The following is a 72,089-nucleotide window of genomic DNA, read 5'->3' as shown; positions in this document are numbered from 1 at the left end:
TCACGGGAGGTGGGGGGGAATAATTCTTTCATGTGTGGCGGGGTGGCGACGAAAATGGATGAAGGCAGCAAGTATGAATATGTGCATGAGTATATATGTATATGTCTGTGTGTGTATATGTATGTATACGTTGATATGTATAGGTATGTATATGTGCGTGTGTGGGTGTTTATGTATATACATGTGTATGTGGGTGGGTTGGGCCATTCTTTCGTCTATTTCCTTGCGCTACCTCGCTAACGCGGGAGACGGCGATTAAGTATGATGTAAATAAGAGGTAAATGATATATATGCATATTCAACAATAAACACTGCATATCAAACAGTAAACACGCATATCAGATAGTAAACACTGCATATTTAGCTGTAAACACTGCATATTCAGTTGTAAACTGCATATCTAGTTGTAAACACTGCTTATCTAGTTGTAAACACTGCACATTCAGTTGTAAACACTGCATATTTAGTTGCAAACACTGCATATTCAGTTGCAAACACTGCATATTTAGTTGTGAACACTGCATATCTAGTTGTAAACACTGCATATTCAGTTATAAACACTGCATGTTTAGTTGTAAACGCTGCATATTTAGTTGTAAACACTGCATATTCAATTGTAAACACTGCATAATTAGTTGTAGACACTGCATATCTAGTTGTAAACATTGTATATTCAGTTGTAAATACTGCATATCCAGTTGTAAACACTGCATATTCAGTTATAAACACCGCATACTTAGTCATAAACACTGAAAATTTAGTTGTAAAAACTACATATTTAGTTGTAAACATTGCATATTTAGTTGTAAACACCATATTCATTTGTAAACACTGCATATTCAATAGTAAACACTTCGTAGTCAACAGTAATCACTTCCTCTTTAGCGGTAAACACTGCATATTCAACAGTAAACATTGCATATTCAACAGTAAACACTGTATATTCAACGGTAGACACTGCATACTCAACATTAAACATTGCATCTTCAACAGTAAACACTACATATTCAACACTAAACACTGCATATTCACCAGTGAAAACTGTATATTCATCAGTAAACACTGCATATTTAGTTGTAAACACTGCATATTTAGTTGTAAACATCATATCTAGCTGTAAACATTGCATATTTAGTTGTAAACACCATATTCAGTTGTAAACACTGCTTATCTAGTTGTAAATACTGCATATTCAATAGTAAACACTTCATAGTCAACAGTAAACACTGTCTCTTTAGCAGTAAACACTGTAAGATATAAACACTGCATATTAGGCAGGAAACACTGCAAATTATGGAGAAAATACTGCACATTAAACAGCAAACATTGCATATTCGACAGTAAACACTGCATATCGAAAAGTAAATATTGCATATCAAACAGTAAATACAACCTATTCAGCAGAAAACACGACATATTGAACTGTAAACCCTGCATAAATAATAGTAAACACTGCCTGTTCAGCAGTAACCACTGCATATTAAGCAGTAAATATTGCATGTTCAGCAGTAAACACTGTATATTCCACAGTAAACACTACATATTCAACAGTAAACACTGCATATTCAACAGCAGAAGCTGCATATTCATCAGTAAACACTGCATATTCAACAGTAAATACTGCATATTCAACAGTAAACACTGCATATTCAATAGTAAGCACAGCATATTCAACAGCAAACCTCATATTCATAAATAAACACTGCATATTCAACAGTAAAAACCACATATTCAACAGCAAACACCACATATTCAACAGTAAACACTGCATATTTAACAGTAAACACTGCATATTCAACAGTAACTGCTGCATATTTATCAGTAAACACCACATATTCAACAGTAAACACTGCATATTCAACAGTAAACACTGCATATTCATCAGTAAACACTGCATATTCAACAGTAAACACTGCATATTCAACAGCAAGCACCACATATTCAACAGTAAACACTGCATATCTAACAGTAAACACTGCATATTCAACAGTAATTGCTGCATATTTATCAGTAAACACTACATATTCAACAGTAAACACTGCACATTCAACAGTAAACACTACATATTCATCAGTAAACACTGCATATTCAACAGTAAACACTGCATATTCAACAGTAAACACTACATATTCAACAGTAAACACTGCATATTCAACAGTAAACACTGCATATTCAATAGGAAACACAGCATATTCAACAGTAAACATAGCATATTCAACAGTAAACATTGCATATTCATCAGTAAACACTGCATATTCAACAGTAAACACAGCATATTCAACAGTAAACACTATATATTCAACGGTAAACACTGCATATTCAACAGTAAACACTGCATATTCAATAGTAAATGCTGCATATTCAACAGTGAACACTGCATATTCAACAGTAAACACTGCATATTCAACAGTAAATGCTGCATATTCATCAGTAAACACTGCATATTCAACAGTAAACACTGCATATTCAACAGTAAATGCTGCATATTCAACAGCAAACACTGCATATTCAACCGTAAACACTGCATATTCAAAAGTAAATGCTGCATATTCAACAGTAAACACTGCATATTCAACAGTAAACACTGCATATTCAATAGTAAACACAGCATATTCAACAGTAAACACTGCATATTCATTAGTAAACACTGCATATTCAACAGTAAACACTGCATATTCAACAGTAAACACTGCATATTCTGTAGTAAACACAGCATATTCAACAGTAAACACTGCATATTCAACAGTAAACACTGCATATTCAACAGTAAACACTGCATATTCAACAGTAAACACTGCATATTCAATAGTAAACACAGTATATTCAACAGTAAACACTGCATATTCAACAATAAACACTGCATATTCAACAGTAAACACTGCATATTCAACAGTAAACACTGCATATTCAACAGTAAACACTGCATATTCAACAGTAAACACTGCATATTCAATAGTAAATGCTGCATATTCAACGGTAAGCACTGCATATTCAATAGTAAACACTGCATATTCAACAGTAAACACTGCATATTCATCAGTAAATACTGCATATTCAACAGTAAATGCTGCATATTCATCAGTAAACACTGCATATTCAACAGTAAACACTGCATATTCATCAGTAAATACTGCATATTCAACAGTAAATGCTGCATATTCATCAGTAAACACTGCATATTCAACAGTAAATGCTGCATATTCAACAGTAAACACTGCATATTCAACAGTAAACACTGCATATTCATCAGTAAACACTGCATATTCAACAGTAGATATACTCTACAATAAAAGCTTTTCATTTTCATATAAGGAATTTCTGGCCACAAGCAGAAAATGAAGTACTAGAGCAATTTAGAAAATAATTCTTACTAATAAACTGAAACAAATATCCCCAAACAGACTTGCTGCACAGTCAGCTCAATGTTCAACAGAGGAACTTATTACCATCATAATACCGTATCATCATATATTGAAACGTGAATGTCTACAATATTAGACACACACACTCCACGTGTTGACAAGTATAATTAAAAGTTTTGATAAGTATACTTTTGGATATTGCTAAAATACTGAAGTATACTTTAGGATATCACAGAAAGTCTTTAGAATATAGTAAAAATACTTTCAAATTGATACACGAGGCTCTTTTTTATTAATGATTCCGAAGTGCAATCTCTTCTTCCGTTATCTTTCGCTCAGCCACTGCTTGAGGAAAGTAATGAACGTATACAGAATACTTTTCAAAGTTTATTTGATATAATGGTAAATGTAGACTTGCCTAATTCAGTGCAAAAAACTAAAGGAAAATGTTTAGCGTTTAAGTAGTTTGTTTTGAAAGTTGACGAATCACAAGTTTTCGTTCATGTAACAGTTTTACCCTGGCCTGGCAGCGTTTCGGTGGGCGGGGGCCACAGGCTTCGCTATATAACCTGGTGGTGAGACTCGAGTACGCACAGTTCAGCCGAGTCGAGAGCTGAAGTTACACAACAAAAGCATGGCAATGAGATTTGTGGTAAGTTGCAAGTTTACTAAGGTTGCTTATGGACTTTGTAAAGATAACCATCATTCTCTCGGAAGTATATCTATTTATTCAATTTTGAATAAAAGAGTGCAAAGATACCTAGTTACTAAGTCTCACTGACTTGCCAATCTCTCTCTATATGTGGATAACAAAATCTATCGTGACAGGTGTCGCTGGCACTTGTGGCCGCTGCCCTGGCCGAGCAGAGGTCCCATGTAAGTATCAGCCATGGCTCCTCGTCTTATCATCCAAGACCTTCCTACCACCCACAACCATCCTACCATCCTCAACCTTCCTATCATCCACAGCCTTCCTACCACCCTCAGCCATCCTACAAGCACCACGAACCCGCCGTGCCTGCATGCGCCGCCAACACCACCAAGCCCTGGTGCCTTGAGGACGCCGAGTACCCCACCTACGAGATCAAGCACGCCGCTGAGTACCACTACGAGAAGGTCCTTTCCCTATACGCTGACGTGGCTGACCTCAACACTGAACTCTCCGTTGCACGTCCTAAGACCCTTGAGGAAGAGAATTACCTGTGCCCTTCAGAAACCGCTTACGTCAGGCCTCTGCGTGCCCAGAACACGGACGGCAAGTGGCGTATCATCGTCAACAACGTAGACGCTCACTACGAAACTCTCACTCAGACCACACGCATCGAGGAGTGCCTAACCTCTGGTGACGCCTGTCCCCTGGTGCCTGAGTGCTACGAGTCCAAGTGTTTGCAGAAGTCCATCTACCACCGCTTCCTCGTCTATGACCCCTATGATCAGTACTTCCCCTTCGCCATCGAGACCTTCAAGCTGCCTGCCAGCTGTGCCTGTCTGCTGGGTGCCTACACCATCGACCACTGAGGCTAACACACCACAAATCTCTTGCTATAGGCAATGAACGTTGAACAATACCCAAAAACGTTTGAGAATCTTAGTCTTTCAGCCTGTGTAGTCTAGTAGCACCAGCAAGTGGTTCCCTGTGGCAGCCACAATGCTGCTGCTGGACCCATGGTCCCTGGCATGACTCACTCAACAACGTTGTACGTGAAGAAAGCAGTTCTCTAGTCATCTCGCTGTGATCGGTGTCAGTTAACCTATAGTTATTCATAAGGTACATCATACGTGTAACTTCAGCTCCTGCACTTGCATGATACAAATAAATCATGTACATTCTATTTGCGTATCTTTTTAATATATGATCCCCTTTCAAAGGAGATCTGTAAAGAAATTCCTTTCTCCTCATTACTAGCGACTAAATGAAAAGAAATTCTTTGCAGGTAATTTCACACAGGGATATGCATGCGGTCTTACAATAATCTGCTATATTGGCAGTGTTCAAGATTTTACTGGTGATATCTATATCTTCACACTGGCGGCCGGCCCTAAGAATCCTGGCAATATATAACGAACCATCTAAATCACGGATCATATATATATATATATATATATATATATATGATCATATATATATATATATATATATATATATATATATATATATATATATATATATATATATATATATATATTGAGAATAAAATGATGTTTTGGAAGAAGGTAAATAGCGTGCGTAAGACAAGAGAACAGATGGGAACTTCGATAACAGGTAGCGATGAAGTGAGAAGGAGATGGAGTGAGTATTTTGAAGGTTTGTTGAATGTGTTAAATGACTGAATAGCAGACATAGGGTGTTTTTGTGCGAAGTGAAACGGTCAGGGAGAATGATTTGGTTAAGAGAGAAGAGGGAGTGAAAGCTTTGCTGAAGATGAAATCCAGCAAGGCGGCGGGTTTGGATGGTATTGCAGTAGAATTCATTAAGAAAGGGAATGACTGTGTTGTTGACTGGTTGGTAAGGTTATTTAATGTATGTATAGCTCATGGTGAAGTGCCTAAAGATTGGCGGATTGCGTGCATACATAGTGCCATTATACAAAGGCAAAGGGGATAAAGGTGAGTGTTCAAATTACAGAGGCAAAAGTTTATTGAGTATTCTTGGGAAATCATGTGGGAGGGTATTGAGTGAGAGGTTGAAGGCAGATATTGAGCATCAGATTGAGGAAGAGCAGTTTGGTTTCAGAAGTGGTAGAGGATGTGTAGATCAGATGTTTGCTTTGAAGAATGTATGTGATAGATACTTAGAGAAAGATGGATTTGTATGTAGCATTCATGGCTCTGGATAAGGCATATGATAAGGTTGATAGAGATGTTTTATGGAAGGTCTTAAGAGTATATGGTGTGGGAGGTAAGTTGCTAAAATCAGTGAAAAGTTTTTACCAAGGATGTAAGGCATGTGTATGAGTAGAAAGAGAGGAGATTGATTGGTTCACAGTGAATGTCGATATGTGGCAGGGGTGTGTGACGTCCCCATGGTTGTTTGATTTGTGTATGGATGGGGTGCTTAGGGAGGTAAATACAAGACTTTTGGAGAGAGGGGCGAGTATGCAGTCCACTGGGGATGAGAGGTCCAGGGAAGTGAGTCAGTTGTTGTTCGCCGATGATATAGCTCTAGTGGCTGATTCGAGTGAGAAACTGCAGAAGTTGGTGAGTGAGTTTGGAAAAGTTTGTGAAAGAAAGTTGAGAGTACATGTGAATAAGAGCAAGATTATTAGGTACAGTAGGGTTGAGGGACAAGTCAATTGGAGGTAAGTTTGAATGGAGAAATACTGGAGGAAGTTAAGTGTTTTAGATATCTGGGGGTGGACTTAGCAGCGGATAGAACCATGGAAGTGGAAGTGAGTCACAGGGTTGGGGAGGGGCGAAGGTTCCGGAAGTGATGATGAGTATGTGGAAGGAGAGAACGTTATCTCGGAGAGCAAAAATGTGTATATTTGAAGGAATAATAGTTCCAACAGTGTTATATGGTCGCGAGACATGGGTTGCAGATAAAGTTGTGTGTTGGAAATGAAATGTTTGAGGACAATATGTGGTGTGCGGTGGTTTGATCGAGTAAGTAATGAAAGAGTAAGAGGGATGTGTGGAAATAAAAGAGTGTGGTTGAGAGAGCAGAAGAGGGACCGTTGAAATGTCTGTGTGAGTATATATATGTATATGTTGAGATGTATAGGTATGTATATTTGTGTGTGTGGACGTGTATGTATATACATGTGTATGTGGGTGGGTTGAGCCGTGCTTTCGTCTGTTTCCTTGCGCTACCGTGCTGACGCGGGAGACAGCGACAAAGTAAAATAAAATAGAAAATAAATAAATGAATTATATATATATATATATATATATATATATATATATATATATATATATATATATATATATATATATATATTTTTTTTTTTTTTTTTTTTTTTTCCTACTATTCGCGATTTTTACCGCGATAGCGAGGTAGCGTTAAGAACAGAGGACTGGGCCTTTGAGGGAATATCCTCACCTGGACTTCTTCTCTGTTCCTTCTTTTGGAAAATTAAAAAAAAAAAAAAAAAAAAAAAAAACGAGAGGGGAGGATTTCCAGCCCCCCGCTCCCTTCCCTTTTAGTCGCCTTCTACGACACGCAGGGAATATATATATATATATATATATATATATATATATATATATATATATATATATATATATATATATATATATATATATGTATATATATATATATAATTGGCAATTTAGTGTAAGGTGGAGTGAGAGTAAACCACAACTAATCACGGGAAATCTGTGACGGAGACAATAGTTACGCAACCTTGACGTCACCTGCAATTATGGTACGTATATTATGGATTTGGGATGTGGACCATCACAGCATCTACCTGGGTGGTAGTGGTGGCTTGAGCCGTTTTGCTAACTGTTTCTTTCCCTACACCTCGAAGTTTTGGAACTTTCCTCTCATGTCTTTCCCGAAAACTACGACCTGGCACGTTCTAAAAGACAAGTTTTTCACTTCCTTCAAAATTCGTAAATACTTTCCTTCGTTTCTTGTTTTACCGTCTTATTATCGTTTCTATATTCCATGGAAGGCCCGGCCTTGATGTGGACTTATGTCCGTGATTGGAGCCTCCAACGTGAAAAATGAATACTCTGGCTGTTCAACATGATGGCAACTTTTAGCTAGTGTGGAGGCAATGTTTCACCAGCAATACATAATGGTAACCATTAGCTAGTAAGCATGATGGCAACCTATGTCTAACAAAGATGATGTCAACTCCTTTGACAATATATGATGTCATTTGAGTAGTTAGGAAGATGAACGTGTGTAGTCAGTAGTAAGGAACATGAGGATCTGTCCATCCGGACCATATATATAGTTGGAAATTTCCACCATGACCTTCAGTCAGGATCGGCGACCAGGACCTTCCACCAAGATTCTCCATCAGTATCATCCACCCGAACCATCGGCCCAGACCATTTACCCAGACCATCCAACTGGCCCTTCAACCCGAACCATTCACTCGGACATTTCACCAGGACCTTCCATCCTCCACTCAAACGAACCTGAACAAACAGTGGTTGCGGTGAGGGGGTGTGATGTGTGTGGAGGCGAGAGTCAGCAGCTGACGCCCTCCAACCGATCCTCCAGCCCTAGCTGACGGTGGAATTGAAATCCGCTCATGCAGATTGTGATGCTACAAAATAGATACTTCCTCGTAAGCTGCCTAATATGAAAAAGCGATGAGACACTTTGACATGTACCTGCTGAAGAACCAGGAGGGATCAGTGGAGCAGGTGACTGTCAGGAGGAATTAGTAGATGATGTTATGCAACGCTGTCTGTACATACATTACAGTAGCTGATGCATATGTTACAGTAGCTGGTGCTTATGTTGCAGAAGCTGGTGCATATATTGCAGAAGCCGGTGCATATGTTACAGAAGTTGGTGCATATATTGCAGTAGTTGACGTAAATTTTGCAGTAGTTAGCGCATGCTAATCTACTGTTAGTTTACTGGGCCAGTGATCTACCGCCAATCTACTTGTTATTTTCCAACCATTTCATTGTCTTACTTTCTGTTTCCGAGATGGTCGTGTTGACCACAGTAATACGTATCTGCCAAGGTCACTTCTCACGTTCTATCTGCTCATCGTTCCCACCAAATCACATTCTTGTGGCCACCTCAGCTCAGTACAACTCTCACTCACTCCCATATGACGCGCACCTCAGGCAGTACCCGCCACTCTCTTGTAATGCTTAAACTCACCTTCACTTCCTGTCCTTTTCGTTCGTTGAAAACTGAAGTATTTGAAGCTGTCTAACTTTAGCATCATTTTGAAGTTTTCTTTCCTCTCTTGATATTTCCATATAGTAACTATCAAATGAAGTGTGCAAATGCAGCTCTAATGTTTATGAATCTGTCCAGCACCTTTCTTGTTTCACCCAAGCCAAATATTTACTTATTCATCGCCCCTTTTCCTTCTTCCACCTCTACACAAAAGATAAACAAAATATGTATTCTTTTTCCTCGTCTTCCCTGGTCAGCCTTCTTGGCTCTTCATGTGCAACTTAGGGCGGGAGTTTTCGTCGAAACATATTACACTGAATTAAAGAATGTGATACTGACACTAAAAATGTTACGAAACTGTGGAGGTAATGATATATCTTCCGGTGAAAAAAGACTTGATTGTGATGCTTGAAGTGAGAGGGTGAATTTACACTTCAGCGGTGTTCAGTAAGGAGAGATAGCGGTAATCCTTCTAGCTCTATGTTTTCATCCATAGCCAGTTAACCCATATCTCTGGCTAGTAATAGTACAGTTCACCCATATCTCTAGCTAGTAATAGTACAGTTAAAAATCACTGAACATAATTTCAGTAAACCTTCTCCTGCAATCTTCTTTTTTAACTAAAAAAAATTGTACTAATAAACAAGGGCACTTTATGGGAGGTCCATCTACCTACTGCATAGCCTCATGTTGCCTCAGTGAGAATGGCTCAGTAAGAAAGTTCAGGTGGAAGTGTCTGGCAACTTGATTTCCTTACAATATAAGTTAAGGAGTGAGGTACTATGTTGTTATGTGACCTGTAGCATCTAGGGTCAGGAGAGGTATGTGCTATCACCACTAGTATGTGATGTTGGGTACGCAGGCATCAACACTGGTGTATAATGTGGGTGAAACCGGAATATGATATCACCACTGACATGCACACTGTGGTAGACTGGTGCACTTTGGTGCAGGGGCATACTATGGTACACGGGTATGTAAACTATGGTACACGGGTATTTATACTATGGCACACGGGTATGTATACTATGGTACACTGGTATGTGACGTGAAAGAGAGAATGACAATGATATTTGACCCAACGAGAGAGCTCTTAACAAGGTCATGACAGCGGGAGAGATGTTAGTGTGCAGGTGACCCATTAAAGCAAGTGAACCACAACTTGAGGCGAGGAATAGTGTCACTGGTGAACAGTGACTTGAAAAGTGAGCAGCAGCCTCAGAGGTGAGTAATCAGTGAGAGCCAGAGCTACGGGAGAGTGGCAGACACCAGAGCGGCAGGGAAAGTGATGGTGCTTAGTGGTCATATGGTGGTTAGTGTTGGCACAGTCTGGACATGAGTGACAACCATATTACCAATGATGATATAAGGTAGAAGCGCACACTGTGGCTTATGTTATCATTGTTATCTTGGGCCACAGAGGTAATCATATAATGCGTCACACACGGGGGATCTAACCTTGCTCTTCTTCAGTAATCATCAACCATGAGAATAGTCTTGCTAACGCTAAACAAAGTTATACATGTTACTCTGATATTCAGCCTTCAGATATGATACCGTTTTATCTTTGATAGTATTCTACTTCACAGACTATTATGTAAAGCTGGCTCAGTATCATGTGATGCTGGGTTCAGAATCATGTAAAGCTTGACTCAGCATTAGCTAAAGTTGGACTCAGTAGCAGATCCACTGTATAATTCATCATTGTTCCACTTGAAAAAGTGTTACTACGTCATTCACCGTTATCGGCACATGCTTTTGTTTGTCATTAGTGATATCTCTTATGTATATACACGAATTATATATATATATATATATATATATATATATATATATATATATATATATATATATATATATATATATATATATATATATATATATATAAGACAAATGCATATTTATCCATTCGCATTGCTTTATCGAATGAATAAAATTTCCTGTAATCATTTTCTCTTTACTACTGAAATACATGAGGTGTTTCGGGGAAAATAAAACACTGCCCATCTTTAGGCAAAATGATTGAAAATCATACATCACAATAAAAGGTATACAACGCAATGTGTAATGTACAAAATATACAACACAATATAGAAAACAGAAACTACACAACATGATATATAATGAACAAAAATATACAGCACAATAATGAAAGCAAAAACTATACAAAATATATATAATGAACAAAAACTATACAGCATAATATAAAGAACAAAATCTATGCAACATGTGAACAAAAACTATACAACACAATATAAAGAACAAAATCTATGCAACATGACGTATAAAGAACAAAAACTATGTAATATAATATGTATAGAACAAATGCTTTACAAAATATATAAAGAACAAAAACTTTAACATAATACATAAAGAACAAAAATTATACAACGCAATATGTAAAGAACAAAAACTATGCAACATAATGTATATTTAGAACAAAAACTATTCAACAATGTATAAAGAACAAAAACTATAAACCACATTATGTAAAGAACAAAAACTATGTAGCACAATATATAAAGAAAGAATTATACAACAATATAATACATAAAGAACAAAATCCATACAAAACAATATATAAAGAACAAAAACTATACAACATAATATATAGAGAACAAAACAGGAACGCATCATATCATGAAGTGTTGTAAATGAGATTGGTGACGTAAGTAATATCTTGAAGTGGTGGAGATTGGTGACGTAAGTAGTATTTTGATCTAGTGGAGATTGGTGACGTAGGTAATATCTTGATGTGGTGGAGATTGGTGACGTAGGTAATATCTTGATGTGGTGGAGATTGGTGACGTAAGTAGTATTTTGATCTAGTGGAGATTGGTGACGTAGGTAATATCTTGATGTGGTGGAGATTGGTGACGTAGGTAATATCTTGATGTGGTGGAGATTGGTGACGTAAGTAGTATCTTGATCTAGTGGAGATTGGTGACGTAGGTAATATCTTGATGTGGTGGAGATTGGTGACGTAAGTAGTATTTTGATCTAGTGGAGATTGGTGACGTAGGTAATATTTTGATGTGGTGGAGATTGGTGACGTAAGTAGTATCTTGATCTAGTGGAGATTGGTGACGTAGGTAATATCTTGATGTGGTGGAGATTGGTGACGTAGGTAATATCTTAATCTAGTGGAGATTGGTGACGTAAGTAGTATCTTGATCTAGTGGAGATTGGTGACGTAGGTAATATCTTGATCTAGTGGAGACTGGTGACGTAGGTAATATCTTAATCTAGTGGAGATTGGTGACGTAGGTAATATCTTAATCTAGTGGAGATTGGTGACGTAGGTAATATCTTGAAGTGGTGGAGATTGGTGACGTAGGTAATATCTTGATGTGGTGGAGATTGGTGACGTAGGTAATATCTTAATCTAGTGGAGATTGGTGACGTAGGTAATATTTTGATCTAATGGAGATCGATGACGTAGGTAATATCTTGAAGTGGTGGAGATTGGTGACGTAAGTAGTATTTTGATCTAGTGGAGATTGGTGACGTAGGTAATATCTTGATGTGGTGGAGATTGGTGACGTAGGTAATATCTTGATGTGGTGGAGATTGGTGACGTAGGTAATATCTTGATGTGGTGGAGATTGGTGACGTGGGTAATATCTTGATGTGGTGGAGATTGGTGACGTAGGTAATATCTTGATGTGGTGGAGATTGGTGACGTAGGTAATATCTTGATGTGGTGGAGATTGGTGACATAGGTAATATCTTGATGTGGTGGAGATTGGTGACGTAGGTAATATCTTGATGTGGTGGAGATTGGTGACGTAGGTAATATCTTGATGTGGTGGAGATTAGTGACGTAAGTAGTATCTTGATCTAGTGGAGATTGGTGACGTAGGTAATATCTTGATCTAGTGGAGATTGGTGACGTAGGTAATATCTTGATGTGGTGGAGATTGGTGACGTAGGTAATATCTTGATGTGGTGGAGATTGGTGACGTAGGTAATATCTTGATGTGGTGGAGATTGGTGACGTAGGTAATATCTTGATCTAGTGGAGATTGGTGACGTAGGTAATATCTTGATGTGGTGGAGATTGGTGACGTAGGTAATATCTTGATGTGGTGGAGATTGGTGACGTAGGTAATATCTTGATGTGGTGGAGATTGGTGACGTAGGTAATATCTTGATGTGGTGGAGATTGGTGACGTAGGTAATATCTTAATCTAGTGGAGATTGGTGACGTAGGTAATATCTTGATGTGGTGGAGATTGGTGACGTAAGTAGTATCTTGATCTAGTGGAGATTGGTGACGTAGGTAATATCTTGATGTGGTGGAGATTGGTGACGTAGGTAATATCTTGATGTGGTGGAGATTGGTGACGTAGGTAATATCTTGATGTGGTGGAGATTGGTGACGCAGGTAATATCTTAATCTAGTGGAGATTGGTGACGTAGGTAATATCTTGATGTGGTGGAGATTGGTGACGTAGGTAATATCTTGATGTGGTGGAGATTGGTGACGTAGGTAATATCTTGATGTGGTGGAGATTGGTGACGTAGGTAATATCTTGATGTGGTGGAGATTGGTGACGTAGGTAATATCTTAATCTAGTGGAGATTGGTGACGTAGGTAATATCTTGATGTGGTGGAGATTGGTGACGTAAGTAGTATCTTGATCTAGTGGAGATTGGTGACGTAGGTAATATCTTGATGTGGTGGAGATTGGTGACGTAGGTAATATCTTGATGTGGTGGAGATTGGTGACGTAGGTAATATCTTGATGTGGTGGAGATTGGTGACGTAGGTAATATCTTAATCTAGTGGAGATTGGTGACGTAGGTAATATCTTGATGTGGTGGAGATTGGTGACGTAAGTAGTATCTTGATCTAGTGGAGATTGGTGACGTAGGTAATATCTTGATCTAGTGGAGATTGGTGACGTAGGTAATATCTTGATGTGGTGGAGATTGGTGACGTAGGTAATATCTTGATGTGGTGGAGATTGGTGACGTAGGTAATATCTTGATGTGGTGGAGATTAGTGACGTAAGTAGTATCTTGATCTAGTGGAGATTGGTGACGTAGGTAATATCTTGATGTGGTGGAGATTGGTGACGTTGGTAATATCTTGATGTGGTGGAGATTAGTGACGTAAGTAGTATCTTGATCTAGTGGAGATTGGTGACGTAGGTAATATCTTGATCTAGTGGAGATTGGTGACGTAGGTAATATCTTGATGTGGTGGAGATTGGTGACGTAGGTAATATCTTGATGTGGTGGAGATTGGTGACGTGGGTAATATCTTGATGTGGTGGAGATTGGTGACGTAAGTAGTATCTTGAAGTGGTGGGGATTAAGTTCCCTTGAAGTTCGTGTGTGGCAGTGTGGTCGGTAGGGGTCAAAGTCGATGGATGAACAGATGAGGGTTTTCCTCTGGTCTGTGTTACTGGGAGAGTCGTGTGGAGGTAGAGAGTGAGCTCATCTGAGGTGTGGTTGAGAATAACTGTACGACCCTATCTAGTAGTATGCCTCCATGACTTATGAAGGGGTTGTATTCATCAATGTGCGTGACCTCTGTTACCCGTAGTCTTGTAGAGTCTGGAGATGTTTCAGTATTATCATATTTACAGCAGGATGCTGGAGAGAAAAAGCAAAACATCAAAACCCATTTTGAGCGCCATATTCCTGCTGCATCAACTCACCTGCTGCCTTTATCACTTGACGCAGGTGACTGTGTTAGTTTGCTGGCGACACCCAAGATGTACTTATTACCATCAATCCAGTTTCATGGCAAACTAAAGTGAGAGTGCTTAATATCAAGACTGCTTTGATTGCATCTCATAGCCAATAGATTATAACTTTGGAAAAAGTGTGATGTACTGTGAACGGTCAGGTTTGGATGACTGGCTGGCGCGAAATTGGTTGTGGCCTGAGGCAGGGCTGACTGGCCACGACCATCTCCTATATGTATTGCGTCAGGCGTTAGCGTAGACTGCTTAGATATTTTCCAGTGGCTATCGTCCCTTTCCAAGAGCCTTTTCACATACCCCCTTTACATAAATACCTTATATTTATGACTAGGGCGAAAGTGAGGTATTTGACAAATAAACGATTCCCCAAACATGAGTGAGCAATTAAAGTTTAACCACTAATGATGAACGAAATATAATTGTATGAAAAGGAGCCAGGTACAACTGAGGCTCATCCACACCTCGTAATACAGCCCTGCCGCAGCCACCACAAGATGGCGAGTACATATATAAAGTTCCAGCCAGTGCAGCCGCTCCCACAGTCACTCCTGAGAATTATTGGTCACAACATACCATGGCCACGGTGCTCCTGGTGAGTGATTGCTCGTCTCTCATGCTGGACAAACTCTACTATGAAATTCATGATAGCTGTAACTCCACTGTAAAGTACCAGAATTTACTTAAAAAAAAGAATATATATATATATATATATATATATATATATATATATATATATATATATATATATATATATATATATATATATATATATAAATACATGATATTTGTAATGCTAACTACTATTATGTCATCTGCGTTTAATACTGTTTAAAGTTTCTTTGTTTCACGAGTGTTCCTGCGAAGTGGAAAGACGGCCGCACCTGGCCTGGTTGAATATGGCTCTGTCATAATTCCTTTATTGGTGCCACACGACACTACTGTGGATTATTTATTTATTACAATATTACTTTATTTTGAAAATAGAACAGGTGTTGGACTGTTGATATCCAGAGTCATCGTCCATATCGTTGGCAATCTTGGACCTCGCAGCATTAATCGCATCATTTTCACTCTTATTGTGCTCTAATCACAGGGAAACTGGTAGCTATATATACGGTACAACTACTCGAACTTTCTCATTACCCTGCGCCACACGCCCCCACCACCCTCCCCTCTCAGGTCCTCCTGGCGGTGCCAGCTGTAACAGTCGCCGATCAGAGATCCCATGTCCTCATCAGTGTCGGTGCCGAAGGGTCCGTCCAGTACGCCGCCACCGCCCATCGTCAACCTCTTTACCAGGAGTCCCAGCTTGCATACGGTTACCACCCACAGCCTGCTTATGGACACCCACAACCCACTTACTACCCACAACCTGTGTACTACCAACAAGCTACCTACCATTCACAACCCACTTACCACCACCAGCCCGCCGTACCTGCCTGCGCTGCCAACACCACAGAGACCTGGTGTCTGGAAGACCCAGATTACCCAGAATACGAGATCAACCACGCTCTTCAGTACAACGTCCACCACGTCCTCGCCCTCTACGCTGACGTGGCCGGACTCAGCACTCCGCTATCTGTTGAACGTCCAAAGACTCTGAAGGAAGAGACTTACCTCTGCTCCTCAGAAACGTCTTATGTGAAGCCTCTGAGAGCTATCAACACTGACGGCAAGTGGCGCGTCATCGTCAATAACGTCAACGTTCACTACCAGACCCTCACTCAGACCACACGCATCGAGGAGTGCCTAACCTCTGGTGACGCCTGTCCCCTGGTGCCTGAGTGTTACGAGTCCAAGTGTTTGCAGAAGTCCATCTACCACCGCTTCCTCGTCTATGACCCCTATGATCAGTACTTCCCCTTCGCCATCGAGACCTTCAAGCTGCCTGCCAGCTGTGCCTGTCTGCTGGGTGCCTACACCATCGACCACTAAGAGAAGAGGTGATATGAAAAGAAAGATGGAAAAAGGACCTCCAGGGAATGCTAAAACTATGATTCTCGTAATTGTATTCTAAACTTATGAAGACCATATTATGGTTATTCCTCTTAACTTTCAATCTCCAATTTCAACCTGTCCATTTGAACTTTGCCTGGAATCAACAGCCTGAAAATACAGTACGTAAAGAAAGCAGTTTTCTGGTCAATCTTAGTTAAGACTAAAATTACCATGATACGTAGAAAACACGTCTCACATATCATATTATACCAAATACAGTATCAATAAACTAAGTTTTTATATCCCTCGATATTGCTGAAAAATATCACAGATCTCTAGAATGACTAGATATTGCTTACCGATATTGCTTACATATACTGTCTAAAGATATTACGTCTACGTGATGATATTATAACACACTCATACAATGTGTAGTCGTTGTCATTCTAGATCATCATGAACATTCTTCAGTAGAATTATTCTTCTATTGCTGGCGTTAATCAGATAACTCAGTACAATTGCAACACTCGGAATCAAGTACACCAAGACCACAGCTCCCAATCCACAAGCAGGTCCCACAGACTTTCCGTGATTTTCCTTGGCTGCTTCATAGGAAACTGGTTCAGTCCATTGACAGTACGTCTCCTCATGAATAACACATCACTCTAATTCACTCTATCTTGTGCATGCCTTACACCCTCCTGCCTGATTAAGCCCCAAAGCACATAATCTTTATCCCACGACTCAAACGCTTCCCTCCCGCCCTCCGCATACTACACACTTCATTCGTTCATGCCAGCACTGCTAACTCTAACTCCCATTCCTCACTTACTCCTTAACTTCATTTATCCTCACCTTTTGCCTTTCTACATTCAATATCTCATGGTATATCTTCCTACAAGCGTCTTAACCAGCCTCACTTACTTACTCTTCTCACTCTCATCATTTTGTCTTTTTCGAAACTCTTTGCCTTCACCTCCATTTGGTAACGATCAGACATCCCTTTTGCTGCCTCCATCATTACAGTCAATTCTAAGAATCTCTGTTATGTACGCCTATCAGTTAGTGCGTATTCCAGTACTGCATGTTTACCATCTTTCTTAGGTACCTTTTTTTTTATAAGCCAGGTATTCCCAATCACCAACACTTTTTCTGTACAGGGCTCCACAGCAGTTAACCATTTCCTTTCACGTTATCAAATATCCATTAACCCCCCCCCTCCAATAATATCTTTAACTGTCAGGTTATCCACTGTCTCATTCAAATCACTCATTACTGATACTCGATCCCTCATAACAAAACTGCTGACAAACTCACTCAGCTCCCCTCAAGACGCTTGCCTCTCTTCGTCAGTTCTTTAGTTGTCAGTTGTATAAGCAATTATAATCACCTAACGCCCGTAATCCACTTTCAGTTTCACCCAGATCAGTCTGGAGTTCACTTTCTTACACTCTTTCACACACTCCCACAACTCAATCCTCAGCAAAAGTGCTACTCCTTCCTTAGCTCTCGCCCTCAAATCAACCCTTAAATTTACCCCTACCTTCTCAAACCAATCTTCCTCTTTACCCTTTAGCCTTGTTTCACTCAAAGCTGGAACATCCTGGTATCTTTCCCCAAATACATTACCAATCTCTCCCTTTTTCTAATCTTGGTTGCATTCCTACACATTCCGACACCCCAGCCTGATCCTTCGAGGAGGATGAGCACTCGTTGCTCGATTCTTCCTTCTCTTCCAACGTTTAGGAAAAGAAATACGAGAAGAGGGTAGAAGGCTTCCAACCCCAACTACCTCCCTTTTCAGTCGCCTTCAACGACAAGATGGGAAGTTATGTATATATGGACTGAACCAAGGAACATGAAACGTCTGGGATAAACCATGAAAAGGTCTGTGGGGCCTGTATGTGGATAGGGGGCTGTGGTTTCGGTGCATTACACATGGCAGCTTGAGACTGGGTGTGAGCGAATGTGGCCATTTTTTTTTCACACATCACCATTTCCCACGTTGGCTAGGTAGTGTTAAGAACAGAGGACTGATCCTAAGAGGGAAAATCCTTATTTGGTTCCCTTCTCACTTCCTTCTTTTGCAAAAAGTAAAGACTGGATGGGAGGATTTCCAGCCCTCCGCTCCCTCCCGTTTTAGTCGCCCTTTACGACACGCAGGGAATATGTGGGAAGCAGGTGCTCAAACGGCAGTTTTCCAAAACTATCCATTTTATTGCAATGAAGCTGTCGCCTTCATGTAGGCATCATCAGGAATCTATAGAAATAAGAGAAAAACGGCGTCACAAAACGTGGATATAGAATGTAAACCACAAACAACACGTATATAAGGACCAAACCACAGTACATAGAACGTAAATAGTGAGGGATACAGATTAGAACTATCACGACGGGTAATATGAACTACAACATAAATGCAAAATATAGATAAAGAAATTCTATTTTGTACTTTGGTTGTAGTTTATATATATATCATACATGACAGCTAGAGACTGAGTGTGAATAAATGTGGCCTTTTTTGTCTGTTTTCCTGGCTCTACCTCACTGAAGCAGTTGGTAGCGATGCTGTTTCCTGTGGGGCAGGGAAGCGTCAGGAATGTATGAAGGCAAGCAAGTATGAATATGTACATGTGTATAAATGTATATGCCTGTGTATGTGTATGCATATGCATGTATATGTGTATATATTGATATGTATATGTGCGTATATGGGCGTCTATATATATATATGTATATATATATATATATATATATATATATATATATATATATATATATATATATATATATATATATATATATATATATATATATATATATATATATATATATATATATATATATATATATATATATATATTGTTGGTCACATGGAGAGAATGAGTGAGGAAAGATTGGCAAAGAGGATATAAGTGTCAGAGGTGGAGGGAACAATAAGTGGGAGACCAAACTGGAGGTGGAAGGATGGAGTGAAAAAGATTTTGAGCGATCGGGGCCTGAACATGCAGGAGGGTGAAAGGCGTGCAAGGAACAGAGTGCATTGGAACGATGTGGTATACCGGGGTCGACGTGCTGTCAGTGGAGTGAACCAGGGCATGTGAAGCGTCTGAGGTAAACCATGGAGAGTTCTGTGGGGCCTGGATGTGGAAAGGGAGCTGTGTTCTCGTGCATTATACATGACAGCGAGAGACCGAGTGTGACCGAATGTGGCCTTTGTTGTCTTTTCCTAGCGCTACCTCGCTCGCGTGCGGGGGGAGGGGGTTGTCATTTCATGTGTGGCGGGGTAGCGACAGGAATGAATAAAGGCAGCAAGTATGAATTATGTACATGTGTATATATGTATATGTCTGTGTATGTATACATATATATGTATACGTTGAAATGTATAGGTATGTATATGTGGGTGTGTGGACGTGTATGTACATACATGTGTATGCCGGTGGGTTGGGCCATTCTTTCGTCTATTTCCTAGCGCTACAACGCTAACGCGGGAGACAGCAACAAAATATAATAATAAAAAAAAGAAATATATATATATATATATATATATATATATATATATATATATATATATATATATATATATATATATATATATTGGTAAAGTCATGAAAGTAAGAAGGTTTGATGAAGTTAGCCGACAGGCAGACGTATCCTCCAGCAGTGCAGTGACAACAGTGTAATTCTTGTTTAGTTAAACATTTAAGATTGGAAGGGTCTAAGTAAAATGAGGCAGTACATTATACCATGTTGCTTGCGTTAGTGAGGGAGTACATTATACCATGATGCTTGTGTTAATAAGGGAGTACATCATACCATGATGCTTGTGTTAATGAGGGAGTACATCATACCATGATGCTTGTGTTAATGCCTCAGATCGATCATCTGTTTTGAAAAAAATTAAGTGCAGTCACAGAGTGATTGATGATACAGTGTAATATATATATATATATATATATATATATATATATATATATATATATATATATATATATATATATATATATATATATATATATATATATATATATATATATATATATATATATATATATATATATATATATATATATATATATATATATATATATATATAATTATTCAGCTGCAGAACATTGAAAGGCAGATCATGTATCAACAAATGGCACACTGATTGTCTCTCACCTCACGTTAAGGCTGCTAGCTATTACATTACGTTAAGGCAGCTAGCTATTACATTACGTTAAGGCAGCTAGCTATTACATTACGTTAAGGCAGCTAGCTATTACAGTACGTTAAGGCTGCTAGCTATTACATTACGTTAAGGCTGCTAGCTATTACATTACGTTAAGGCAGCTAGCTATTACATTACGTTAAGGCAGCTAGCTATTACATTACGTTAAGGCTGCTAGCTATTACATTACGTTAAGGCAGCTAGCTATTACATTACGTTAAGGCAGCTAGCTATTACATTACGTTAAGGCAGCTAGCTATTACAGTACGTTAAGGCTGCTAGCTATTACATTACGTTAAGGCAGCTAGCTATTACATTACGTTAAGGCAACTAGCTATTACATTACGTTAAGGCAGCTAGCTATTACATTACGTTAAGGCAGCTAGCTATTACATTACGTTAAGGCAGCTAGCTATTACATAACGTTAAGGCAGCTAGCTATTACATTACGTTAAGGCAGCTAGCTATTACATTACGTTAAGGCAGCTAGCTATTACATTACGTCAAAGGAACTAGCTATTACATTACGTTAAGGCTGCTAGCTATTACATTACGTTAAGGCAGCTAGCTATTACATTACGTTAAGGCAGCTAGCTATTACATTACGTTAAGGCAGCTAGCTATTACATAACGTTAAGGCAGCTAGCTATTACATTACGTTAAGGCAGCTAGCTATTACATTACGTTAAGGCAGCTAGCTATTACATTACGTTAAGGCAGCTATCTATTACATTACGTTAAGGTAGCTAGCTATTACATTACGTTAAGGCAGCTAGCTAGTACATTACGTTAAGGCAGCTAGCTATCACGTTACGTTAAGGCAGCTAGCTATTACATAACGTTAAGGCAGCTAGCTATTACATAACGTTAAGGCAGCTAGCTATTACATTACGTTAAGGCAGCTAGCTATTACATTACGTTAAGGCAGCTAGCTATTATATAACGTTAAGGCAGCTAGCTATTACATAACGTTAAAGCAGCTAGCTATTACATTACGTTAAGGCAGCTAGCTATTTCATTACGTTAAGGCAGATAGCAATTATATAACGTTAAGGCAGCTTGCTATTACATTGCGTTAAGGCAGCTAGCTATTACATTACGTTAAGGCAGCTAGCAATTATATAACGTTAAGGCAGCTTGCTAATACATTACGTTAAGGCAGCTAGCTATTACATTACGTTAAGGCAGCTAGCTATTACATAACGTTAAGGCAGCTAGCTATTACATAACGTTAAGGCAGCTAGCTATTACATTACGTTAAGGCAGCTAGCTGTTACATTACGTTAAGGCAGCTAGCTATTATATAACGTTAAGGCTGCTAGCTATTACATAACGTTAAGGCAGCTAGCTATTACATTACGTTAAGGCAGCTAGCTATTACATTACGTTAAGGCAGCTAGCTATTACATTACGTTAAGGCAGCTAGCTATTACATTACGTTAAGGCAGCTATCTATTACATTACGTTAAGGTAGCTAGCTATTACATTACGTTAAGGCAGCTAGCTATTACATTACGTTAAGGCAGCTAGCTATCACGTTACGTTAAGGCAGCTAGCTATTACATAACGTTAAGGCAGCTAGCTATTACATAACGTTAAGGCAGCTAGCTATTACATTACGTTAAGGCAGCTAGCCATTACATTACGTTAAGGCAGCTAGCTATTATATAACGTTAAGGCAGCTAGCTATTACATAACGTTAAAGCAGCTAGCTATTACATTACGTTAAGGCAGCTAGCTATTTCATTACGTTAAGGCAGATAGCAATTATATAACGTTAAGGCAGCTTGCTATTACATTACGTTAAGGCAGCTAGCTATTACATCACGTTAAGGCAGCTAGCAATTATATAACGTTAAGGCAGCTTGCTAATACATTACGTTAAGGCAGCTAGCTATTACATTACGTTAAGGCAGCTAGCTATTACATAACGTTAAGGCAGCTAGCTATTACATAACGTTAAGGCAGCTAGCTATTACATTACGTTAAGGCAGCTAGCTGTTACATTACGTTAAGGCAGCTAGCTATCACATAACGTTAAGGCTGCTAGCTATTACATAACGTTAAGGCAGCTAGCTATTACATTACGTTAAGGCAGCTAGCTGTTACATTACGTTAAGGCAGCTAGCTATTACATTACGTTAAGGCAGCTAGCTATTACATTACGTTAAGGCAGCTAGCTATTACATAACGTTAAGGCAGCTAGCTATTACATAACGTTAAGGCAGCTAGCTGTTACATTACGTTAAGGCAGCTAGCTATTACATAACGTTAAGGCAGCTAGCTATTACATAACGTTAAGGCAGCTAGCTATTACATAACGTTAAGGCAGCTAGCTATTACATAAGGCTAAGAAAGAGAAAGCCATCCCTTATGCCTCAGCAAATTTACGTTTCCTTATGAGTTACGAAATTATTGTGGTTGGCCTGACCATTCTGTGGTTAGCAAGATGAGTCCCTGTTTCTGCCATATGTTCAAGCTACTTGACCAACCAAGTAAGAGAAAGTCCCCCAGAGAAAAGGAGTGATGATATTTGTTAAAAGCTGGTAACAATGTTTGAACGGTTACTCACCGGGTGTCATTTTTAGAGGCACAACGGTCATGTGTGTTCTAAACATATACCATACAATTCATCAACAAATTAAATCGATTACGATTGCGATTACCTTGCAATCCTGTGATTAAGATTACGATTACCTTGCTATCCTGCAATTAGGATTACGATTATTTTGCAAGTCCATGATTAAGACTACGATTACTATTCCTTCCTAAATCAAAAATGTAATCGATTAAGATTATGATTCTTAAAGAAATGAGGAATCGATACCAATGAATACGATAGTTGATTATAATTACAATATTTCCGGCAATGAGACCTTCCCCCCTCCCCCACCTACAGATGGAGTAACCAAACAGGGATATCGTGATTTAAGGCCAAGAAAAGAAAATACCATCCAGGCGACACTATATGTGAGAAACGTGCGCAGTTTATGAACAACAACATGCTCACCTGTCATGAGCTAACAGACTAGGTTAAGTAACTGCTTAGATGAGGATCCTTGATAATTGTTTGGAATAGATTATCCCATGTACCAGATGTCTGCTGTGAACTTGTCAGCTACACCAGCGAGTCATAGTGCAGAATGTATATTCATATTGCAGGATTTAGCTATTATATGTATCTCTTGTAAGACTTGTTCATCTTTATCATCTGATCTATGTAAATATCCTCAATATTTCTAAACCCTGATTTTTCTGAAGCATCTTCTGGTGATGTTTGTACAGAGTTTCCTATTAAGCATTCATTTATCACCAATTCCATAACGAGGAGACATTTTGAACATTTTGCACTCGAAAAATTGTTTTCTTGAAGGTTTTAATCCCAATTTCATTATGCAGAAACAAAATATGATCTCCAGTATAAACGTATAGCCTCCCGAAGCCGAGGTGAGGAGTCAGTGTCATAACAGATTGCCAATAAGCATCCTTCCTTCACGTCTCCACCTTCAGCTGAGTGTTAGGAAGGTGAAACTCATCATTGTGAAATCACCTCAAGAAACGTCCTTCTCATGGAGTGTAATCTACTCATGGACGACGAACGCCATTTATATTGAGAAAACGGCGCTTGGGGAAGTAATGGGTGATCCCTAGCAACATAATCATGATACACTTGACGAGAGTAACAGAAGATAACTGTGGTTATGTAGCCATGGGAGGTGACCACCTAGGGCCATATAGCTTCGCATAAACTCTACAAGATGATTACCACCCTCACCGATCCTTCATTTCCGATTATCAGAGAGTTATACGTTGACTAATTTGACAAATGAAGAGCCATAAAAGTGAATGAGATTATCTACGATGGTGTTAAGAGCTACATACAGCATCATATTGGTGTTTACTTGCATGACAGCGCGAAACGTACCTCATCCAGCTGGTGGTAAGTCTGACATTGGGTCAGCCGAGCTACAAGGTTGTGTCTGAGAGAGAGAGAGAGAGAGAGAGAGAGAGAGAGAGAGAGAGAGAGAGAGAGAGAGAGAGAGAGAGAGAGAGAGAGAGAGAGAGAGAGAGAGAGAGAGAGAGAGAGAGAGAGAGAGAGAGATAAAAGCCAAAGAAAACTGTAAACAAGCTCAAGTAGGTCATCATGGAGTTAAGTGTAGTAAATGATGGCAAGATAGAACTAACGTACAACAACTTACGAAGGCAAAAGAAGACTAGAAAAACCGAGGTTGATGACAACAAACTCAGGAAGTCAACCATCAGTTAATCAAGAGCAAAGATGATCCAAACAGTGTAGTATGAAGGATGACTGATGATGTTCACACAAAGAAAACCACATTTAGTCTTTGGAAGGAAAGGGGAAGGACAACAACTAAAGGAAATACGATAAAAGAACAACTGTTACCGGAAGTAACAGAAATGGAATGTATGTTTTGTCTGTATAATTTGAACAGGAAAATGCCACAGTGGCAGGAGAAGACTTCTCAAGGTTATTTTCAGAATACAGTATGAAGTCCAGCTGGAGTTTAGGAAATGAAATTAACTCGGTTTTGGTACTAGTGTAGAAACGCCAATATCATTTATGTTAAATCAAAGCCGTTATGAAAGTAGACCTCATCACGTTTTTCTCAAGGGACGTTGTTAAGGAATAAGGAAGGAGACACGGGGATTTCACGTGACTTTTCAGGAGATTGCTGGTAAACAATGGTCTTTACAGGCAGTTTATAATGAATAGGTTAACAATAAGAAACAATCTGCCTCATTATTTATATATTATATCAATCCTTCAGAAAATATGAACTCAATCAAATGTTGAGTAAAGATGATGAAGGTACGCTATGGTTGGTGGGGCAAGGAATACAAAGTCCAAACAACTTAGAGTTCATGTACATGTATGCAGGCAGGAAACACTTGGACCTGCCTGGGAAAAGTGAAATGTGAAAAGATGATGCTGTAGAATACAGCTGCCCATAGTATCATGCTATTGAACAAGATGAAGTTAGATGGGCTGATACACCTTCAATACCAGACCTCATTTGCCTATACAACAGCCTGTAAATGTAGAACGATTATGGTAATTCTCTTGGAGAAACTGTGTACATAATGTTCGAGTTTCATGAAGTGCATATTGATGAACAACAAAAGAGAATTGATTCCTAAGGTAAACAGATATAAAGTATTAAGCTTCACAGAGCTGAACACCTTCGGGAAAAAATTGTGACACGGAATTCCACAGTCATATCGTGAACGGTGTTACAGGAGATTCTGTAACGTTACAGGATATCCTGTAGTGTTACAGGAGGTACTGTAGTGTTACAGTAGGTCCTGTAGTGGTCATAACGAGTCCAGGATTAACGGGCGAGCACTATGGGTGATGATGGAGACGTCCCGATGCTGTTGCTGTGTATTCTTTCTCGCGTCTCTCCAGGGGCGGTTCTTTGTGTAGTGAGTGAGTGGTTCAAGGCTGGGCGGGCGTGGCTCTCATGCCTCACGCATTCATCCTCAACGACCTTCTTCCCAGTCCCTCACTCAGCTACGCCACAATCACTAATCCTAGGTTAAGCCAGCAGGACTCTCTCTCTCTAACAATTTCATTATCACTTCTTCCGACGTCAGTCTCTAAATCTGACGTTCTAAATTCAAACTTTGCAAAATGCTGTCGTACCTTCCCAATATTACTACTACTACTGATGATAATGATGATAATGATAATGATAATAGTAATAATGATGATAATGATAATGATAATGATGATGATAATGATAATGATAATAATAACAGTAATAGCAATAGTGATAATAATAATAATCATAATGATAATAATAATGATACTGATAATAATGATAATAATAACAAAAATGATAAAATGTTCATATAGGAGTGGTCTATAGAAATAAAAGCTCCATTGTGTGATTCTCCCGATAATGGACAATCGGAGCAGGAGCATACGTGGGGCTCAGCCTCTAGACAAGGGTACAAGGGTCAGCAGAAGTATGAGGAGCTTGGAGCCTGTACTTTTCTGGAACTGTAGAACCCTGGAATGAGGGAATCTGCCTCAGTTCTGCAACTGTGAGTCTATAGAGAGAGTGAGTTGGAGAACATATCCCCCTCCCTCCAGGATAAAGTGCGATGCAACAGACCCACTACAGCGATAGCCCTTACCTGTTCTGGGATTGCAAGGCTCAGAAGGCACTTGCGGAGCCTCCCCTTAAAGTACAATATCGGCAGATGTGTTGGGTGGGGCTGGAGCATCCACCGTCTTTGGGTTTCGGTGCAGGGAGGCATGAAGGGAAAGGGAGCCTCCTTTGTCCTGGGCTGTGACACTAATAGTGAAAGAAAACATGATAAGAGATGTGTGAGATTCTGTGGCAGGCTGCAGGAACACGCTATATGTTGTTATCTTAATCTTCCTAAACAATAAAGTTATGACGTCTCTATCTTTCGCCGTTCCATGAGCATCTGGTAGTCTGTTTGAAATTGGCATTAAACTAGAACATTTCAGAAGGGGCTATTACCTTGTATCCATGTTTGTCTGATCGATGTGGTGATTTATGCAAGAGTAACTCTGGGCACCACCAGAAGCTTGTCAGGTGATATAAGGCCTCCGTCACGACCAGGGCCCACAAGCCCGACCATTAGAAACACGCCATACAAGGCATGGAGACCCGCCCAGCCGTCCTTAACACACATAAGTACGCGGCAAACACACACACACACACACACACATATATATATATATATATATATATATATATATATATATATATATATATATATATATATATATATATATATATATATATATATATATATATATATAAATATATATATATATATATATATATATATATATATATATATATATATATATATATATATATATATATATATATATATATATATATATATATACTTTGACGCTGTCTCCCGCGTTAGCGAGGTAGCGCATGGAAACATACGAAAAAATGGCTTAACTCACACACATACACATGTATATACATAAACGCCCACACACGCACATATACATACCTATACATTTCAACGTATACATACATATACATGCACAGACATATGCATGTATACACATGTACATATTCATACATGCTGCCTTCATCCATCCTTCATCCCAGCCACACTTGAAATGACAACCACCTCCCCCCGCGTGCGCGCGAGGCACATTCGTTCACACTCAGTCTCTAGCTGTCATGTGTAATGCACCGAAACCACAGCTCCCTTTCCACATCCAGGCCCCACAAAACTTTCCATGGCTTACCCCAGACGCTTCACATGCCCTGGTTCAATCCATTGACAGCACGTCGACCCCGGTATACAATCAATATCGTTCCAATTCGCTCTATTCCTTGCACGCCTTTCACCCTCCTGCATGTTCAGGCCCCGGTCGCTCAAACTATTTTTCTCTCCATCCTTCCACCTCCAATTTGGTCTCCCATTTCTCCTTATTTCCTTCACCTCTGACACATATATCCTCTTTGTCAATCTTTCCACATTCATTCTCTCCATGTGACCAAACCATTTCAGTACACCTTCTTCTGCTCTCTCAACCACACCCTTTTTATTACCACATATCTCTCTTACCCTTTCATTACTTACTCGATCAAACCACCTCACACCACACATTGTCCTAAAACATCTCATCTCCAACACATCTACCCTCCTTCGCACAACCCTCTCTATCGCCCATGCCTCACAACCATATAACATTGTTGGAACCACTAGTCCTTCAAACATACCCATTTTTGCTCTCCGAGATAACGTTCTCTCCTTCCACACATTCTTCAACGCTCCCAGAACCTTTGCCCCCTCCCCCACCCTGTTACTATATATATATATATATATATATATATATATATATATATATATATATATATATATATATATATATATATATATATATATATATATACATCTTTCATACTATTCGCCATTTCCCGAGTCAGCGAGGTAGCGCAAGGAAATAGACGAGGAAGGAAGCGCCAGGAAAAGAAAGAAGAAAGAAAAAAAGGCCTCATTCGTTTACACTCAGTCTCTATGTGTCATGTGTAATGCACCACAGAACTTTCAATGGTTTACCCCAGTATAAAGGTTAATCCAGTAATGGTGATGGCGCTAGTCAGGTAGTGTGTTAGGATGACAGGAATTGTTCAATAAATTCTTTGCTTTGTCTGTTGAAATTTTTTCTGACGTAAGTTGACCGGAACCTTTCGTACCACTTGTTCCAGAGGCTCAGAGTCTTCATCATTTTGAATGTTATGTGCGTAATTTTTCCAATCTCTCTCTCTCTCTCTCTCTCTCTCTCTCTCTCTCTCTCTCTCTCTCTGCTTTTGTTCTTCTACATAATAACTTTCTGTTATTAAGCATGCCAGGTCTTGTGCTCCCTAACAGCTGGCAGTAACCACAAGGGCGCATCCCACATTCCTTCTCTCCGTTTCCTCACCGTCTGAGCTGAGGGTCCCACACTCCTCCAGCCACCAGCCTTGGGAAGTGATCCATCATGGCGCTGTACAAGAGACCCTTCCCATACCGCTTTCCATCCCATCCCAGGCAGGGAGACGCCCCGCTGGTGATAGTTGGCCCTGACCATGTCATTACATCATTAACAAGTGAATGTACTTTAATAAACAATTATCAGCACCTGCCTCATTAAACAGGAACTATGGTTCGGCAGGTGTTATGTACGTCACTCCAAACTGTGTGTGTGTGTGTGTGTGTGTGATTACTGTTTAAATGTTACGTGGAGGGATTTGTGCATTCGTGTTGCCCCGTCTCTTAACTTTATATATGCATACCATGTCTTTATTTTTGTGTGTAAAATTATACGCACACCCCATGGTATGCCAGATGTGCACATATCGGCCAGCCCCGAGTAGAGGATGAGCAGCCAGGTTGGATGAAGGCTGGCTGCCGCCCTCAGGATTCGAACCCACGCCGAGTCGGGTCCATGTTGAATCATGGTCAGTAACACTAACCACTACACCACCAAGACCCATTTATATTTTTGTAAAATGCTTATCCTCATCGAAAACAAAGACTGTTTCTTAGTCATTTCAACACTATAATACGTAGGTATAGAGAGATGTGATCACTTGCGAAACTAACGTAATCTAGAATAAGGATTTACACAGCGTTACTTGCTGGTGATGCAACCCTGGTTTAGGTAGTGTAAGACGCAGGTGATGATGAGGACACTTGCTTATGGTACACCGACTGGCGTCGTCCACACTCTGACCTCCCCCTCCTCCTCCTCCTCCTGCTGCTCTTGATACTGAAGCTGAGGCTCCGATTTCTATGGTTCCAGTTGTTTTTTGTTGTTGTTGTTGTTGTTGTTGTTGTTGTAGTTGTATTTTTCATATTTTTGTTAGTATTGTTGTTTGCTGCTGCAGCTGTAGGCTTTGTTGTTACTATTAGTGTGGGACCTGTAGACAACAAGTTCACTGCAAAATCGATAAGACGAAAGGGAATTAATATCTAAACTTTGACCCTCCTACAGTAACGTGATTACCCAACTTTCACATTTAGTGATTAAGGATAATATTCATAAATCTTTACCCTTAATCCTACATCCCATCATTATTACCACCCGTTCCTATATCTCCACCAATATTACTCCTACATCTCCACCAATATTACTATCTACTCCTATATCTCCATCAATATTACCACCCGCTCCTGTATCTCCAACAATATTATCACCCGTTCTTATATCTCCACCAGCATTACCACTTGTTCCTACAACATTGTGACATCTCCGCTACAGTGTGACATTCTTACCAATAACGTTTGTAAGACACAAATGATCGTCATCAAGTCGTACAGTTGCCCAGCATTATTCAAAACCAAGTGTTAGAAACTCGCTCTCCTCACACAGTGTAACAGTAATTTTCTTGATAAAGTTTAACGCTGTCTTTACTGTGTATATTTGTCCAGGCAGGTTATACTCTACTTGGTATGATGATAAGGTTCTGGTTTAAGAACCTTCCACCCGCAGAGGGCCAGTGAAGTGATCGATATAATCCTTTACTTTAACAGTAGCGGAATGTTTACCAGTTTATTTGGTTCACACTATAATGTCGTTGCTACAGATCATTGTAGGAGAATGAGTGTAGCACATCATTAGAACCCATGAGCAAAAAAGACTTTCACACGTTCTCTCTCTCTCTCTCTCTCTCTCTCTCTCTCTCTCTCTCTCTCTCTCTCTCTCTCTCTCTCTCTCTCTCTCTCTCTCTCTCTCTCTCTCTCTCTCTCTCTCTCTCTCTCTCTCCAGAATGATATGATTTTCTTCCTTTCCATCATACACCTAAGTTTTCTTTGTCTCCATCACACATGTCATCTTTATTCCTCTACATCATACACCTCGGCTTTCTTCCTCCTCCTCCTTATACTTCCACGTTCCTTCATCTATCTTCTATGCTCCTCTACGTTTTTTTTTTGTTTCACTTACGTATTTTAGCTTAATATATTTCGTTTTCTTATTGGTCATTATTTCCACTGTTAATGTCATTTACTACTTTACTTCTTATGCATCGTTTATCATAAGCTCTATTACATTCCTTTCCCATCCCAACCTTCAGTCCCACCAGTTTCCTCCTTCCCTGCTGCTGCTAGTGGTCTGCACCGGACCATACAGTCACGTCACATTCGCCTCTCACTTTCCCTTGCCGCAGGAGCGAGGGGAAATCACACTGGCATGTGTATGACTCGGGTGTGATCCAATATTAGCTCAGTTGTGTGACCTCGGTGCTCTCCTTCGTTTAGCTCCGAACATCTTTTGAAGCAGAAAGACCAATCTTCCCGATGCCCTCGACACACAGTCTTGTTTGAAGAATCCGCCTGTAACTAAGGGTCATGAACACATGCCGCAGCGCCTGTTGCCACCTCACTTCCTGCCTTCGAACATATATGTAGAATCGTTAATGCATCCTCGTTTATCATGTTTCATACACAATATCAAAACGTTAATTCATTCAGACACAGCATGTATGGTTAATCTCAGGAATCCTTCATATAATTTATTCTTAACTTTCATCAACGCTGAGTGCTACTTTGGCTGAGCTTCACATGGTGTCCCTCGTCCCCTACACTGGCTGAACTTCACATGGTGTCCCCGTCCCTTACACTGGCTGAACTTCATATAGCGTCCCTCGTCCCCTACACTGGCTGAACTTCACATGGTGACCCCGTCCCCTCCAGATTATATCATAGAATGGGAGTGAAGTATACTCAACAAAACTAGAGTGCAATTGTCAAGGCTTTGATGTTTCTTTTTATTTGGCCTTATCAGTCCCTCAAAATCATTCTATAACATTGTTGTACATCTATGAAAAGAAAAAGAATGTCCTAATATTGAATCTTCTACCATATAACCAATCCAACGTCGATAGATTTCAAGTGGACACTGGGACTTACGTGGGCCGAGGTGAAGCGGCAACTGGAGGGCGGAGCCGAGGGAGGGAAGTATATAAGACATGAAGGCTGCGAGACGTTACCATTAACCTTCCCCTCCCTACTCACGAACATTCTCTGATGGCGATGAGCGTTCTGGTAAGTTGTCTTGCACAGGGGAATCCTAGAGGTAGACATATAAGACATATTGTAGTGTATTATGTACGTCGCGCCTCATGACCCACTGCCAAGGAAGCCAGGACACCAGAGGTTTCCATAAGTTTGAATTTATCAGTATCTCCATATGTAAACAATTGTTAAAGGTCTAGCTCTAGCGCTTGAATTGAGGTACCTTCAGCTCTTCCATCGAGAGGCTCATCCCTGTATATATATATATATATATATATATATATATATATATATATATATATATATATATATATATATATATATATATATATATATATATATATATATATATATATCCAGAATTTGATACGCCTGTAGAACGGCCCTGCCTCCACAACTTGATACAACTTTTCAGTAAGTACTTACAGTTTCTTGAAGGATTGTTACCTTGGTGAAGATTTTATTGTGTACTTTACGTTAAACATACATCATCAGTTTATCCTGACCACATGAACCTTTGTCGAGACAACGGAGAGAAACAAATGATGTGCTCATTTACGTAATGGTCATCTAGCTTTATATATCAAATTCAAACTATATTTGTTGATTATTTCAGTCGTTTTATACAGCTTTAGACTGACCATGATTCCATGAACACAAACCTTGGATTATATAATGTTATATTAGGCTGTATTACACAGTCTACGTAGTAAACATGTCCCCTCCTCCATGATGCGAGGACAGATCCTTTGTTTTTCTACATTCAGGTTTTATAAGAACAACATTCACACAATTTTTTGAATAATTCCTAAAACAAAATATATAAAGTAAGTAACGCAAGATATGTACAGTAGGTAACAAGATATTTGTAGAAAGTAATATATCTTCAGTCAGTAATACAATACATCTGCAGTAAGTACCGCAAGATATCAAAAGTAAGCAATGCAATATATCTACAGTAAGTAATACAAGATATGTTCACATGTAATACAGTATATCTATGCAGCAAGTATAACAAGATAACTGCCACAAGTAACACAAGATATGTGCATAAGTAACACAAGATATGCACAAATGTAACACAAGATATCTACACTAATGATAAAAGACATTTACACAATAGAAAATATCTATACAAGTAATACAATATATCTGCACATGTAATGCAAGACATCTACACAAATGATACAAGATAACCACGCAAGTAATACAAGATATCTACAGTTAGTAATTTATATCCTGTTATGCATCATGGTGTGTTTCCCCCAGCAAGCCCGCACTTCGGTCCATGACTAGGCTGCTTTGATTTCCCCATCCCAATTATCCCTTTTCTCACTGGCTCTTTTTAGCTTCCCTCTTTCCCGCTTACTGTCTAGGCCGTCTCGTTGCCCTTCCCTAGAGATAGCGGTGAAGTAACGCAGCAGCTTTCACGGTGGTGTGTAGGTCCCGACTTCTGTTTTCCTCGCCAAATCGCGACATCACCATAAAGAAATTATCAAAAGATATGTCTCATTTATGTCCACTTATTTTTTCCATTCCCTTTCTACTAAGTCTGCAGTTTCTACAGCTTAAGGTTATCATTACTGCAGGATCTTCTGAAGACATTAAAAATGGTCATCGGAGATAACCTTTCAAAAGTTTTGTTATCCTTGCAGTTGTTCGTGCTCCTGGCTGGGACGGTGTCCGCCACCTCCACATCCCACGTCTCCATAAGCCTCGGAGACGCTAACATAGAGTACAATAATGACCACGTCCCGCAACACACCCCTGTTTACCACCCTGCCCCGGCATCATACCATCCCTCCCACCCTGAACCGTCCTATCACCCAGAACCATCTTACCACCACCCAGAACCAGTGTACCATCCTAAGGCAACCTACGACCACGACGAACCAGCAATCCCAGCGTGTGCTGAGCTGACCAACGCAACTTACTGCCTGGAAGACGAAGAGTACCCCGAGTATGACATTAAGCACGCCATCCAGTACCACCTGGACAAGTTCAATCACCTCTACGCTGATGTCGCAGATCTCGACACTGAGCTCTCCGTCGAACGTCCGGAAACCTTAGATGAGGAAACTTACCTTTGCCCCTCCGAAACTGCTTACATCCGGCCCTTGCGTGCTCAGAACACCGAAGACAAGTGGCGCATCATCGTTAACGAAATTCAGCTTCACTACAAGACATTCACTCAGACCACCCGCGTCGAAGACTGTCTTACTGCGGGAGACGACTGTCCCAAGGTGCCCCTTTGCTACGAGTCCAAGTGTTTGCAGAAGTCCATCTACCACCGCTTCCTCGTCTATGACCCCTATGATCAGTACTTCCCCTTCGCCATCGAGACCTTCAAGCTGCCTGCCAGCTGTGCCTGTCTGCTGGGTGCCTACACCATCGACCACTGAGGCCACATAGTCTCCTATGAGCTGTGCTGCCATTTTCATGACGAACCCAGGACCTGGTGCAATGGCACACGTCTCTCAACTGGTACAAATAACTCATGTTTTTGTTTGGAATAAGACACACTCTATCTGCTCAATAAGACCCAGAGAATGCATGAAGGAATAGCTTATCTACTTCATCTTTTTAACCACAATTTGTAGCGAAATATCAATCATTCTGAGAGCTCTTGTGACATACCTCTTGATGGTAGGTGGTAAGATAAATCAGATTTCTATACTGAACTTATCATCACATTTTCCTACGTCGAGGGCACCTCTCCTTGATATCCCTTATGGTCCCAGCGATTTTATCCTTCAGAAATGTAAGGTAACCAGTGGTACGTAAAGAAGCAGTCCTCTAGTCATCTTTGTGATAAACAAATAAACATAATCATGATCGGGATAAATGTCTTTATTTCATATCGTATGAGTTATATTTAGTGGCATAATCATTTTGTCATTACAAGAACATTTACTGACGTTCATCTGCCTTTCACATGTTGTTCATGAAATAAAATCTATGTTCGTAACACTGTGAATTACTCGAACCAGAGACCTAAACGATCCAGTTCATTCTATCAATGCACGCCACTCTAGTTCCTGAATGCTCATGCCTCAATATGCCAAGGTCTCCCTCGCTCCATCTTTCCTTTTCCTTCTTGGTCTCCCCTCCCCCTTGCTTCCGCATTTCAGTATACCCTGATTGCCTCTATCAGACTACCCCCACTATCAAACTTTTTTCTTACACTGTCATTTCTAACACGATCGACCAGCCTCACACTATATATTGTCTTCTGATATTTCATTTCCAATGCATCATATAAAACCAGCAGATTCCGGACCTCCGGACCCTTGTCAGGTCTACCATACCCTCCTTCATTACCACACTCAACCTGGCCACGACACCGTCCTTCACCACCACTCTCCCGCCATCACTATCACAACCTCCCTTAAACATCACCACGCCTTCCCTCCCCTTTTACCAAACCGTCCCGCATCACAACCATATCCTACGTCACTGCCACCACTCCCTCCCTCCCTCCTTGGCTACCATGCCTTCCCTCACCATTACCACGCCTTCCCACCCTGGCTATCTCACCCTCCCTCATCACCGCCACGCCTTCCTTCCCTGGCGATCACACCCTGAGCGGCGTAATGACATCGTCCAGTGGTTTAACAATTCATCCCCACCGTCTTCCTCTTCGTACCTTCCATATTGCCGGCACAACGTTTCCACTCGACAATTTGCCAATAGAGTACGATATTTTTCACAAAATATATCATCCGAGCATCAATCAATATCTATCCTGCCAAACAAATGGATGAATGATAGACAACTGTGTGTAAGGTTTAGTAGTCGTGCGTCTGGCAACTTCCTCGGTGTTTCTGCAGACTGGACGGACGGACGAGCGGATGGACGGACAAATAAAGGAGCCTCTTATATTGTGGCTCAATTGATTAATTGAACAACCCCGAGATCTCTTTTTTGAGGGTTCCTGCAGCTTTGAATCAGTGCACCAATCATGAGTAGGAAAATGATATTCCTCGACGAGACTGCCTGCTCTCCTCTTCATCCACCATCGACGATACTGCCATGCCAGAGGTGGCTTGTCACTCGCGGCGACCACACACAGGCCTCGTAGTCCAGTAAGCTAAGTTGAATTGTTCTTAATATAAGGTTGTGCTGTATGACGCTGAACACTGATGAGATGGATGTCTCATTGAATGGTTCACAAGGAGCATATAGAGGGGGTTCAACTTTAGATGAATGTATTGCTTAATACCTTTTTTTTCGAATATATATATATATATATATATATATATATATATATATATATATATATATATATATATATATATATATATATACATATATATATTATCCCTGGGGATAGGAGAGAAAGAACACTTCCCACGTATTCCCTGCGTGTCGTAGAAGGCGACTTAAAAGGAAGGGAGCCGGGGGGGGGGGGGGGGGGGGGGGCTGGAAATCCTCCCCTCTGTTTTGTTTTTTTTATTTTCCAAAAAAAAGGAACAGAGGAGGGGGCCAGGTGAGGATATTCCCTCAAAGGTCCAGTCCTCTGTTCTTAACGCTACCTCCCTAATGTATGTGGTAAAGTGTGTGGAAGAAGAAAGTTAAGAGTAAATGTGAATAAGAGCAAGGTTATTAGGTACAGTAGGGATGAGGGTCAAGTCAATTGGGAGGTGAGTTTGAATGGAGAAAAACTGGAGGAAGTGAAGTGTTTTAGATATCTGGGAGTGGATCTGGCAGCGGATGGAACCATGGAAGCGGAAGTGGATCATAGGGTGGGGGAGGGGGCGAAAATTCTGGGAGCCTTGAAGAATGTGTGGAAGTCGAGAACATTATCTCGGAAAGCAAAAATGGGTATGTTTGAAGGAATAGTGGTTCCAACAATGTTGTATGGTTGCGAGGCGTGGGCTATGGATAGAGTTGTGCGCAGGAGGATGGATGTGCTGGAAATGAGATGTTTGAGGACAATGTGTGGTGTGAAGTGGTTTGATCGAGTGAGTAACGTAAGGGTAAGAGAGATGTGTGGAAATAAAAAGAGCGTGGTTGAGAGAGCAGAAGAGGGTGTTTTGAAGTGGTTTGGGCACATGGAGAGAATGAGTGAGGAAAGATTGACCAAGAGGATATATGTGTCGGAGGTGGAGGGAACGAGGAGAAGAGGGAGACCAAATTGGAGGTGGAAAGATGGAGTGAAAAAGATTTTGTGTGATCGGGGCCTGAACATGCAGGAGGGTGAAAGGAGGGCAAGGAATAGAGTGAATTGGAGCGATGTGGTATACCGGGGTTGACGTGCTGTCAGTGGATTGAATCAAGGCATGTGAAGCGTCTGGGGTAAACCATGGAAAGCTGTGTAGGTATGTATATTTGCGTGTGTGGACGTATGTATATACATGTGTATGGGGGGGGGGGGGGTGGGCCATTTCTTTCGTCTGTTTCCTTGCGCTACCTCGCAAACGCGGGAGACAGCGACAAAGTATAATAAATAAATAAATAAATATTGTATATATATATATATATATATATATATATATATATATATATATATATATATATATATATATATATATATATATATATATATATATGCTGAACAAAATCACCGTGACGCACAGTTTATCTCTTGTAAATGTATGACTGAAATTATGTTCCTAGTGAGCTGGCGATACTATGGTAACACTGTAGATTCTTCTCGTTAAGGATCCTGACGTGAGTGCATTATGACGACCACCTTATGTAGACTTGCTTCATGGGGCGGGCTTACTGCACAGAATGTCAACATTACTCCACTTGCTACTCTTGTTATCGTTCGACAAAGTATTATGAAGGTTTCCGTGGCATCCTTGTTAACATATCACACAACTTGCTGCTCCTGGTGTCATTTCATGGTATGGACGGAATGGCCTTGACTTGCTCATGACATGACAATTTTTCAGCACATAAAGCTTCTCTCGGTAATGCAGTACATGAGCCACTAACACCTCGTGCTGCTCCTACAACTGGCCAACACGCGCGAGCAGAATCCATGACGTAATGCTAACGTTATGAAAGAAAGTATAACATAGAAGGATATACTCCAGGAGGCAGCTTTAACAGCGTGTCAATAACCGAAGTGCTCAGGCAGTACGTACTATGGTGTGTTACATGGCAAATAGATTGTTTGACGCATGATATAGTTCAAACCTTATATCAAATGAAGTGTTTTCATAAAACTCTGAGCATGAAGAATCTTTGGTTGGTCTATGGCCCACCAGAGATGCTACAGTATATGTTGATGTTAACAGCAGGATATAAAACTAACTTATTGATGTATAGCCACATTTGCTGTAACACTGTGTGTGGTCTTAGAAATATTTTGAACGCTTGAAGAAGGTATTCAAATATTTCTACTCGTTGCTATAAACTGAGGCTGAACTTAACGACCTTGTCAGTCGATTTACAAAATGCCTGAAGTCCTCCTCTGTGATGCATGAAAATGGTCATCACACAAATGAAGTCCTCTGTGATGCATGAAAATGGTCATCACACAAATGAAGTCCTCTGTGATGCATGAAAATGGCCATCACACAAATGAAGTCCTCTGTGATGCATGAAGATGGTCATCACACAAATGAAAAAAGTCATTCTTGCGTATTTCGTTCGGCACGTGCAGGAAACTTATCTTAACAAGAGTCTGGAACCACATGTGTTAGCCTCTCATCCCAGCGTCATTCTAACTGGAAATCAGCGTTTACTGCGCCTAACCCCAGTATCCATCTCACCACACAGTCATTACTGGAGGACTCACCCATTGCCTTGCGGTACTTTCACATTCCAGTCGTCGCGTAATCTGTTCAGGTGTTGTTTATGATGACACCATCGTGGTTGGCGTGTCGTTAGTACTTGGAGGGGACTGCGCGAGGGGATGTAACGTGCAAGCGACCATGGAAAGTGCCACTGTCTGTCACCAAATGATAGAGCTATGAGGGATATCACGTCACTTATTCTTTACTTGTAATGATAAGTTACAGCACAAGCACATGTCTTACCACTCGGGAAAATGCGTTAAACCTATTAACCCGAGAGAACTTATATGATAGATTTTCATTTTTGTTTCCTTTTTATGTTTTCCTTTACCTCTCCTCTACTTCCTTGCTACAGTAGTACTGAGGATTTCTCATCTACTAACCACCCGCTACGTACTTCAACTTAGATCCAATAGAGTATATCCTCTCAAATTTCTGTTGGATCTGAGTTAAAGTACTCTAGATCTTTCATTGATAAATCCCTTAAGTTAGCAAAGAAATTATTTCATAGAGTTGAGCCCAAACCTCCCATTGACACCAAGAATCTTTTAGTTCTCCCTTTTGATAATCATTTTACTTTACTTCCCATGTTACTTAAATCCTTTAATGTAAATGTTGCCTTCAGCAACAATAATACTATAAAGAATATCTTAATCAGGAACTCACCAGAAAATTCTCCTGGGTGCGTCTATAAAGTGCCATGTAGAAACTGTGATGTTTTATATTGGGCAGCGTGGTAAGGATCTTTCTGTTAGACTTAAGCAACATAGATATAGTATAAGAACAGGACAAGAATCAAGTGCCTTGTTTAATCACGTTAAAAACTATGATCATTGTATTGACTGGAGTAATGCCATCTCAGTTATCAACTCTAACTCCAGTACCACGAGAAATATCATTGGATCTTCTATTATCAAATACACAACGAATTATAATCTTAGTATTAGTGAAGGTCTATACAAATTGGATAACTTTATTGTTGATGAGATTTGTAAACTATTCACCTTCTTGTCCACACAATAAGTTTATGATACGCTCGTTGTCTGTCTTGGACAATCACATGTTTACCAAATGTCGTCCAAGTTACGTCTCTTCGTTGTATAACTGACTGTTATATTTCCTTCTTGTCTCCCCTGATGATGTGATTATTACACAAAAGTGCACTTGGGAACTTATCGTGTTTCATTTTCCCCGTGGACTCAAAGGAATATACTTGATCACTCGCAAAATTGTGATCCTTTCCAATATATATATATATATATATATATATATATATATATATATATATATATATATATATATATATATATATATATGAGGAAGTACCAGGAGAGACTGAGTACAGAATGGAAAAAGGTGAGAACAAAGGAGGTAAGGGGAGTGGGGGAGGAATGGGATGTATTTAGGGAAGCAGTGATGGCTTGCGGAAAAGATGCTTGTGGGATGAGAAGCGTGGGAGGTGGGTTGATTAGAAAAGGTAGTGAGTGGTGGAATGAAGAAGTGAGATTATTAGTGAAAGAGAAGAGAGAGGCATTTGAACGATTTTTTCAGGGAAAAAATGCAAATGAGTGGGAGAGGTATAAAAGAAAGAGGTAGGAGGTCAAGAGAAAGGTGCAAGAGGTGAAAAAGAGGGCAAATGAGAATTGGGGTGAGAGAGTATCATTAAATTTCAGGGAGAATAAAAAGATGTTTTGGAAGGAGGTAAATAAAGTGCGTAAGACAAGGGAGCAAATGGGAACTTCAGTGAAGGGGGCAAATGGGGAGGTGATAACAAGTAGTGGTGATGTGAGAAGGAGATGGAGTGAGTATTTTGAAGGTTTGTTGAATGCGTTTGATGATAGAGCGGCAGATGTGGGGTGTCTTGGTCGAGGTGGTGTGCACAGTGAGAGGGTTAGGGAAAATGATTTGGTAAATAGAGAAGAGGTAGTAAAAGCTTTACGGAAGATGAAAGCCGGCAAAGCAGCAGGTTTGGATGGTATTGCAGTGGAATTTATTAAAAAAGGGAACGACTATATTGTTGACTGGTTGGTAAGGTTATTTAATGTATGTATGATTCATCGTGAGGTGCCTGAGGATTGGCGGAATGTGTGCATAGTGCCATTGTACAAAGGCAAAAGGGATAAGAGTGAGTGCTCAAATTACAGAGGTATAAGTTTGTTGAGTATTCCTGGTAAATTATATGGGAGGGTATTGATTGAGAGGGTGAGGGCATGTACAGAGCATCAGATTGGGGAAGAGCAGTGTGGTTTCAGAAGTGGTAGAGGATGTGTGGATCAGGTGTTTGCTTTGAAGAATGTATGCGAGAAATACTTAGAAAAACAAATGAATTTGTATGTAGCATTTATGGATCTGGAGAAGGCATATGATAGAGTTGATAGAGATGCTCTGTGGAAGGTTTTAAGAATATATGGTGTGGGAGGTAAGTTGTTAGAAGCAGTGAAAAGTTTTTATCGAGGATGTAAGGCATGTGTACGTGTAGGAAGAGAGGAAGTGATTGGTTCTCAGTGAATGTAGGTTTACGGCAGGGGTGTGTGATATCTCCATGGTTGTTTAATTTGTGTATGGATGGGGTTGTTAGGGAAGTGAATGCAAGAGTTTTGGAAAGAGGGGCAAGTATGCAGTCTGTTGTGGATGAGAGAGATTGGGAAGTGAGTCAGTTGTTGTTCGCTGATGATACAGCGCTGGTGGCTGACTCATGTAAGAAACTGCAGAAGCTGGTGACTGAGTTTGGTAAAGTGTGTGAAAGAAGAAAGTTAAGAGTAAATGTGAATAAGAGCAAGGTTATTAGGTACAGTAGGGTTGAGGGTCAAGTCAATTGGGAGGTAGGTTTGATTGGAGAAAAGCTGGAGGAAGTGAAGTGTTTTAGATATCTGGGAGTGGATCTGGCAGCGGATGGAACCATGGAAGCGGAAGTGAATCATAGGGTGGGGGAGGGGGCGAAAATTCTGGGAGCCTTGAAGAACGTGTGGAAGTCGAGAACATTATCTCGGAAAGCAAAAATGGGTATGTTTGAAGGAATAGTGGTTCCAACAATGTTGTATGGTTGCGAGGCGTGGGCTATGGATAGAGTTGTGCGCAGGAGGGTGGATGTGCTGGAAATGAGATGTTTGAGGACAATATGTGGTGTGAGGTGGTTTGATCGAGTAAGTAATGTAAGGGTGAGAGAGATGTGTGGAAATAAAAAGAGTGTGGTTGAGAGAGCAGAAGAGGGTGTTTTGAAATGATTTGGTCACACGGAGAGAATGAGTGGGGAAAGATTGACCAGAAGATATATGTGTCAGAGGTGGAGGGAACGAGGAGAAGTGGGAGACCAAATTGGAAGTGGAAAGATGGAGTGAAAAAGATTTTGAGTGATGGGTGCCTGAACATGCAGGAGGGTGAAAGGCGTGCAAGGAATAGAGTGAATTGAAACGATGTGGTATACCGGGGTCGACGTGCTGTCAATGGATTGAACCAGGGCATGTGAAGCGTCTGGGGTAAACCATGCAAAGTGTGTGGGGCTTGGATGTGGAAAGGGAGCTGTGGTTTCGGTGCATTATTACATGACAGCTAGAGACTGAGTGTGAACGAATGGGGCCTTTGGTGTTTTTCCTAGCGCTACCTTGCACACATGAGGGGGGAGGGGGTTGTTATTCCATGTGTGGCGAGGTGGCGATGGGAACAAATAAAGGCAGACAGTATGAATTATGTACATGTGTATATATGTATATGTCTGTGTGTGTATATATATGTGTACATTGAGATGTATAGGTATGTATATTGTGCGTGTGTGGACATGTATGTATATACATGTGTATGTGGGCGGGTTGGGCCATTCTTTCGTCTGTTTCCTTGCGCTACCTCGCTAACGCGGGAGGCAGCGACAAAGCAAAATATAATAATGATAATAATAATAATAATATATATATATATATATATATATATATATATATATATATATATATATATATATATATATATATTTTTTTTTTTTTTTTCATACTATTCGCCATTTCCCGCGTTAGCGAGGTAGCTTTAGGAACAGAGGACTGAGCCTTGAGGGAAATCCCCACTTGGCCCCCTTCTCTGTTCCTTCCTTTGGAAAATCAAAAAATGAGAGGGGAGGATTTCCGGCCCCCCGCTCCCTTCCCTTTTAGTCGCCCTTTACGACACGCAGAGAATACGTGGGAAGTATTCTTTCTCCCCTATCCCCAGGGATAATATATATATATATATATATATATATATATATATATATATATATATATATATATATATATATATATATATATATATATATATATATATAACACGAGGAAAAATAAAATACAATGTCCCGAGTGCACTTTCGTGTATTACATCTTTAGGGAGAGTGAGGCAGGGGTTCAGATTACATTCTATATATATATATATATATATATATATATATATATATATATATATATATATATATATATATATATATATATATATATATATATATATATATATATATATATATATATTTATATATATATATATATATATATATATATATATATATATATATATATATATATATATATATATATATATATATATATATATATATATATATGAGAAGGTAATGTGCTGCCTCCGTTCACATGCGTGTGGCTTTTAGTAGTAGGGTCTGGCATCGTGTTTATCATAAGATTTTATTTCACGGTCGAGACAGAATAAGCTGTGTATAAATTTTGCATACGACAAAGTCATGCATTTCATACAGACGTACACTAGTATTCATGTTACAATTTTTTATGTGCTTGATCAGAGACGACTCAGTGAAATTTCTCTTGATCAAAGGCCTACAAGTTTTAACTGATGTAGTTTTGGTTCAATCAATACAGTTGTCATTATTTCTAACGTGAATGAACAAAGAACTGGAAACCAGCCTTGTTATCATATATATATATATATATATATATATATATATATATATATATATATATATATATATATATATATATATATATATCCATATTGTCCTCAAACATTCCATTTCCAACACATCCAACCTCCTCCACACAACCCTATCTATAACCCATACCTCACACCCATATAACATTGTTGGAACCACTATTTATTCAAACATACCCATTTTTGCTCTCCGAGATAACGTTCTCGCCTTCCACATATTTTGGTGAAAAAAACATTGAAATCTATAAAGATTAGCAAGTAAATGGTATCAGGTGAATGGTAGTTTTGCTCAACGTTTCTTCATGTATCCTATTAGAACCAAATGATTTACCAGGTACATTACGTAGATTTCTTCAACAACATTATCCTCAGAGATTCTGTCCTACGAGCGATACGTTTAATGTTCTTGACTGATGAAAGATAAAATCAGGAAATCAGTGACAGTGCTCCAGCTCCCACATATGAAGCAAGTGACCAAGTGTGCGTCAGATGAGTGGCATCAAAAGTAATGTACACTCGGCGACATAAATCTATTTCCCCTTCACATGTATGTACTGAAGGAAGAAGCTGAAACCGTCGAGACATATCTTACCGATACTCTCGAAACAAGTGGTAGTCCTGCTGAGGCCTGCAAATGTACATCGTCAGTCGTTCGGCTAAATCAATTACAATATGGGAGATGTAAACATTGTCTGATAAGGAGAAGGTTACAATATTTGGAGTCAAAGTTCGACGCAAGTCTCAGGTGGGACTTAGTTTACCTGCGCCAGTTAGGAGCAGCTCATCAAGCATGACTACAGCACCAAGTTTTATGTCTAGACTTCAGGTGTTTGTTATCAGGTGCTATCATGACGGTAGGGGAGCAGATTCTTGTCGGTGAGTGTACCCTGTGGTGTCAAAACTCATGAGTTTCAACGCGTACATGTCCTCAGTTTATAATGGCATCAGATAATGATTGTTCATCATGCTCGGCATACAGATGTAATTGTGGTTATCGCAAATGTCTCGGCAACACTTTTCTTTCCTTCCACACTCGTCATCACTGGTACACACCTAGGGAAGAGAAGGACAGCTTCAACGCTCTAGAAAGGAGCACGTGCCAAAATTCTAAATTTACATTGCTGTATTACCCAGACACTCGTGCCTCTGTACACTTCTCAGATACTTGTGCATACGTACACCACCTAGTTACTCGCGCCTCTGTACACCACTACTTACTCCTGCCTCTGTGCGCCACCAGTTACTCCTGCCTTTGTATGTTACCCACTTACTCCTGCTTCTGTACGCCACCCAGTTACTCTAGTTTCTAAACACCTGGAGAAATGTGAGTGTTAGGAAGATCGTAACTAAATGTTAGTCATACAATAAAGACATTAGTATATCAGAGAGTATCAAAGAGAATATGAAAAGTAACCTGCTTGTGTACAGAAAAATATGGAGTTCTCTATAACTGTTCTTTTTTTTAGGATTTTTTTCTATTCTGTCACTGCGAAATTTGCTTATATTACATACTTTAGACCTGTTCTGTGAAGTGTATAACTATGCAAATGAAAAGTGAGCGAGGTTACCAAGCATCATGGGTGTACCACAAAGGAAAACATCTGTTCTTAATGCGACCATAACCACAATAAAATTCATTATCATTATATACAAAGATTTTATGTGTCATTCTTTATGTCTTACCTGAACATTCATCTTCTTGACCATAAAAGTAGAGTCTTCACAGTTGACTAACATTCGAGGCATTGGGGGGCAGGTCGGATATTCTGTAGATATAACCAGCGTTACTCTCAGTAGATGTTCGTCTCAGTAGATGTTCGTCTCAGTAGATGCTCGTCTCGGTAGATGTTCTTCTGGGTGGCTGTTCGTCTTAGTAGATGTTCGTCTCAGTAGATGTTCGTCTCAGTAGATGCTCGTCTCAGTAGATGTTCTTCTGGGTGGTTGTTCGTCTTAGTAGATGTTCGTCTCAGTAGATGTTCGTCTCAGTAGCTATTCGTCTTAGTAGATGTTCGTCTCAGTAGATGTTCGTCTCAGTAGCTATTCGTCTTAGTAGATGTTCGTCTCAATAGATGTTCGTCTCAGTAGCTATTCGTCTTAGTAGATGTTCGTCTCAGTAGCTGTTCGTCTCAGTAGATGTTCATCTCATTAGCTGTTCGTCTCAGTAGATGTTCCGGACGAAAATGGATGTATCTTTAGTACTGCGATGATCGTCTCTAAGTCGACACAACACGACACACTATAGTGATGGATAGAGTTACAAGTATAGACGAATGAACTGGCTTTTGTCCTGATTGATGATAGTAAGATGCACTTTTTTCATTCGATGTTTTGGTCAAGAACTGACGGCACACTTTGACCGTGTCAGTCAGGCCAGTATGAGTACAACAATGAAGAGGATTTTCGGCACAAAAATAAAGCGTCTGAAAAAGTTAATAGATATTGGAGTTGGGAATCCTTTCATAATGCTTTACTAGAAGAAGGTCATATATCTTCCACTTTACACACACCAGTTATTATCAAAGTATATCTTATCAAATCGCTATTAAGTGAGAAAAATGTATCTGGAAATTTTAAAGTTTATATTAGTATTTGATGCGAGACTATTATAGATGGAAGATTCTGGAAACTTTTTTTTTGTATACTCTCACGACTTTATTGTCATGGTTAACTCTAAATGCATATGATTTCAGCTAATTTTCCTATTTTCATTGATTAATATGATCATAGTATCAATTTTGATTGATCAATATGATTATAATTAGTATTAATTTTCATTGATAAATATGATCAATATGATTATAGTTAGTATTTATATGATTATAGTTAGTATTCATATGATTATAGTTAGTCTTAACTTGAGGCTGGTTCCAACCCGGCTGCTGCAGGACCGTGTCTTCTGCTTTAAAGCTTGTTGGTGCTGAAGTGTCAGCTTTTGAAGGGAGTCAACCTGTGGTGGGAGTCAACCTGTGGTGGGAGTCAACCTATAACCCAGATCGTATGATTCCGGATAACTTTTCACTGTTGTCAGATAACGAGAGACTCAAGATTTCTATTCAAACATAGAACAAGATAGCAGCCATAGAAGTGATTTTTGGTTAGTGGAGTTTGGTGAGTGAGTCTTGGGTCTGTGTAACACAGCAGAAGGTGTTCGGTAAAGTCTTGTTAATCAATGAGAGGTTTATAAGTAAGTCTGAAACTGTGCCAACTTTTCATATTCAGTTAATGTGAGAGTGATCAACATGTGTGCATGACGAGCAACTCATAGTAGTGGAATATGATAACCTTCCACGCTCGGGAGTGTTAACCGAAGAATGGTTCCACTAACATACTATCCCAGCCTTATCTACTTCTTGAACAAGTGTTTGGCTCTACTTTTACCTTGTAGTTTCTTGTCACATAGCAGTGTGCTGCTGTGACCAAGGTACTACCACACTTTGCCTCACATTTGTCACACTAAGCGAGTCGTCCTTTATCCAAACTTCATTTCCTGTTTGATTAGATTTAAGTGATTATATTGGTTTAGAAATTTTCAATCAACTGTAAATTTTGTGTTCTACTATGTCTATAAAGCCTTTGATTCCATTATATTCTACCTAGATTTGTATCATAGAGGACGTGCAGCCATTTCTGTTATGTGGTCGCAGTTCTGATTGAGTCAAAATCTGAAGATTGAATCAATGAAATGCATTATATAACAACTGGACAATTACCAGATTCAACAACCATTATAATACGGAAGAATTATATTCGTTACCATTGATAAATCCCTTAACAATGTTGAACCTTCTTCCATTAGTATATTCTCTAACCCCTTCCACTGCGTATCATGTTCCATCTCTAACCCCTTCCACTGTGTATCGTTCCATCTCTAACCCCTTCCACTGTGTATCGTTCCATCTCTAACCCCTTCCCTACGTATCATGTTCCATTTCTAACATACATATTCAGGAGGTCCCTTGTGCCTGTCTCCACCTATCAGCGCTGCACCCTGCGTTTTCCTCTCGAGCCTCCATTTTCTACCCCTCACCATCACTCGTCATCCTCCACCATCACCTTCATTACCTTAACTATTTTCTACAATCACTTTGAACCTCTGTATCACAACCCATCCTATCCTTCCCCATGATTAGCTGGCTCTCACCCCACCAACTCCGGGGTACAACCAACCATTTCGTTTGACTCTGTCGCAGCAGAGCGATCGTCCGTAGCGGTTCTTGCAGGGCTTTGCGCACCTGGGAAGAGCCCCCGTCAGCGTCGCCCCTAGCAGCACCAGCAGAAGTAGCACCAGATAGTGATGGGTGTTGTGAGAAGCCTGCAACAACAGATAATGCTGAATGGTTGTTAATACTGCAAGTGATGCGTATTTTCTCCATAGGTTGTATGATTAAATAGAAGGGAGGTAAAATGGAGATATCTGAGTGTTTGTCTGGTTGTTTTTGGATGAAGTGTGAGTGTCTTTCTGGTTGTTTTTGGATGAGGTGTGTGTGTGTGTGTGTGTGTGTGTGTGTGTGTGTGTGTGTGTGTGTGTGTGTGTGTGTGTGTGTGTGTGTGTGTGTAGGTTCTGAACTTGAAGTAGATTTCATGCTGCAATGCGTTGATTAGTAATGCCAGTAGCGTTAAGTTCTATAATCTTTAGTATGTGGATAGGGTTGTGTTGGGCGACAGCGTTAGTTCTTACTGGGTAAGGTAGTGTATTTTGTGCATATATATATATATATATATATATATATATATATATATATATATATATATATATATATATATATTATTCTTTTTTTCTTATTATTTTGCTTTGTCGCTTTCTCCCGCGTTTGCGAGGTAGCGCAAGGAAACAGACGAAAGAAATGGCCCAACCCACCCCCATACACATGCATATACACACACGTCCACACACGCAAATATACATACCTATACATCTCAATGTACACATATATATACACACACAGACACATACATATATACCCATGCACACAATTCACACTGTCTGCCTTTATCTATTCCCATCGCCACCTCGCCACACATGGAATACCATCCCCCTCCCCCTTCATGTGTGCGGGGTAGCGCTAGGAAAAGACAACAAAGGCCTCATTCGTTCACGCTCAGTCTCTAGCTGTCATGCAATAATGCCCGAAACCACAGCTCCCTTTCCACATCCAGGCCCCACACAGCTTTCCATGGTTTACCCCAGACGCTTCACATGCCCTGATTCAATCCACTGACAGCACGTCAACCCCGGTATATCACATCGATCCAATTCACTCTATTCCTTGCCCGCCTTTCACCCTCCTGCATGTTCAGGCACCCATCACTCAAAATCTTTTTCACTCCATCTTTCCACCTCCAATTTGGTCTCCCACTTCTCCTCGTTCCCTCCACCTCCGACACATATATCCTCTTGGTCAATCTTTCCTCACTCATTCTCTCCATGTGCCCAAACCATTTCAAAACACCCTCTTCTGCTCTCTCAACCACGCTCTTTTTATTTCCACACATCTCTCTTACCCTTACATTACTTACTCGATCAAACCACCTCACACCACACATTGTCCTCAAACATCTCATTTCCAGCACATCCACCCTCCTGCGCACAACCCTATCCATAGCCCACGCCTCGCAACCATACAACATTGTTGGAACCACTATTCCTTCAAACATACCCATTTTTGCTTTCCGAGATAATGTTCTCGACTTCCACACATTCTTCAAGGCTCCCAGGATTTTCACCCCCTCCCCACCCTATGATTCACTTCCGCTTCCATGGTTCCATCCGCTGCCAGATCCACTCCCAGATATCTAAAACACTTTACTTCCTCCAGTTTTTCTCCATTCAAACTTACCTCCCAATTGACTTGACCCTCAACCCTACTGTACCTAATAACCTTGCTCTTATTCACATTTACTCTTAACTTTCTTCTTTCACACACTTTACCAAGCTCAGTCACCAGCTTCTGCAGTTTCTTACATGAATCAGCCACCAGCGCTGTATCATCAGCGAACAACAACTGACTCACTTCCCAAGCTCTCTCATCCACAACAGACTTCATTCTTGCCCCTCTTTCCAAAACTCTTGCATTCACCTCCCAAACAACCCCATCCATAAACAGATTAAACAACCATGGAGACATATATATATATATATATATATATATATATATATATATATATATATATATATATATATATATATATATATATATATATATATACATATATATGTATATATACTTTTCTTTCTTTCAAACTATTCGCCATTTCCCGCATTAGCAAGGTAGCGTTAAGAACAGAGGACTGGGCCTATGAGGGAATATCCTCACTTGGCCCCCTTCTCTGTTCCTTCTTTTGGAAAATTAAAAAAAAAAACAAGAGGGGAGGATTTCCAGCCCCCCGCTCCCTCCCCTTTTAGTCGCCTTCTACGACACGCAGGGAATACGTGGGAAGTATTCTTTCTCCCCTATATATATATATATATATATATATATATATATATATATATATATATATATATATATATATATATATATATATATATATAATTTCTTTTTTACTTTTACTTGACTTTCGTTTCCTATGTTAACGAATTAGCGCCACATCAATCAAATTCTTTTTAAACCACGACTGCATTTTAACGCCCAGGCCCCAGTAATCCAAAGCCGCCTCCCCATTATCCTCTCATTTTCTTCTACGTTTCCCTTTGCCCTGTCCTCCCGTCACTTCTGACTCGTAAATTTTCATATTCTGGTTTTCTCCGCTCATCGTCATCATCATCATCATCATCATCATCATCATGTCCATATTTCCGAACTATTTCGGCACACCCTCTTCACCTGTGCCTGTTAGACCGTAGTACCACAACGCTTGCACCAGCACCACACAGTTATTCTTACACATCCCAACCCACCTACACCATCTACTGTCCTCAAGCATCTCATGTTCAACACGTTCATCATCTACCGCCCTTTTCGCCGCCGCATCTGACCCCAGATGCCTTAAGTGCTCCACACCCTGGTCTTCCTAAGCCAAACCCTCCTGCCTCATGTGCATGACGTACCATAACCAAAACTTGGTTCACAGTCACTCTGAATAATCTCTCTTCCCACACTCTCCTAAACTCTCTCATAAACTTATAAAGTTTCTGTCTGGAATCTGTCAACAGAATCATGTCATCCGCCAACCAATACTAGCCAGAATATGTGACGATAGTGCAGGCCGGGAGCTGCCTGGGGAAGGGAACACCCAGAGGAAAGGCTAGTACACCGCCTCCCAGCCGTGTGGCGTCTGCCCTGAGTGCTGAGACACGTTCCACTCCCCGCTGTAGTAAAACACCTGGCAGTCCCAAGTGTACTGTGTTACTTGGCAGTCTACAGTGTAGTGGGGCACGTGGTGACTCCCAGTGTGCTGGAGCATGTGGCGGAATCTCAAGTGCACTGGGGCACGTGGTGGCCCCCAGGTGTTCTCGGGTATATGGTAGCCCAATTGGTGTGCTCAGACATATAGCACATGGTCCCAAGGTGCTGGGGTAAGTCCTCTATATCAAGCTGTATGTGTTGTTGTTGTTGTTGTTGTTGTTGTTGTTGTTGTTGCTGTTGTACCAGAACGTCTTACTCTGCCGTTATGACCTGAACTTATCCATTGCATCTGCGACTCTGCTGTAACCACACCAAAGTCTGGTACACTAACCATACCCAAGTGCTGGTATGCCGATCATACACAAGGCAGGTATGCTGGCCATTCAATAAGGTGATCACATGTTTTCATTAACATGTAGGAGAACGTCAAGTTTCAACTCACCATTTTGACCTGCAGTGTTCCTGGCTGTGGCTGAGTGGTGTGTGGGCCGGTACTGGCAACCCCTGCCGCTATATACCACCAATCCATCTCTCCGTCCCAGGATGTGGGGGAAATTCCCTCACCGCCGTGACGTGCTCACATTCACCATAGTGCAAAGCATCAGGATGTTTCCTCATAGTGGATTACATTGGCCCACATGATTATATCATCTGCGATGTAAAAATATTATGTATCAGAACATGTAAAGCAATCTAAACAATTTTACCATTGCACTTGGGCGATCGAAAACGACGAGCGGACGGCGTAAGCCAGACATCGAAAGTTTGTTCACCCAAGATACGGTCTAATTCTATTCTTTGATTGATCAATTCATTTATGATTACCTAAGGACCAATTTCTTTGAAATAGTCCTGGTGTTAGTTGGGACCTTTCTGAAGGCTCATGCGGCCAAAGGCTGCGTTACTTCCAGTAGCAGGGAAATGTAAACTCCTTTGGAGTAGAAGGTTCTTTCACGAGAGTGTACTCAAAGCGATATAGCCTCGCCAAAGTGACTTAACTCACGTTGTAACCTCGAGTGGCTGCAGTTCCGTAACACACGAATCTTTGATATCTAGAGAAAAAAAAAAAAATTAGCAGCTTTCGTTTACCAATCATATGATCAGATATATTTCTCCCTGTAGATTGACCGTGAGGATATGTGTCAGAGGTGGAGGGAACAAGGAGAAGTGGGAGACCAAATTGGAGGTGGAAAGATGATGTGAAAAAGATTTTGAGTGATCGGGGCCTGAACATGCAGGAGGGTGAAATGCATGCAAGGAATAGAGTGAATTGGAACGATGTGGTATACCGGGGTCGACGTGCTGTCAATGGATTGAACCAGGGCATGTGAAGCGTCTGGGGTAAACCATGGAAAGTTCTGTCCTGGATCTGGAAAGGGAGCTGTGGTTTCGGTGCATTATTACATGACAGCTAGAGACTGTGAACGAATGGGGCCTTTGTTATCTTCCTAGCGCTACCTCGCGCACATGAGGGGGGAGGGGGTTGTTATTTCATGTGTGGCGAGGTGGCGATGGGAATGAATAAAGGCAGACAGTATCAATTATGTACATGTGTATATATGTATATGTCTGTGTGTGTATATATATGTATACGTTGAGATGTGTTGGTATGTATATTTGGGTGTGTGGACGTGTAAGTATATACATGTGTATGTGGGTGGGTTGGGCCATTCTTTCGTCTGTTTCCTTGCGCTACCTCGCTAGCGCGGGAGACAGCGACAAAGCAAAATAAATAATGAAATAAATAATATATATATATATATATATATATATATATATATATATATATATATGTGTGTGTGTGTGTGTGTGTGTGTGTGTGTATTGGAAAGGATCACAATTTTGCGCGTGATCAAGATATTCCTATGAGTCCACGGGGAAAATGAAACACGAAAAGTTCCCAAGTGTACTTTCGTGTAATAATCACATCATCAGGGGAGACACAAGAGAGAAATATAACAGTCAGTTGATATACATCGAAGAGACGAAGCTAGGACGCCATTTGGTAAACATGTTTACCAAATGGCGTCCTAGCTTCGTCTCTTCGATGTATATCAACTGACTGTTATATTTCTCTCTTGTGTCTCCCCTGGTGATGTGATTATTACACGAAAGTACACTTGGGAACTTTTCGTGTTTCATTTTCCCCGTGGACTCATAGGAATATCTTGATCACGCGCAAAATTGTGATCCTTTCCAATATATATATATATATATATATATATATATATATATATATATATATATATATATATATATATATATATATATATATATATATATATATATATATATCCCTGGGGATAGGGGAGAAAGAATACTTCCCACGTATTCCCTGCGTGTCGTAGAAGGCGACTAAAAGGGACTAAAAGGGAAGGGAGCGGGGGGGCTGGAAATCCTCCCCTCTCGTTTTTTTTTTTTTTTTTCAAAAAGAAGGAACAGAGAAGGGGGCTAGGTGAGGATATTCCCCCAAAGGCCCAGTCCTCTGTTCTTAACGCTACCTCGCTAACGCGGGAAATGGCAAATAGTTTGAATAAAAAAAATAAAAGATATTCCTTATATGAGAGACCTTGGGTGAAGCAGTTCAGGTGTGGTGCATCTCTCCCGGCCGACCCACCATACAAACATACTATGCCACATACGTACTCAGTAGCGGCACACCGCTCATCATTACACCCAACGTGGACGTTCCCATTTCTCTTATCAGATCGTCATCTCCCGCCGCCCGTCACTAGCTCAGGCTGGCAGGTAAACAGACACACCCTTTACGTCACTTGCATCTGTGTTACCTCGTCGTAATTGTTTCCTGGTGACATGACGTCCAGGTCAGTGGGGTTTTCCCTTGTGTTAAACTTCTCATTATGCTTAGCTGGGACCACAGCATCGCCATGGTTCGTTACCATAAGTCGCCTGTGAATTTCGTAATGAATCACAACATCATGAAGCTCATCACCTCATAGTGACCTCTGGTGAAGTGAGAACATAGTGACCTCTGGTGAGGTGAGAACATAGTGACCTCTGGTGAAGTGAGAACATAGTGACCTCTGGTGAGGTGAGAACATAGTGACCTCTGGTGAGGTGAGAACATAGTGACCTCTGGTCAGGTGAGAACATAGTGACCTCTGGTCAGGTGAGAACATAGTGACCTCTGGTCAGGTGAGAACATAGTGACCTCTGGTGAGGAGAGAACATAGTGACCTCTGGTCAGGTGAGAACATAGTGACCTCTGGTCAGGTGAGAACATAGTGACCTCTGGTCAGGTGAGAACATAGTGACCTCTGGTCAGGTGAGAACATAGTGACCTCTGGTGAAAGTGGAGAGTTACAGCGGTCAGGGCTGGCTGGGCGCTCCCCTCTAGTTCTACATATTCTATTTTTTCAATTCTTAACTATATAATTTTAGTATGTCACAAACTGACTCACTGTTCAGCTGTGCTCGTTTATATCTTACTGTGATGACCTACATTTTTTTTCCTACCTTTGAGATGTAGTATAAAAGCTGACAGACTTAGTGAACTTTTTCTCTGTTAACCTGTGAAGGATATATAGGTATACGTCATTGTGAAATCAGATATTCAGAGAGAGAGAGAGAGAGAGAGAGAGAGAGAGAGAGAGAGAGAGAGAGAGAGAGAGAGAGAGAGAGCAGACTATTCCTTAACAAATGGTTCTCAGAGTCATTTGACTTGTCGGAACTTTGCTCAGCCATCCAGAAAGACGACAAGTCAGCGCCGGGAAAATATAAAGTAGATAAGAGGCAAATCAGCTTACTATCTCCAAAAAGATTTCACTACCTCTCAACGTCTACAGTGCTATGCTAAGTACAGGATACTTTCCCCAAAGGTTCAGTGAAGCCACAGTAACAATGATACTCAATCCAGGAATACCATAAAATGAAGCGCTTTAGCTAATATCTGAGAGTGGGAAGACGTCGAATGGAACCATGGAAGCGGAGAGGTGGGTGTTGGGGTAAAGGATCTGGAAGTACTGAAGAATGATTGGAAAGACAGGTCGTTGTCTGGAAGGACACAATTAGGTATGTTCAGGGGTATAGTGGTCCCAGCAACGTTATATAGATGCGAGGCATTGGCTATAGATGAGAATATGCTGACGAGGGTGGATGTGATAGAAATGAAATGTTTGAGGATAAAGTATGGTGTGACGTGGTTTGATTAAGTGATCAAAGGGTAAGAGAAGGGTATTGAAATAGAAAGAGTCAGGCTGAGAGAGCTGAGGAGGGTATGCTTAACTGCTTTGAACATACATATGAAGAGAACGAGTGAGGTTAGGTTGGCAAAGAAGGTACATGTGTCAGAAGTGGAGGGAACAAGGAGAATGAACAGACCAAATTAGAAATGGAAAAATGTAATGAAAAAATTGATTGAGTGATCGCTGCCTGGACAATCAGGCGTGTGACATGAGTCCGTGGGATAGAGTGAATTAGAACAATGTGGTATTAAGGGTCGTACTGTCAATGGACCTAATCAAGGCATCTGAAACGGCCATGTTCAACGGCCTGGTTGTGGATAGGGAGCTATGGTTTCGTTGTATTACATATGACAGCTATAGAATGGACGTGTGTGTATGAGACCTGTCACCAGCGTTACCTCGCTGAAGCTAGAAATTGCGAATATATATATATATATATATATATATATATATATATATATATATATATATATATATATATATATATATATATATATATATAAATTTTAGGGAGAATAAAAAGATGTTCTGGAAGGAGGTAAATAAAGTGCGTAAGACATGGGAGCAAATGGGAACTTCAGTGAAGGGCGCAAATGGGGAGGTGATAACAAGTAGTGGTGATGTGAGAAGGAGATGGAGTGAGTATTTTGAAGGTTTGTTGAATGTGTTTGATGATAGAGTGGCAGATATAGGGTGTTTTGGTCGAGGTGGTGTGCAAAGCGCGAGGGTTAGGGAAAATGATTTGGTAAACAGAGAAGAGGTAGTAAAAGCTTTGCGGAAGATGAAAGCCGGCAAGGCAGCAGGTTTGGATGGTATTGCAGTGGAATTTATTAAAAAAGGGAGTGACTGTATTGTTGACTGGTTGGTAAGGTTATTTAATGTATGTATGACTCATGGTGAGGTGCCTGAGGATTGGCGGAATGCGTGCATAGTGCCATTGTACAAAGGCAAAGGGGATAAGAGTGAGTGCTCAAATTACAGAGGTATAAGTTTGTTGAGTATTCCTGGCAAATTATATGGGAGGGTATTGATTGAGAGGGTGAAGGCATGTACAGAGCATCAGATTGGGGAAGAGCAGTGTGGTTTCAGAAGTGGTAGAGGATGTGTGGATCAGGTGTTTGCTTTGAAGAATGTATGTGAGAAATACTTAGATAAGCAAATGGATTTGTATGTAGCATCTATGGATCTGGAGAAGGCATATGACAGAGTTGATAGAGATGCTCTGTGGAAGGTATTAAGAATATATGGTGTGGGAGGCAAGTTGTTAGAAGCAGTGAAAAGTTTTTATCGAGGATGTAAGGCATGTGTACGTGTAGGAAGAGAGGAAAGTGATTGGTTCTCAGTGAATGTAGGTTTGCGGCAGGGGTGTGTGATGTCTCCATGGTTGTTTAATTTGTTTATGGATGGGGTTGTTAGGGAGGTGAATGCAAGAGTTTTGGAAAGAGGGGCAAGTATGAAGTCTGTTGGGGATGAGAGAGCTTGGGAAGTGAGTCAGTTGTTGTTCGCTGATGATACAGCGCTGGTGGCTGATTCATGTGAGAAACTGCAGAAACTGGTGACTGAGTTTGGTAAAGTGTGTGAAAGAAGAAAGTTAAGAGTAAATGTGAATAAGAGCAAGGTTATTAGGTACAGTAGGGTTGAGGGTCAATTCAATTGGGAGGTGAGTTTGAATGGAGAAAAACTGGAGGAAGTGAAGTGTTTTAGATATCTGGGAGTGGATCTGGCAGCGGATGGAACCATGGAAGCGGAAGTGGATCATAGGGTGGGGGAGGGGGCGAAAATTCTGGGAGCCTTGAAGAATGTGTGGAAGTCGAGAACATTATCTCGGAAAGCAAAAATGGGTATATTTGAAGGAATAGTGGTTCCAACAATGTTGTATGGTTGCGAGGCGTGGACTATGGATAGAGTTGTGCGCAGGAGGATGGATGTGCTGGAAATGAGATGTTTGAGGACAATGTGTGGTGTGAGGTGGTTTGATCGAGTAAGTAACGTAAGGGTAAGAGAGATGTGTGGAAATAAAAAGAGCGTGGTTGAGAGAGCAGAAGAGGGTATTTTGAAATGGTTTGGTCACATGGAGAGAATGAGTGAGGAAAGATTGACCAAGAGGATATACGTGTCGGAGGTGGAGGGAACGAGGAGAAGAAGGAGACCAAATTGAAGGTGGAAAGATGGAGTGAAAAAGATTTTGTGTGATCGGGGCCTGAACATGCAGGAGGGTGAAAGGAGGGCAAGGAATAGAGTGAATTGGAGCGAAGTGGTATACCGGAGTTGACGTGCTGTCAGTGGATTGAATCAAGGCATGTGAAGCGTCTGTGGTAAACCATGGAAAGCTGTGTAGGTATGTATATTTGCGTGTGTGGACGTATGTATATACATGTGTATGGGGGTGGGTTGGGCCATTTCTTTCGTCTGTTTCCTTGCGCTACCTCGCAAACGCGGGAGACAGCGACAAAGCAAAAAAAAAAAAAATATATATATATATATGGATTTGTATGTAGCATTTATGGATCTGGAGAAGGCATATGATAGAGTTGATAGAGATGCTCTGTGGAAGGTATTAAGAATATATGGTGTGGGAGGCAAGTTGTTAGAAGCAGTGAAAAGTTTTTATCGAGGATGTAAGGCATGTGTACGTGTGGGAAGAGAGGAAAGTGATAGGTTCTCAGTGAATGTAGGTTTGCGGCAGGGGTGTGTGATGTCTCCATGGTTGTTTAATTTGTTTATGGATGGGGTTGTTAGGGAGGTGAATGCAAGAGTTTTGGAAAGAGGGGCAAGTATGAAGTCTGTTGGGGATGAGAGAGCTTGGGAAGTGAGTCAGTTGTTGTTCGCTGATGATACAGCGCTGGTGGCTGATTCATGTGAGAAACTGCAGAAGCTGGTGACTGAGTTTGGTAAAGTGTATGAAAGAAGAAAGTTAAGAGTAAATGTGAATAAGAGCAAGGTTATTAGGTACAGTAGGGTTGAGGGTCAAGTCAATTGGGAGGTGAGTCTGAATGGAGAAAAACTGGAGGAAGTAAAGTGTTTTAGATATCTGGGAGTGGATCTGGCAGCGGATGGAACCATGGAAGCGGAAGTGGATCATAGGGTGGGGGAGGGGGCGAAAATTCTGGGAGCCTTGAAGAATGTGTGGAAGTCGAGAACATTATCTCCGGAAGCAAAAATGGGTATGTTTGAAGGAATAGTGGTTCCAACAATGTTGTATGGTTGCGAGGCGTGGGCTATGGATAGAGTTGTGCGCAGGAGGATGGATGTGCTGGAAATGAGATGTTTGAGGACAATGTGTGGTGTGAGGTGGTTTGATCGAGTAAGTAACGTAAGGGTAAGAGAGATGTGTGGAAATAAAAAGAGCGTGGTTGAGAGAGCAGAAGAGGGTGTTTTGAAATGGTTTGGGCACATGGAGAGAATGAGTGAGGAAAGATTGACCAAGAGGATATATGTGTCGGAGGTGGAGGGAACGAGAAGTGGGGGACCAAATTGGAGGTGGAAAGATGGAGTGAAAAAGATTTTGTGTGATCGGGGCCTGAACATGCAGGAGGGTGAAAGGAGGGCAAGGAATAGAGTGAATTGGATCGATGTGGTATACCGGGGTTGACGTGCTGTCAGTGGATTGAATCAGGGCATATGAAGCGTCTGGGGTAAACCATGGAAAGCTGTGTAGGTATGTATATTTGCGTGTGTGGACGTATGTATATACATGTGTATGGGGGTGGGTTGGGCCATTTCTTTCGTCTGTTTCCTTGCGCTACCTCGCAAACGCGGGAGACAGCGACAAAAAAAAAAAAAAAATTATATATATATATATATATATATATATATATATATATATATATATATATATATATATATATATATATATATATATATATATATATTGCAGAATGGAAAAAGGTGAGAGCAAATGACGTAGGGAAGCAGTGATGGCTTGCGCAAAAGATACTTGTGGCATGAGAAAGGTAGGAGGTGGGCAGATTAGAAAGGGTAGTGAGTGGTGATATGAAGTAAGATTGTTAGTGAAAGAGAAGAGAGAGTCGTTTGGACGATTTTTGCAAGAAAGTAGTGCGAGTGACTGGGATATGTATAAAAGAAAGCGGCAGGAGGTCAAGAGAAAGGTGGAAAAAGTGAAAAAGAGGGCAAATGAGAGTTGGGATGAGAGAGTATCATTAGATTTTAGAGAGAATAAAAGGATATTTTGGAAGAAGGTAAATAAAGTGCGTAAGAAAAGAGAACAAATGGGAACATCGGTGAAGGGGGATGATGAGGAGGTAATAACAAGTAGTAGTGAATTAAGGAGGTGGAGTGAGTATTTTGAAGGTTTGTTGAATGCGTTTGATGATAGAGTGGCAGATATAGGGTGTTTTGGTCGAGGTGGTGTGCGAAGTGAGGGGGTTAGGGAGAATGGTTTGGTGAACAGAGATGTAGTGAAAGCATTGCGGAAGATGAAAGCCGCCAAGGCGGCGGGTTTGGATGGTATTGCAGTGGAATTTATTAAAAAAGGAGGTGACTCTGTTGTTGACTGGTAAATGTATGTATGGCTAATGGTGAAGTGCCTGAGGATTGGCGGAATGCATGCATAGTGCCATTGTACAAAGGCGAAGAGGTATAAGTTTATTGAGTATTCCTGGAAAATTACATGGGAGGGTAGTGACTGAGAGGGTAAAGGTATGTACAGAGCGTCAGATTGGGGAAGAGGAGTGTGGATTCAGAGGTGGTAGAGGATGTGTGGATCAGGTGTTTGCTATGAAGAATGTATGTGAAAAATACTTAGAAAAACAGATGCATTTGTATGTAGCATTTTTGGATCTCGAGAAGGCATATGATAGAGTTGATAGAGATGCTTTGAAGAAGGTATTATGAGTATATGGTGTGGGAGGTAAGTTGCTGTAAGCAGTGAAAAGTTTTTATCAAGGATGTAAGGCATGTGTACGAGTAGGAAGAGAGGAAAGTAGTTTGTTCCCAGTGAATGTCGGTTTGCGGCAGGGGTGGGTGATGTCTCCGTGGTTGTTTAATCTGTTTATGGATGGGGTTGTTATGGAGGTGAATGCAAAAGTTTTGGAGAGAGGTGCAAGTATGCAGTCTGTTGTGGATGAGAGAGCTTGGTAAGTGAGTCAGTTGTTATTCGCTGATGATTCATCGCTGGTGGATACTTCGGGTGAGAAACTGCATAAGTTGGTGACTGAGTTTGGTAGTTTGGTAGTGTGTGAAAGAAGAAAGCTGAGAGTATATGTGAATAAGAGAAAGGTTATTAGGTACAGTAGGGTTGAGGGACAAGTTAATTGGGAGGTAAGTTTGAATGGAGAAAAACTGGAGGAAGTGAAGTGTTTTAGATATCTGGGAGTGGATTTAGCAGCGGATGGAACCATAGAATCGGAAGTGAGTCACAGGGTGAGAGAGGGGGCGGTAGGTTCTAGAAGAGTTGAAGAATGTGTGGAAGGCGAGAACGTTATCTCGGAAAGCAAAAATGGGTATGTCTGAAGGAATAGTGTTTCCAACAATGTTATATGGTTGCGAGGCATGGGTTATAGATAGAGTTGTGCGGAGGAGGGTGGATGTGTTGGAAATGAAATGTTTAAGGACAATATGTGGTGTGAGGTGGCTTGATCGAGTAAGTAATGAAAGGGTAAGAGAGATGTGTGGTAATAAAAAGAGTGTGGTTGAGAGAGCAGAAGAGGGTGTTTTGAAATGGTTTGGTCACATGGAGAGAATGAGTGAGGAAAGATTGACAAAGGGGATATGAGTGTCAGAGGTGGAGGGAACAAGAAGTGGGAGACCAAATTGGAGGTAGAAGGATGGAGTGAAAAAGAGTATGAGTGATGGGGGCCTGAACATACAGGAGGGTGAAAGGAGTGTAAGGAATAGAGTGAATTGGAACGATGTGGTATACCGGGTTGGACTTGCTGTCATTGGATTGAACCAGGGCATGTGAGGGATCTGAGGTAAACCATGAAAAGTTTTGTGGGGCCTGGATGTGGAAAGGTAGCTGTAGTTTCGGTGCATTACACATGGCAGCTAGAGACTGAGTGTGAACGAATATGGCCTTTGTTGTCTTTTCTTAGCGCTACCTCGCGCGCGAGCGGGGTGGGAGGGAGGAGCCATTTCATGTGTGGCGTGGTGGCGACGAGAATGGATGAAGGCGGTAAGTATGAATATATACATGTGTATATATGTATATGTCTGTGTATATATATGCATTTATACATTGAATTGTGTAGGTATTTATATGTGCGTGTGCGGACGTTTATGTATGTACATGAGTATGTGGGTGGGGTGGACCATTTTTTGGCTTGTTTCCTTGCGCTTCTTCGCTAACGCGGGAAACTGCGAATATATATATATATATATATATATATATATATATATATATATATATATATATATATATATTTATAATTGTTACAGGTAATCTTAACATGAGCAATTCATATACTAAATTAATAATATAAGAAGACTAAGAATGTTTTTTTACTAAATAGAGTTAAAGTGATACTGATAATGCAATTGTAATTCTTCAGAGAATTACCACAATGATTTTGTAAAAGAAAAGAATTAAACTTACCTCTGCATATGTTTTTCTGAAGGGTATCGCCTGGAGAATGACAATATTAAGACTTCCCTAAAATGCGTACGTTTTCTTTCAAACGAATATAAGTATCCATAAAAGAAAACTATTGATTCTTTCATAGCATTCAAGGGTTCCCTTCACTATTGATGGTGAGAATTGATCTGAGATACTGGCTGCTCGTCTTAATCAATAACAGCACGTCATTGGCTTTCAGGTGTCACTTCACTTCTTTGACCTAAGATGCTGTTTTGTTAATGTACACAACATTTCACTCATGCTTTATACACCTTCAGATGAAAGTAAATTACAGAGAATAAGAGACTAAAGTTAGAATCATCGTACGATAGTGTAGCTAGAAATAAAGGCAAATCTCGGGAGATAGTATATGGGACAATCTGGAGTCTGTTTAAGTGCCGTTGTAAGTTGATGCAATCCTCCTCGCTTTTCACTTCCTGTGTTTGTCTATGCGCAAACAATGCAGGGCAACTGGGTTGTAAGTACCCGATGTCTTCGATATGATAGTTGCATGTGGGAATGAAGGTCTTGGAATATGTAGAAATGGTTTCTGTGGTGATAGGAAATGTGCCTTGAGTAGACGAGAAAGTGTGACATGTTTAACTGGGCTTTGTGGCTTTTGATGGATATATGTCTCCAGGGTTTGAGCTTAAGACCGAGTTGGGAGGTTGGTTGTTTAGTGATTGTCAGGTTATTTCAGGGTGTATATGTTTTGTTACTGTTGAATTTGTTGGGAGTGGGGGAATCTGTGTATAGAGGCTGCTTCAGTGTGAGACAGGGGTAGGCTTTTTATTTCTATTTCGTGTTGGCGCTTAGTTTCAGAGTGGTTTGGTTGGAAGGAGTCGAGGACTGCTGCACAGAGCTGAGTGCTGAGCTTGTTGAGGTGTCATTTCATTGGCAGAATCTTCATTTCGCATTGTGTAGGTGTTGAGTGTTTGTGGTCGTTGGACACTATTTTGTGTGGCTTGCATCTCTGTTATACGGTATTTGCTTTTGTGAGGGTGGAGGGCCAGACAGGCGAGGCATAGTATAAGGTGAAGCGGATGAATTCTTTCTGGAGGATGTTGACTTGTTGAGGGATTCTTTTTCTTGTAGAAATCTGATGCCAGTTAGTATTTTGAGCACGTTTAAGTTGTGTGATGCATCTATGTTAATATCATTGAAGTGGGAAGTGAGTCCCATGTGTGTCGTATGTGATTCCTAGGATGGTTGGCGTTTAGTACAATGGGAGTGATTGTCTATTCAGAGTGACTGGAGATTGTGAGTTGGATTCGCGTCAGTCTGGGGTTAAAAGAGTGATTGAAGACTTCTGTGGAGATGCACTTTTTTGTGAGCTATTGTTCCACTTGCGTAATGTGGTGCTACATGTTTAGTGTTGCTAGAATGGTATTAGGGTTTTGTGATGCTGTTGTGAGGTCGTCTGCATATGAGAGGACCTTCATGTTGAGTTTTGTCTGACGTATTGGGAGGCCGTGTAGGAAGAGCAATATTGGAGAGTTGAGAGAAGAACTGCTCCCTGGGGAACTCCCTTGTAGAGTTTAAGCGTTTTAGAGGGAAAGGCAATGTGACGGCCAGCTGCGAAATTGGCCAGCTACTTCTTATCATTTGTGGAGGGAGGTGTTACATTGTTTTTGTATGAGGTTGCTCGGGGTATGTGGCGACTGCTTTGTTGAAGTTTATTGCTACTTGTTCTGCGCGGGAGGGGATTTTTAGTAGGACATGTGTGAGGTCACCATGTAGGTGTGGTGGTAATGTGTTTGGGTTTGAAACTACGCAGTGTGGATGAGAGTGGGATGTTTTACTTATTTGGTGTGGATAATTTTTCCACTGAGTTTGGATACTGAAGATAGAGTTGATATACGGTGGTAAGAGGAGGGGGAGCCGGGTAGTTTTGAGGGTTTTAAGATCGGCATTATGTTGGCAGATTTTCAGATGTTACAGATTTCGTTGTATAGCCAGGAGCAGTTAAAGATATCTGTAAGTGCTTGGAATGCAAATGGTATATAGTTTCTTATGTGAAATTTCGGAATGTTGTCAGGAAAGTTCTTTAAGGTTTAAATCGTACTGCTTGTATCAGCGGTAGTAGAGGTTAGGCAAGTGTTTGTAGATGGACTATGTGTATTTTTTTCATGACTTTCTTGTTTATGGCGGTGGCTAATTTCTGGCTAATTTTTAAGTGGCGTCTCAAGGATATGTTTGTGTTCTTCGGGAGAAGGGACTTAATTGGAAAGGGTCAATAGTGCTTCGTGAGTCAGGGCTGGACTGGTGCGATAAGAGTGGATTTTTTATAATGTGCGCCAGACTCGGTTGCTGTGGCTCTTGTAATTCAATGTGTTGAGGTAGGAGTACAGTTTTCAGTTTGTCATTTAGTGGTTAGTTTAGTGATAGTGAAATTTAGAGTTTGGATTCGTTCTCTGATTCTTATTGATGAGTAGTGTACATGAACTGATATCTTTTCTTTATGAGGTGTGTAACTTGTGGGGAAATTTTTGGATTCTATTTCTTTCTGTGCCTTTGTGGTATGTACTTCTTGTTGCCTTGGTTGGAGATGTTGATGAAGTATGAGAGAGAGCATGATCAAGGGATGGGAAGTTATCCATCGCGAAGTTTTAAAACTTTGTTTCCGTATACTGTGTGAAGGCTTGGCCGGCCAGCCTGCACACAGGTAGTTTGTGTGATTTATTTTCGTGTTTGTACTGATCGGGTGGGTTACATGGAGTGTTAACAGGATCGGCAGGTGATGAAAGGATAGTTCGTGCAGTGTGCTCCAGTTGGTCCTTGTGTGTAGTGCTGGTGAGCATAGTGTGATGTCTGTTGAGATACGTCGGCTTCTTGAGGTGATGGGCTGGGAGTGTGGTGGGCTGGTTGCATAAGTTAAAGATATTGAGGGGTAACGGTAGATTTATTATTAAGGGGTAATTGTGGGTTTAATATTGAGGAGTAAGTGTGGGTTTGATAGTCATTCACCTCGGAAATCATTGGTGTGAGGTTTTAGCCAAGTAGAATGGTAAGCAATGAAACTTCCACAGAGGTACGTTTTGGGCTTGATGATGAAGTTCTGCAACTTGATAATGTATCTTGAGAACATGATGGGGAGACTGGGGGAGGGAGATAATGTATCTTGAGAACATGATGGGGAGACTGGGGGAGGGAGATAATGTATCTTGAGAACATGATGGGGAGACTGGGGGAGGGAGATTGTATATACGTGTTAATCATGTTGTAGTTGGTACTGTGGTTGTAGGATGTTGTCGTCTGCGAGCTGTTGTGTGACACTGGAGACAGGTATGGTTTGGTGGCCGGGTGTAATGAGTCCCCCACTCCCTCCCACACACACACACACACACACACACACTCTCTCTCTCTCTCTCTCTCTCTCTCTCTCTCTCTCTCTCTCTCTCTCTCTCTCTCTCTCTCTCTCATCTTGTTTCTGTCCTGTAGGTACGAGCAGTACACTCAAGGAAATATCAGAAGAACCTTTGGACGAAATATCGCTAGTCATCTGGTCGCCGACTCAGGGACGAAACTAATAGCATTTCAGGAGGATCGCTCCCCAAGATGGACACAGGTAGCCCCATCTTCAGTAAGGAAACCTTCGCTCGCAGGAGGGAGTTCACTTCATATGGATTTAGATTGCTATGGACATAATGAATGACTTGCATTTAGACGATATTTGAAGCGTCACCTGTTTAGGTTAGGTTTATCAGTGACTCAGTCATGAATTATATGAAACCAATACAGCCAGTGTGGACACAGCCTGCTCTCCCTATGTAAGCAATTTTCATGAAAAATATTCTTGCAACGATTCTCAGTTGTTTATCAGGCTATCTTATATAAATACAACGAGCGGGTACTGACGGATGCTGGAGCCTGGTACAGGAGCCAATAAGCGGTTACTGACGGATACTGGAACGCTAAACAGCAGGAAACGAGCTGGTACTTAATGCTGCTGGAACCTGGAACATCAGGCATGGAGCGGATCCTTGCTGTTGCTGGAGCCTGGAACAACAGCCTACAAGTAGGTGCTGACTGCTGCGTTTGATGGAAGTCATAGCAGGTGTCGTAGTCCACCGGGGATCAGCAGCTGAGACTGGATTTAGAATGACAAGTTAGGAAGAGATAGGTAGATAGAGAGAGAGAGAGAGAGAGAGAGAGAGAGAGAGAGAGAGAGAGAGAGAGAGAGAGAGAGAGAGAGAGAGAGAGAGATGAGGGGGTATATGAAATATCATCCTGAGCATAATTAGATAACTGTCAAAAACTATGATGATCCCATTTGAAGCCATTGCGCATGCGTCCGAACGCGAGAGGCTGAGGCCACTGGAGTGTTTGAGCGTTCGAGACAGTCGAGTGCGATGCTCAGTCGAGAACGTTGCTGTCAAGCAGGTGTGTTGTAGAGAGAGTCGCTTAGTGTTTCAACATTCTTTGTGATACCAGTGCCTTTCTGCTCAAACATATGAAATATTTCAGATGCATAAGGATTTAAACTGACTATTCAGTGGATTAAGAGTGGCCTGATTTCCCTAGAACTATACAAGGTAAGATATAACCATTCACTGTTTGGGTTGGGCCACATTGCTAGCAGACGACGCTCCAACGTCAGCTGATCGGAGTGGCAATTAGACCACAGCGGTGGTTGGATGGATCTTCTAGATAACATCAGCTCAGAGTTGGATTCCATTCTGTCAGTTTGTTCAGTAGGAAATTGTTAATCTATTTTCGTTGGGTTTAAAGAGAAGAAATGTCTAAGAGAGCACATTTGTGAGAGTCAATTAGAGGAACTACGCACTAACTGGCAACTTTTATAAGGTCTCCAGATGAGTCATGTTTGGATGGGAATGTCAACCGTACGGGCCTCTAAACATACCACCGAGGTCCGGAAATTCAATATAGGGCTGTAGGACGCGTGTAGTAAAGTGAGCAATAGGTAACGTAAGCAGGGAGTCAGGGCAAGTGACGCAGACAGATCGATAATGCCACACTGCAGCGGCAACGTGTGATCAGGTGACGGCCGCACACCACACACACCACCACCACCTCCAACATTTCGGCCAGGAAACTGCCACTTGCTGGCAGTGTCTAAAGTGTCGCTTCTCAATTTCAACTTTGATAGAAGACACGTGTATTATATCGTACATACTTATACAAACTGTTGAAATGAACTGGGCATCAGGTTATATGTTACTGCAGGTTTAACTACACTACATTGGCAAGTTCCATTGCTGTATGTTCACGCATCGCTGCACACACACACACACACACACACACACACTTCTCAAGTTTTTTTTAACAGGTGTGATGACAGATAGGGCCCACGGGTGTAGAACTGCCTCTCCGTACCATACAGATGATAGATAATGAATGCATGGAAAGGAAGTAATGAAAATCATCAAAATATTACCGGAAGAGAGGGTGGAGTGGTTTGCATTTCGTTGTATTTTGCTAAACAATCATGTTGGTGCTGCAGAATAAGTCATCAGTAAAAACGAGAATGTACAGTGATAACTGAGGGGTTGCAAAAATGGATTAGATGTTTAGATGGAAGAATGATGACAGCAGTAAATAAGGGAAGGTATTCATTATGGAGTAAGTCACTAGTGGAGTGCCACCCACAATGATGCAACGTGTTCTTGCTTTGTTAATGACCTAAGTAAGGTAATAAGATTGCTCATTACGGTAGTAACTTTACTGATATTACGAAAATGATGATACAAACGTGAGAAACTGTAAAACATTGCAAGGTGAGGTAGAGTCTCAAGAAACTTGGAGGGATTAGTAGATACGAAGTTTGATCAGTGTCATGTACTGTGTTATAAGAGGGGATCAAGTCAGCCTGGGCAGAATTATAGGTTATCTCCACAGTTTATATGAATGAAACAGAAAAAATGTCCTGAGTTATCAGTACAAAATGCGTTATGATTTGATAAATACTTCGTAATAAGGTATACGTTATAGAAACATTCAGGTTCCTGAGCTGAAATATGATTAAGAAAAAGTTATATAGTTATATAACACCTAAGATTGAATATGGTGTTTCTTGGTGGATCCTTTTGTTTAAAGAAACATAGACAAATTGGAATGAGTAAAGATGTGGAACTTGAATGGTGTGGGTGATGTTTATGAAGAGAGGGTGAACGTACGAGTCATCTTCCTTTAATAAAGATGAAGACTGACCGGCTTTCAAGATTCTCGATTGTTTATCGCAATTGTTTTGGGTAAGGGTAGATTTTTCAAAGTTTGTGACGACTGGACTTAGAGATGTAAGTAAAAACATAACATACAAACAGTGAAAAGTGGTTTAAGGAAAAATTCTTTTATCAATATCACCTGTCAGAAGAGGAACTATTAGGTGAAGATTTTGTGTGTGCAGAAGTGAATGTTTGTAACAGGGACTACAACATTGTATGAGTTTAAAGGGCGGGTCAATTGGAGTATTTGCTAACATCCCGTTGGTAGAAGTAGGCAATTTCACACACACACACACACACACACACACACACACACAGAACGCTGCAAGAACCGGCCAATCCCAGCCATGCTGCCCATCATTAGTAATCACGATGTACGGCATATCAACTCCACCTTCGTATTTGTGTAAGATTCTGTAATCACCATCCATGTTTTACACTCCATTATTAACGATCCATAAATCCTTCAATTCCCGAAAGGGGGGGGGGGTGAATACGGCGCTCGAGGGGGGGTGAATACGGCGCTCAGCTTACCCAAGTGTTCATTCTTCCACTGGTTGGTTGGCAGATGAATAAGTGCCACCACCTTCAGCAGGGGTAAAGCACCACAGGTGTGACGGGTCTAGCCAGCCGACGGCTTATAATTCGGCTCAAGTTAACCCATGGATGTCCATGTCCAGGGAGGGTCATGGCGTCCACTGGCATGTTTACCAAATGGCGTCCTAGCTTCGTCTCTTCGATGTATTATCAACTGACTGTTATATTTCTCTCTTGTGTCTCCCCTGAGGATGTGATTGTTACACGAAAGTGCACTTGGGAACTTATCATATTTCATTTTCCCCGTGGACTCATAGGAATATCTTGATCACGCGCAAAATTGTGATCCTTTCCAATATATATATATATATATATATATATATATATATATATATATATATATATATATATATATATATATATGTGTGTGTGTGTGTGTGTGTGTGTGTGTGTGTGTCTGTGTGTGTGTGTGTCTGTGTGTGTGTGGTTTCGGTGCATCATACATGACAACTAGAAACTGATTGTGAACGAATGTGGCCTTTGTTGTCTTTTCCTAACGCTACCTCGCCGGCATGCGGGGGGAGGGGGTTGTCATTTCGTGTGTGGCGGGGTGGCGACGGGAATAGATAAAAGCAGCAAGTATGAATTATGTACATGTGTATATATGTATATGTCTGTGTATGTATATATATGTATACGTTGAAATGTATAGGTATGTATATGTGGGTGTGTGGCGTGTATATATATACATGTGTATGTGGGTGGGTTGCGCCATTCTTTCGTCTGTTTCCTTGTGCTACCTCGCTAACGCGGGAGACTGCGACAAAGTATAATAATAATGATAATGATAATAATAATATATATATATTTTTTTTGTGCTTTGTCGCTGTCTCCCGCGTTTGCGAGGTAGCGCAAGGAAACAGACGAAAGAAATGGCCCAACCCACCCCCATACACATGTATATACATACGTCCACACACGCAAATATACATACCTACACAGCTTTCCATGGTTTACCCCAGACGCTTCACATGCCTTGATTCAATCCACTGACAGCACGTCAACCCCGGTATACCACATCGCTCCAATTCACTCTATTCCTTGCCCTCCTTTCACCCTCCTGCATGTTCAGGCCCCGATCACACAAAATCTTTTTCACTCCATCTTTCCACCTCCAATTTGGTCTCCCTCTTCTCCTCGTTCCCTCCACCTCCGACACATATATCCTCTTGGTCAATCTTTCCTCACTCATTCTCTCCATGTGCCCAAACCATTTCAAAATACCCTCTTCTGCTCTCTCAACTACGCTCTTTTTATTTCCACACATCTCTCTTACCCTTACGTTACTTACTCGATCAAACCACCTCACACCACACATTGTCCTCAAACATCTCATTTCCAGCACATCCATCCTCCTGCACACAACTCTATCCATAGCCCACGCCTCGCAACCATACAACATTGTTTGAACCACTATTCCTTCAAACATACCCATTTTTGCTTTCCGAGATAATGTTCTCGACTTCCACACATTCTTCAAGGCTCCCAGAATTTTCGCCCCCTCCCCCACCCTATGATCCACTTCCGCTTCCATGGTTCCATCCGCTGCCAGATCCACTCCCAGATATCTAAAACACTTCACTTCCTCCAGTTTTTCTCCATTCAAAACTCACCTCCAATTGACTTGACCCTCAACCCTACTGTACCTAATATATATATATATATATATATATATATATATACATATATTAGATATATATATATATACATATATTTTTTTTTTGGTTTTTTTTTTTTTGTGCTTTGTCGCTTGGTCTTCCTTCGCGTTTGCGAGGTAGCGCAAGGGAAACAGACGAAAGAAAATGGCCCTACCCACCCCCATACACATGTATTATACATACGTCCACACACGCAAAAGATACATACCTACACAGCCTTTCATGGTGTACCCCAGACGCTTCACATGCCTTGATGTCAATCTGACAGCACGTCGGACATTAGTCTCCCTCTTCTCCTCGTTCCCTCCACCTCCGACACATATATCCTCTTGGTCAATCTTTCCTCACTCATTCTCTCCATGTGCCCAAACCATTTCAAAACACCCTCTTCTGCTCTCTCAACCACGCTCTTTTTATTTCCACACATCTCTCTTACCCTTACGTTACTTACTCGATCAAACCACCTCACACCACACATTGTCCTCAAACATCTCATTTCCAGCACATCCATCCTCCTGCGCACAACTCTATCCATAGCCCACGCCTCGCAACCATACAACATTGTTGGAACCACTATTCCTTCAAACATACCCATTTTTGCTTTCCGAGATAATGTTCTCGACTTCCACACATTCTTCAAGGCTCCCAGAATTTTCGCCCCCTCCCCCACCCTATGATCCACTTCCGCTTCCATGGTTCCATCCGCTGCCAGATCCACTCCCAGATATCTAAAACACTTCACTTCCTCCAGTTTTTCTCCATTCAAACTCACCTCCCAATTGACTATATATTATATATTTTTTTTTTTTTTTTTTTTTTTTTTGCTTTGTCGCTGTCTTCCGCGTTTGCGAGGTAGCGCAAGGAAACAGACGAAAGAAATGGCCCAACCCACCCCCATACACATGTATATACATACGTCCACACACGCAAATATACATACCTACACAGCTTTCCATGGTGTACCCCAGACGCTTCACATGCCTTGATTCAATCCACTGACAGCACGTCAACCCCGGTATACCACATCGCTCCAATTCACTCTATTCCTTGCCCTCCTTTCACCCTCCTGCATGTTCAGGCCCCGATCACACAAAATCTTTTTCACTCCATCTTTCCACCTCCAATTTGGTCTCCCTCTTCTCCTCGTTCCCTCCACCTCCGACACATATATCCTCTTGGTCAATCTTTCCTCGCTCATTCTCTCCATGTGCCCAAACCATTTCAAAATACCCTCTTCTACTCTCTCAACCACGCTCTTTTTATTTCCACACATCTCTCTTA

At 40.8% G+C, this 72,089-nt stretch overlaps 4 protein-coding genes across 4 annotated transcripts; 3 read left to right on the top strand and 1 right to left on the bottom strand.

Moving 5' to 3' along the window:
* Window positions 1–3,889: 3,889 nt before the first annotated feature.
* LOC139764039 (neurotrophin 1-like) lies at window positions 3,890–5,192 on the top strand. Its single transcript, XM_071690499.1, has 2 exons — window positions 3,890–4,014; window positions 4,191–5,192. Exons 1-2 carry the CDS (start codon window positions 3,997–3,999, stop codon window positions 4,878–4,880), a joined length of 708 nt encoding a protein of 235 aa, XP_071546600.1. The 5' UTR covers window positions 3,890–3,996; the 3' UTR covers window positions 4,881–5,192.
* A 10,243-nt stretch (window positions 5,193–15,435) lies between these two features.
* Window positions 15,436–16,939, top strand: LOC139764038 (neurotrophin 1-like). The gene is made up of 2 exons (XM_071690498.1): window positions 15,436–15,486; window positions 16,074–16,939. Exons 1-2 carry the CDS (start codon window positions 15,469–15,471, stop codon window positions 16,827–16,829), a joined length of 774 nt encoding a protein of 257 aa, XP_071546599.1. The 5' UTR covers window positions 15,436–15,468; the 3' UTR covers window positions 16,830–16,939.
* Window positions 16,940–32,471: 15,532 nt separating this feature from the next.
* Window positions 32,472–35,673, top strand: LOC139764037 (neurotrophin 1-like). Its single transcript, XM_071690497.1, has 2 exons — window positions 32,472–32,607; window positions 34,233–35,673. Exons 1-2 carry the CDS (start codon window positions 32,590–32,592, stop codon window positions 34,977–34,979), a joined length of 765 nt encoding a protein of 254 aa, XP_071546598.1. The 5' UTR covers window positions 32,472–32,589; the 3' UTR covers window positions 34,980–35,673.
* Window positions 35,674–44,882: 9,209 nt separating this feature from the next.
* Window positions 44,883–52,133, bottom strand: LOC139763943 (uncharacterized). The gene is made up of 4 exons (XM_071690425.1): window positions 52,032–52,133; window positions 48,411–48,555; window positions 45,927–46,009; window positions 44,883–45,296 (listed from the first exon to the last, which is right to left on the bottom strand). The coding sequence occupies exons 1-4, from the start codon at window positions 52,116–52,118 to the stop codon at window positions 45,177–45,179; spliced, it is 435 nt and encodes a 144-aa protein (XP_071546526.1). The 5' UTR covers window positions 52,119–52,133; the 3' UTR covers window positions 44,883–45,176.
* Between the last annotated feature and the right edge of the window lie 19,956 nt (window positions 52,134–72,089).

This window comes from Panulirus ornatus, chromosome 48, assembly GCF_036320965.1.
Source record: "Panulirus ornatus isolate Po-2019 chromosome 48, ASM3632096v1, whole genome shotgun sequence".
In the NCBI taxonomy this organism is placed as follows: Eukaryota; Metazoa; Arthropoda; class Malacostraca; order Decapoda; family Palinuridae; genus Panulirus; species Panulirus ornatus.
The sequence above is the reverse complement of the archived record's forward strand: the minus strand, read 5'-3'. Positions and strand labels throughout refer to the sequence as shown.

Bases quoted from the DNA above. Each gene is read 5' to 3' on its own strand.
- LOC139763943 (XM_071690425.1), bottom strand. From the start codon at position 52,118: ATGGATTGGTGGTATATAGCGGCAGGGGTTGCCAGTACCGGCCCACAC. The intron at 48,556-52,031 runs GTGAGTTGAAAC...CTGTTGTTGCAG, and splicing joins GAACACTGCAGGTCAAAATG to GCTTCTCACAACACCCATCA. The intron at 46,010-48,410 runs GTTGGTTGTACC...TTATATCTACAG, and splicing joins CGACAGAGTCAAACGAAATG to AATATCCGACCTGCCCCCCA.